This window comes from Chiloscyllium plagiosum, chromosome 45, assembly GCF_004010195.1.
Source record: "Chiloscyllium plagiosum isolate BGI_BamShark_2017 chromosome 45, ASM401019v2, whole genome shotgun sequence".
NCBI lineage: Eukaryota > Metazoa > Chordata > Chondrichthyes > Orectolobiformes > Hemiscylliidae > Chiloscyllium > Chiloscyllium plagiosum.
In genome coordinates, this window is record NC_057754.1 from 8,843,881 (window position 1) to 8,915,969 (window position 72,089).

Sequence of the window (72,089 nt, forward strand, 5' to 3'; positions counted from 1 at the left end):
ATGGCAGATGGAGTTTGATTCAAAGAAATGTGAGGTACTGTGTTTTGGAAGTTCAAGTACAGGTGGAAATTATACAGCAACTGGCAAACTCCATAGGAGTATTGATATGCGTGCAGTTCCACAGATCACTGAATGTGGCAGTGCAGGCAGATAAGCTAGCAAAAAAGGTCTATGGCATACTTGCCTTCATTGGAAGGGGCATTGAGTATCAGGATAAACAAGTTATGCTGCAGCTTTATAGAACTTTAGTTTGGCCAGACTTGGAATATTGTGTTATAGTTCTGGTCACTACAATACCAGAAGATGTGAATGCTTTGGAGAGGGTACAGAAAAGGTTTATTAGAATGTTGCCTGGTATGGGGGATTTTAGCTATGATGAACGGTTGGATAGACTGGGTTTGTTTTCACTGGAACACAGGAGGTTCAGGGACAACCGAATAGAGGTTTATAAGATTGTGAATAGCATGGATAGAGTAGAAAGTATGAGGTTTTTTTCCACAGGTTGGATGGGTCAATTACGAAGGGACACAGGTTCAAGGTGCAAGGGGGGAAGTTTAAAAGAGATGTGTGAGATACGTTTTTCACACAAAGGGTGGTGAGTGCTTGGAACACATTGCCAGAGGAGGCGATAGAAACAGATACAATAGCAACATTTAGGAAACATCTGGACGAATACATGAATATATAGCGAATAGAGGGATATGGATCCTCTAAGTAAAGACAGTTTTAGTATGGAAGGGCAAAATATGGTGACGCAGGCTTGGAGGGCTGAAGGGCCTTTTCCTGTGCTGCATTGTTTTTTGTATGTAACATTTTTGAGACCCTGTGGAAAAAGGAGAGAGTGCCTAATCACCAGAACTTTCTAACAAGCACCAAGACATCGCCTGGCTGGTGGTAAGAAGGGCGCCTCCCTGTGAGATCCTTCTTGTACGCCCAGTCAGTATGCAACACCACACATTGCCCATTAAGCAGCTGTGCAGGGGTTGAGACGGTCATACATCTTCTTCTGGAACGTGCCTTTGCAAGTCAAGTTTGGAGAAAGATGTTCATCCTGAACAGCTCCATGATGCAGGACACTTTGCTGTAATGTTTGTTGCCTGGGACGTACACCAAAAGCCACTCCCTCACCACTCAACGCCTGGAGGAAGAACGCCTCAGAACACTTCAACCCCAGGGCATCAGTGTGGACTTCACCAGTTTCCTCATTTCCCATCCCCCCACCTTTGCCCGAAATTTTAGATTAGATTACTTACAGTGTGGAAACAGGCCCTTCGGCCCAACAAGTCCACATCGACCCACTGAAGCACAAACCATCCAGACCCATTCCCTTACATTTACCCCTTCACCTAACACTACGGGCAATTTAGCATGGACAATTCACCTAACCTGCACATTTATGGACTGTGGGAGGAAGCAGGAGCACCCAGAGGAAACCCACGCAGACACAGGGAGAATGTGCAAACTCCACACAGTCAGTTGCCTAAGGCGGGAATTGAACCCGGGTCTCTGGCGCTGTGAGGCAACAGTGCTAACCACTGTGCCACCGTGCCGCCCATATCGATTTTCCTGCTCCTCGGATGTTGCCTGACCCGCTGTGCTTTTCCAGCACCACTCTAATCTAGACTCTGATTTCCAGCATCTGCAGTCCTCACTTTTGCCTAAAATATCGACGGCACCTACAGGACCGTCAAATCGGTGAAAGACACTTTGGTCTCCCCAAAATTTATTGGTCTTCCAGAACAAGAATTTGACCTCGACCGAATGTTGCAGACTGGTATGTTCCGAGGTCCAGGACTACGTGCTGAGGGATGCACTGAAGCTTGTGGCTGCCACCATTGCGCAGTGGGGAAAGACCACTCTCTGACGTCTTTCTGCTGAAGCTACATGGGGGTCCATTCAGTTATCAGACCCTTCTGGTGCCTCAAATGCATGTAAATACAGTCTTTTGCATAGAGTTAAACTCCAATGTTTGTTTGTTTCCTTGATATACTGTACAGAACCCAACTGCGTTTGTGACTATTTATATATACAATTATATTTTTTATGAATAAAGTGTATGTTTTAAATTAAAAGGGGGAATTCTCCCAGGACACGGGTGGCCCATTGCACTCAGGTGTGCTGATGCCTATGATGTCCTCAAATGTGGGGGAAGGAAAAGTTCCAAAGAAGTCTTGCTGAGTTTTTGAATTTGCTGGAAAAACTCAGCTTTCTGGCAACATCTTATGAAGAGAAAGTGGAGTTAAAATTTCTGATCCAATGAGCCTTCTTCAGAACCCTTCCACTGAAATTGTTTACCTGCTGAGATTTTCCAGCAATTTGTTCTTGTTTCTGATTTTCAACATCCGCAGTTCTTCAGCTTTTTTGTTACTCCTTCCCTAACCTTCTGTTCTTTCACAGGATGGGAGTATCACGTACCTTTTAACTACCTTGATCAAGAGCTGACCTCAGCGGGTTTTGCAGTCTGTGTGAAAGCACTAACACTTGAGACAGCTCTCACCAAGAATGCAGTGGGGACAGACTGTTGTCTAAGATCTTTCTGCCAAAATATAACGATCGTCTGTTCAGTTGTCAGGCCCTCTCATTGCCTCAAAATGAACATAGTTTCCTGCATAAGGATAAAATGCTTTATTTGTGAAGTTCTGAGAAATGTTAAAATCCCAACATTTGTGTTTTTTTGTCTCTGCAAAGACTATATTGAACCGATTTAGAAACTTTGCATGTACTTATAGGTGATCTTTTGAATGAAGTATAGTTTTGAAATAAAAAAAATCAAGAATCCATCTAATGTAACCTAAAATATATTCAATGACCTTAGCACCACTTTTCCCCATGCACAAGATTTCCCACAGACTAACAACATTCTGAGAGAAAAAAAAGTCTTCTTCATTTCCATCTTAAAAGATACCCCTTATTTTTAATCAATGTCTGGTCACCTAGTCTCTCCAATAAGGGGAATTATCCTTTCAGTATCCACCTGGATTGCATATGATTCAATTCAATTGCCCCCTTATTCTTCCAAATGACAATGGATACAGGCCCATCCTGTCCAAACCTTTCTCATTAGCCTTCATGCTTATTATTAATCCCTTTGAATTACTTCTAATCTAATTACATCCATTCTAACAGAAAGAACCAAAAGTGTATATAGTGCCCTCAATGTAGTTTACCAATACCATTTGCAACTTCAGCAAACATCTTGTACAATCCATTCCGTATGCAGAAAACACCATCTTTGTGTTTGAATCATAGACCTGTACTTCACAGAAGTAGGCCATTTGGCCCATTTATGTCTGTGCAAGTCGACAAAGATCTGACTGCATAACCCCACTTTCCAGCTTTTGGCTCATAGCTCTGGAGGCTATGGAAATGCAAGTGGATATCCAAATGCTGCTCAGAAAAATTTCTGACTCAATCATGCTTTCAGGCAGTGAGTTCCAGACTCCCATCAAATTTTCCTCAACTCTCGTCTTAGCCATCCACCTCTTCAACTTGTATCTACCTATCCATCTAATCTATGGTGCTCAGAATCTTATACACCTCCATTAGGTTCTTTCTCAACCATTAGATTAGGTTAGAATCCCTACAATATGGGAACAGGCCCATCGGCCTAACATGTCCACACCGACTCTCCGAGGAGTAACCCAGACCCATTCCCATACCCTCTATTTACCCCAGACTAATACTATTGTGCAATTTAGCATGGCCAATTCACCTGACCTGCACATCTTTGGATTGTGGGAGGAAACCAGAGCACCCGAAGAAAACCCACGCAGGCACAGGGAGAATATGCAAACTCAACACAGACAGTCCCCTGAGGCTGGAATCGAACCTGGGTCCCTGGCGCTGTCAGGCAGCAGTGCTAACCACTGAGCCACCATACTTTGTTGCATCTAGGCAAACAACTCCAGCCTATCCAATCTTTCCATATAGCGGAGCCCCTCCAGCCCAGGTAACAACCTGGTGTACCCTTCTCTACAGTGCAATCACATTCTTCCGAAAAGGTGGTCGTCAGAACTGCACACAGTACTCCAGTTGTGACCCAACCAGTGTTTTATACAGTTCCAGCCTAATATTCTTGCTCTTGTATTTTGTGCCTTGGCTAATACCAGCAAGCATCCATAACCACCTAAATTCTTAAGCCCCTTGTCTATCTACCCTGCTAACTTCAGCGATCTGGAGATACGCTCTGCTCCTTCTGCTCTTCAGTACTGCCTTCCATGATATTCGTGCTCAGAATCGAAACGTCTGGCGCCAGAAAAGCACAGCAGGTCATGCAGCATCTGAGGAGCAGGAGAATCGACGTTTCAGGCATAAGCCCTTCTTCAAAAATGTGGGGAGGAAGGGGGCTGATAGATACATAAGAGAGGGAGAATAGGGCTGGGGTGAAGGTAACTGGGCAGGCGATAGGCAGGTGGAGATGGGGGGGTGATGGTGATAGGTTGGAGCAGAACGTGGAGCAGTTAGGTGGGAAGAAAGATGGGCAGGTGGGACAGTTCAAACGGTCAGAGAGGAGGGCGGAGCAGATAGGTGGGAAGGAAGATTGGCAGGTAGGACAGGATGGTGCTGAGTTGGAGGATTGGATCTGGGATGAGGTGGGGGGAGGGGAGATTAGGGAACTGGTGAAATTGACATTGATGCATGTGGCTGGAGGATCCCAAGATGAAAGATTAAACATTCTTCCTCCAGGCGTCAGGTGGCTAGGATTTGGCAGTGTAGGAGGCCCAAGACTTGACAGAGTGGGAGAGGGAGTTGAAATGGTCGGTCACAGGGCAGTGAGGTTGTTTGGTGCATGTTCCAGAGATGTTCCACAAGTTGGCATCCCCATTGTAGAGGAGACCACATCGAGAGCAATGGACAGAGTAGATGATGCATTTGGATGTGCAAGAAAATCTCTGCTAGATATGAAAGGATCCTTTGGGGCCTTGGATGGAAGTGAAGAGGGAAATGTGGGCATAGGTTTTACACCTCTTCTGGTGGCAAGGTAAGATGCCCAGAGCGGAGGGTGGGCTGGTGGGGGGAGTGGACCTAACGAGGGAGTCGCGGAGGGACTGGTCTCTGCAGAGGAGTGGTGAGGTAAAGATTTCTCTGGTGGTGGGGTCTGACTGTAGGTAGTGGAAATGGCAGTGAATAATGCATTGTATCTGGAGATTAGTGGGGTGGAAGGTGAGGAACAGGTAGATTCTATCCTTGTTGCTGCTGGAGAGGTTGGGTTTGAGGGTAGAGATGCAGGAAGTGGAGGAGATGTGCTGGAGAGAATTGTTGACATTGTGGAAGGGGAAAATGCAGTCCTTGAAATAGGAGGCCATCTGGGATGTTCTGGATTGCAATTGCTCCTCCTGAGAGCAGATCCAGCAGATGCAGAGGAATTGGGAGCATGGAATAGCATTTTTACAGGAGGGGGTGATGTGGTGTAGTCCAGGTAGCTGTGGGAGTCTGTATGCACCAGGGCATCCAGATCTTTCTGTACTGTGGAGTTTTGGGGATAGGGTGGGGAGCTGGGTCTGCGTGGGATACTCTACGAAGGGTCGGTGTGGACACAATGGGTGGAATGGCTCTTTCCGTACTCTATTATTCAATCGCTGGAGGGAAAGCAGAGTTAACCTTTCAAGTCCACGACCCTTCTTCAGAACAACTGACAGCTGCCAGACCTGCTGAGTCTCTCCAGCAATTTCTGTTTTCATTTCAGATTTCCAGCATGCGCAGTTTGTTGTCTTAGTATGAATAAATATTTATTTTGGTTTGAGATTGTTGTATGTAAATCACCCACTTCTAATCCCATGTAAAAGGACCTTCTGGCAGTTTGGTACAAACGTAGCTCAGGAGTTTCTCATCCTTGTGTGGACAGCTGACACTGGGTATTCCCAAAACCTAGTTAGAGACCAAACAAAATCTGCAGTTGCTGGAATCTAAAATAGACAGGCAGGAGGTTGAAAGAACACAGCAAGCCAGGCAGCATCAGGAAGTGAAGTCAACGTTACGGGTATAACTCAGAATCGTAGAGATATACAGCACGGAACCAACTCATCCATGCCGACCAGATATCCCAACCCATTGCTTCTGAGGGGAATTGATTTCAAAAGTAGGAAGGTTATCTTTCAATTGTAGAGATTTTTAATAATTTGATTTATTATTGTTGCATGTACCTAGGTACAGCGAAAAGTTTTGTTTTGCATGCAATACAAGCATATCATACCATACAAAGTGTACAAGGGTAATAGAACAGAGCAAGGAATGCAATGTTACAGCTGCAGAGGAGGTGCACAAAGAGCGAGGTCAACATTAAATTTGAAATTTCAGAGGTCCATTCAGATATCTAATAACAGCATGGAGGAAGCTGTTCTTAAATTTATTCGTACATGTATTTAAGCTTTTGTATCTTCTGCCTGACAGAAGAGGTTGGAAGAGATTATAACCAGGATGGGAGGGATCTTTGATTATGTTGGCTGCCTTTCTGAGGCAACAAGAGGTATTGATGGAGTCAATGGATAGAACATTGTCTTGAGTGATGGATTGGGCCGTGTTTATAACTTTGTGTAGTTTCTTACAGACCTGGGCATAGTAGTTGCCATACCAAGCTGTGATGCATTCAGAAAAAATACTTTCTATGATGCACATATAAAAATTGGTAAGAGGGCATTGGTGAGACCATTTCTGGAAGAGACTGTACAGTATTGGTCACCTTATTTAAGAAATAGTATAAATGCATTTCATAGGTTTCCCAGAACAATACCTGGGCTGGATGGTTGTTTTATGGGGAACCATTATACAACTAGCTTTTATCTACTGGAGTTTAAAAAAGGTGACTTGATGAAAACATATAAGATTCTGCGAGTCTTGACATGGTGGTTGTGTAAAGGATAGATTCTTTTGTGAGAGAACCTAGAATAAGGGGGTCACTGCTTAGAATTAAGGGGTATTTCACTTACAATAGAGATTAGAAGATCTCATTTTGCAAAAGGATGTGAACCTTTGTAACTCCTTTCTTTAAAAGGCAGTGAGAGTCATTGACTATATTTAAGGCAGAGGTAGATGTTTTCTTGGTAGTGGAAATGTGGAGGTAAGGTAACAATCATATCAGCCATGGTTGTATTAACTGACAGACCAGGCTTGAGAAGACAATTGCGTAATCATGTTTCTAACTCCAAAAGACAAAATGCTGGAAAACCTCAGCAGGTCTGGTAGCATCTGTAAGAAGAGAAAAGAGCTGACGTTTCGTATCTAACTGACCCTTTGTCAAAGCTTCTAACTCATATGTTTCTGGATGGTTTGAGCTCCACATTTCAGGTGTGATTCAAAGACCATCACAATAGAATAACATAAAGGACACAGAGGAGGTTGCAACAACAACAAAGGTGTTCACAGTCTGCTTCTAAGCTTCTTATTTGCTAGTGTATGGATTACACCCTGTCCTCTGTCAACCTACCAGCACATTAGCCGCACTGTTCTCCCTGATATACTTGGTCTTAAATTTGATGAAAATTTTTAAACATGACGCCAGTAATGGTGATTCTAAGAGTCTAACACCTTTATTGTTGTAATAACACAGTCTGTCAGCATCTGTGGAGAGAAATCAAAGTTAATGTTTCGAGTCGAGTGACCTTTTCTCAGAACTTCTGTCTCTCTCTCTCTCTCTCTCTTTGGGTTTTATCCCCAACTACCCTTCACCCCTTACCCCCCCCCCCATCTTCTGCATATAAAACGACATTTTCCGAGCTACCATCAGTTCTGAGGAAGGGGTCACTCGACCTGAAACATTAACTCTGATTCATCTCCACAGATGCTGCCAGATCCTGCTGACCTTTCACCAGCAACGACAGCGTTTGGCTCCCCAACCAATGGGAGTGAACAAGGGGCGAGGCTGAAAGACGGAGGTGGGGGGAGGGGGGTGGCAGCTGGTACTTCAACCAATGGGAGTGAATGAGGGGCAGGCTGGAGGACCGAACCGTGGCAGCTGGTCCTCCAACCAATCAGAACGAATGAGAGGGGGTGGATAAAACAATCCGAAACCACGTGACCATCGCCACGATCACGTGCGATATTGTTGTCATCGATCACGGGCAGGCGCAATTGCCGAAGGAGGTGGAAGCGGGTAAAGGGTAAAGTTTAGCTGAAGAGTGAAGCAGAAATTAGAGTATGCAAGAGACCTTTTATAAACAATCGATTGAGTCATGTAATTCTGAATTATAAACTACTCGTTTCAAATTTGCTCCCAAGCTGGGCAGCAGGAACTGGGCCTAGACCGTGTGACCGCCACCATCTTTATCGGGGGCGGTGTTCAGCAAGGCGCCTTTGTGGCTGCCATCTTTATTGGGGGCATTAAGGTTCAGGACCCCAACCGTGTTCTCCTTTTTACAGGGGGAGGGGAGGTTAGGGGAAGAGCATTTGCACACAGCTGAACAATAAATGCTGAATTCGCCAACAACACCCACATCCTGTGAACGAATGTTTTTTTTGTTTAAAAACACTCTGATGGAGACACTTGATCCGCTAGGACCTGAATTACCGGCCTTGGGCAGTGGAGGAAACGTGTCTGTTTGTGGGAAAGGATCTCAGGTGTCATGTGACGAGAGAAGGGTCCAAATTATTCCAACCCTGTTTAGATCACACCCGGATAAACTTCCTTTTTTTTTCATTCACTCGCAGGATGTGGGCGTCGCAGGTTAGGCCAGCAATCATTGACCATCCTTAATTGCCCAGTGGGCAAGTTGAGAGTTGGAGCATAGGCCAGACCAGGTGAGAATGATCCTTCTCTGAAGGACATTAGTGAGCCAGATTGTGTTTCTCTGACAATCAGGAATGGTCGTCAGTAGATTCTTAATTCCAGATTTTTATTTGTCGAATTCAATTCTAGTATCTGCCGTGGTGATATTCAAATTTTGTCCCCAGAATATTAGCTGAGTTTCTGGATTAATAGTTGAGTGATATTACCACTAGGACACTAGCCACCCTTAAGTTTGTTGAGGTCTGGGCAACATAGCTTAGGAAAGGTAGATGGAATTCTCCTTTTAAAAACCGTTAAATCCAACCACTCCAATCCTTGTACCATCACCTAATGGAAAAAAACTTTTTATCTACCTTATCAAAACTTGTATATTTTACCAACTGTCCTTTTCAATTTCTTTAGTCCGACGATCTTTGCACCCTCTCAATGGATGTCATCTTTCCAAAAATATGAAGAGCAGAATTGGATATTAATGGTACTATTGCAAATTAGGAGCGTAAGGCTGCCCTTTTGCCTCTCTGGCCAGTTGGCAAGACCATTGCTGATCTGAACGTAGCCTCAAAGCCACCTTCTAGATTATACCCTTTGATGAAACCAGATGTTTTTAGAGTATTGTGAGCAATTTTGGGCCCCATACTTCAGGAAAGATGTATTGACCCTGGAGCGGATCTAGAAGAGGTTTATGAGAATGATCCCAGGAATGAAAATCTTATCATATGAGGAATGTTTGAGGACTCGGAGACTATATTCAATGGATTTTAGAAAGATGGCGGGGGGTGGGGGGGGTGATTTGATTGAAACTTTCAGAATACTGAACGGCCTGGACAGAGTGGATGTTGCAAAGATGTCTCCATTAGCAGGAGAGACAAGGATCCAAGGACACAGCCTTAGAGAAAGGGGAGGACTCTTTAAAACAGACTCGAGGAGAAATGTCTTTAGCCAGAGAGTGGCGAATCTTTGGAATTCTTTTCCACAGAAGGCTGTGGAGACCGGGTCATCGAGTATATTTAAAACAGAAGTAGGTTCTTGATTGCCAAGGGGATCAAAAGTTATGAGGCGAAAGCAGGAAAATGGGGTTGAAAAAACTTTATCAGCCATGATTAAATGGCAGAGCAGACTCAATGGGCCAAATGGCCTAATTTCTGCTTCTATGTCTAATGGTTTTATGGTCTAAGCTGTGTTAAGATTATGGTGTGCTTTTCCAGCACCACTCTAATCTTGACTCTAATCTCCAGCATCTACATTACCCACTTCCACCTTGTGTTAAGATTATATTTATTTATATTCAGGACTTGTATTTGAGGCCCAAAATAAAAGAATCTACCTCTGCCTCAAAAGTATCCAATGACCCTGCCTCAACTGCTCTCTGTGGAAGAAACTACGTTAGATCTCCAATCCTCGAGTATAAAAATCAATTCCTCTCTGTCTTAAATGCAAGAACTCTCATTTTTGAATTTGTGCCCTAGCTCTAGTCTCTCTCACGAGTCGGTATCCTTACTGAAGTCCCCTCATGATCTTATATATTTCAATAACTTGTCAGACATTTCCTCATGCAAAGACCTCTTCTTCCAGTCAAATAAATCTTTATGCTGTTTTAAAAATTGGAAGACCAAACTGAACACAATACTGTTTATTTTGTGTGTAGGGCCCTATACACCTGTAACAAAATATCCCCACTTCTATATTCCATTCCCCTGCTATAATAAGCTGTAGTCCAGTTGTCTTCCAAATTACTTGCTGTACCTGCATTCTAACCTTTTCGTGATTCAAGTTTTGGTATGCTTGGACCCCTCTCTGCTTAAGGATGCTGCAATCTGTCTGCATTTCAATAAATATCACTTCCCTATTCTTTCTGCTAAAGTGAATGATCTAACTCTGCCAAATATTTGTTCGCTCACTTAACCTACATAATCGCCATTGCAGTCTCCTTATGCCCTCTTCACAATTTACGTTTCCAATTATCATTGTATCTTAAATTAATTTAGTAAACATCCCTTAATCCGAGAGAGAGGAGAGTTTCTACAGCAGCAGCAGAGCTGGGATGAGGGTGGAGTCAGGTGATGGTGCTGAGATGGAAATGGGAGATCTTGCTGAAGATGATAATCTGTGGTTTGAAGCTGTTGTGAACAGTCTGATCCACCTTGGACAGTTGCCAAGATGGGAGTCACTGCCCAGGGAGAGGTGTGAGGGCAATGGCCAGGAGTGGCGTTGCCACCAGGAGCTACGAACAACAGATTCAGTTTTCCTGATATTTAATTGGAGGAATTTTCTGCTCAGCCAAGTATTCCTGATGAAGGGCTTTTGCCCGAAACGTCGATTTTGCCTGTCCTCGGATGCTGCCTGAATTGCTGTGCTCTTCCAGCACCACTGATCCAGTACTGGACGTCAGACAAGTCAGGATGACATGTGACTTGGGGTAGAGTTTGGAGCTGATGGTATTCACATCCCCATGCCACCCTAGGCGGGGGAGGTTAATGATTTGTGGCACTTCAACCTCTCCATCACTTGGATTCTCCCACACACACTCTCCTCCACTAGAGGCCAGAGTCGTTGAAGTCCCACCAGATTGGTAGACAGCAAAATAAAATTATTCACAAGAAGAAAGAGAGAGAAAATGGAAAATTGTGATCACTGTGTCCTGAGGAAATCATTTATTCTGAGATAATTTATTAAACTTGCCTTGTTACATGTTACCAGATTCAAAGTAGCTTGATCCCTGTTTGGAGAAACAACACATTATCCTGAGAAACAGTCCTGAAAATACTCCATAAATATGTCCTTGTGGCTACCTTTCCAATTTGATTTCCCAAATGTGTGAGAAGATTAAAGGCACCCACAATGAATACATTTGCTGTCGTTATCCCCTGATGCATTCTCTAACCTGCAGCACAGCTACTGTAATGGGACGTACAGACTGATCCTCTTAAAGTAAAGTAGTGTTCTCACCGTTACATAAGGGGCATTGGTGAGACCACATCTGGAGTATTTTGTCCAGTTTTAGTCTGCTTAATTGAGGAAGGATGTGGTGGCACTGAAGGCAGTTCAGAAGAGGCTCACCAGGTCGATTCCAAGGATGAAAGGGTTGTTGTATAATGAGTAGTTAAATAGCTTGGGCTTGTACACTCTGGAGTTCAGAAGAATGAGGGGGATCTAATTGAGGTACATAAAATGCTAAAGGGGGTGTTGTGGTTATGTTCGCCGAGCTGGGAATTTGTATTGCAGACGTTTCATCCCCTGTCTAGGTGACATCCTCAGTGCTTGGGAGCCTCCTGTGAAGCTTCCGGTTGTCAGCTGGAACTGACAACCGGAAGCGGCAGATTCAAACCACTACAAATGCCGGAGGAAACATCCAAGAAGCGCTTCACAGGAGGCTCCCAAGCACTGAGGATGTCACCTAGACAGGGGACGAAACGTCTGCAACACAAATTCCCAGCTCGGCGAACACAACCACAACAACGAGCACCCGAGCTACAAATCTTCTCTCAAACTTTGAATGCTAAAGGGGGATTGATCAGGTGGATGTTGATCAGATGTTCCCCCTTGTGTCGAACAACAGGTTATACTCAGAGTGAGAGGAGGTAGGTTCAAAACTGAATGAGGAGAAACTACTTCTCTGAGGGTTGTGAACCTGTGGAACTCACTGCCCCTGAGTGCAATGGAGGCAGGATTAATCAAGAAAGAAATAGGTGTGTTTCTGTTGAAAAGAAGGGTAAAAGGATACAGGGAGCAGGTAGAAGAGTAGAATGGAGACCAGGGTAAGATCAACCATGATTATGTTAAATGGTGGGGCAGGGCTGAATTACCTACTCCTGCTCTTAATTCCTATGTTCCACCAGTACCGCCTTCCCTTTGTTAGTTTTTAACCTCCACACATATGGATTCTACACCTGCCGATTCAAGATCCTTTCTTGCTATTGTACTTATTCCATTCCACTGCTAACAGAGCTACCACACCGTCCTTTGCTTCCTGCCTGTCCGTTTGAAAAGTCACATACCCCTGAATATATAAGGAGAAAGTGAGGACTGGAGATCAGAGTCGAGAGTGTGGTGCTGTGTCTTTTCAGCACCACACCCTGAATACACAAGTCTCCAACTGTGATCTCCTTGTAGCCATGCCCTTGTAATGGTCATGAGCGGTTGAGTGAGTGGGCAGAAATTTGTCAGATAGAATATATTTTTCATTCATTCACAAGATTTGGGCTTCGCTCAGTCGGCCAGCATCTACTGCTCATCCCTAGTTTCCTTGAGAAAATGGTGGTGAACTGCCTTCTTGAACCACGACAACCCAAGTGCTGTTGGTAAACCTATAATGCACTCAGAGAGGGAGTTCCAAGATTTTGACTAAGCAACACTGAAGGAGCGATGATATATTTCTAAGTCAGGATGGTGAGTGACTTGGAGGAGTACTTGCAGGCATTCCCAGTTCCCAAATATCTGCTGCCCTTGTTGTAGATAGCAGTGGTTGTAGGTTTGGAAGATGCTGTCTAAGGAGCCTTAAAGGTGAATTACTGCAGTGAATTTTGTCAACTGTGCATTCTGCTGCTATTGACTGAATGTGGTGTCAGTCAAGAAGGTTGCATTGGCTTGGATGGTGTCAAGCTTCCTGAGTGTTGTTAGAACTGCACTCATCCAGGCTTCTGGGGAGTATTCCATCACAATCCTGACTTGTGCCTTGTGGACATGCTTTGGGGAATAAGGAGGTGAGTTACTCACTAAAGTATTCCTAGCTTCTGACTTGTTCTTGTAGCCACTGTATTTATATGACCAGTCCAGTTTCTGTTCAGTGGTAACCCCCAGGCTGTTAATAGTGGGATAGTCAGTGATGGTGACACTAATGAATGTCAAGGGATGACGGTCTCTTATTGGAGATGGCCATTACCTGGCATTTGTGTGGCTTGAATGTTACTTGCCACTTTTCAGACCCAGCCTGGACATTGTCCAGATCTTGTGACTGCTTCAGTATCTGAGGAGTTGCGAATGGTACTGGGTATTGTGCAATCATCACCGAATATCCCCACTTCTCATCTTATGATGGAGGAAAGGTCATCAATGAAGCATTGATGATGATGGTTGAGCCTAGGACAACCCCGTTGAGGAACTCTTGCAGACATGTCCTGAAGCTGAGGACACTGACCTCCAACAACCACAACCACCTTCCTGTGTGCCAGGTATGACTCCAACCAGTAGAGAGATTTCCTCTGATTCACATTGACTCCAGTTTTGCTAGGGCTCTTGGATTAAGTGTGGCCTGGATTGCAAGGGCAGTGACTCTTAGTCCACCTCTGGAATTCAGCTCTTTTGTCCATGTTTGAACCAAGGCTGTGACAAGGCTAAATGTGAACTTGTCCACTTTGAAGAATAGAAAACTGGAATGCTATTAGAACAGAGAGATTGTAGTGTTCTTCAGTATAGAGGGATCTTGGTGTCCTGGTACACGTATCTCCTACAGTTAGTATGCAGGTATGGCAAGTCATCAGGAAGTAAGTGGTGTGGTGTTTGTTGGAATGAGGGCTGGAATAGAAAAGAAGAGTTAGAGTCATAGAATCTCTACAGTGTGGAAACAGGCCCTTCGGCCCAACAAGGTCACACCAACCCTCCGAAGAGTAACCCATGCAGATGCATTCCGCTACCCTATTATCCTATATTTACCCCCGACTAATGCACTCAACCTACAATCTCTGAATACTATGGGCAATTTAGCATGTCCAATTCACCCTAACCTGCACATCTTTGACTTGTGGGAGGAAATCTGAGCACCTGATGGAAACCCATGCAGACACAGAGAGAATGTGCAAACTCCACACACACACACCCGGTCACCTGAGGCTGGAATTGAACCCAGGTTCCCATCACTGAGGCAGCAGTGTTAACCACTGAGCCACCGTGCCGCCCTAGTGATTTTTATATTTATATAACTGTATTTATATGACCAGTCCAGTTTCTGTTCAGTGGTAACCCCCAGGATGTTAATAGTGGGATATTCAGTGATGGTGACACTAATGAATGTCAAGGGATGACGGTCTCTCATTGGAGATGGCCATTACCTGGCATTTGTGTGGCTTGAATGTTACTTGCCACTTTTCAGACCCAGCCTGGACATTGTCCAGATCTTGTGATTGCTTCAGTATCTGAGGAGTTGCGAATGGGCATTGATGGGACCACATCTGGTGGATGCAAACAGTTTTGGTTTCCTTATTTGAAACAAGATGTATTTGCTTTTGAAGTAATTCAGAGAAGGTCCACTTGTCTCATTCCTAAGATGAAGGTTGCTTTTAGGAAAGGTTAAGCAGCAGTTAGGCCTATATCCAACAGAATTTAAAAGAATGACAGACATGTAAAAAGGTGAGGGGACTGGGTAGGGTGTATACCATGAGGATGTTTCCTGTCTTGGGGAGCCTAGAACTACTTTAAGAATAAGGGGTCTCCTTTTTAAGTTGGACACAAGAATTTTTTGTCTCGCACGGAGGCTTGTGTATGCAATCCTCTTCATCAAAAAAAAGTGGATCTTGGGTCTTTAAATTTATCTTTCATAGACAAGTGGATATGAGGCCAGATGGGAGACTGGAATTAAAACCACAAACAGACCAGCCATCATTTACTGAATGGCAGAGCTCGAAAGACTGAATGCCTTCCTGTTCCTAAGTTCCAAATCCCTATGTGTTGGAGCAAATCTTTCCAGAGATGAGATCAGGAGACAGCAGAGCTTGAGGTATGTGGCAATTTTATTCATATATTCCACTGGTGCAATACAAAGGGAGATCAAAGACTGCCCCCTGAATCGGGCCTCGATATGAGGGTTCAATTACCCTCTTAATCTGCAGCTCAGATCAGAAGTCAATGACAGTCTAATTTCAACTTCAAGTAAAATAACTTCTACACATTTTTCTTGTAATATTAACATGGCAGCACATATTCCCTCCCCATGTATACTATTTGTTAATTAGTGCTGGGTTGTTCAACTGTGATTGGATTCCCAGCACATCATTCAATAGTGATCTTGTTGCTATGATCTGAATGGGTCCCTTTTGGTATGTGAGGAACGGAACTTTCCATGGTTGCTTGTGACCTCATATCTCTCAACTATGATGTCTGCGCCTGCTATTTTGTACAGGACTGTAACAGTCTCCTATGAGGTTGAGATGAAGTAACCAAGGGCATTCTGGCTAAGTTTGCAGATGGTACAAAGATGAATAGAGGGATGGGTAGCATTGAGGAGGCAGGGAGGCTGCAGAAGGATTTGGACAGGTTCGGAGAGTGGGCAGAGAAGTGGCAGATGGAGTACAACGTGGGAAAGTGTGAGGTCATGCACTTTGGGTCGGAAGAAGAGAGGTATGGACTGTTTTCTAAATGGGGAGAAAATTCAGAAGTCTGAGGTGCAAAGAGACTTGGGAATTCTAGTCCAGGATTCTCTCTAGATAAACTTGCAGGTTGAGTCAGTAGTTAGGAAGGCAAATGAAAATGGTGGCATTTATTTTGAAAGGACTTGAATATAAAAGCAAGTTTGTATGTCTGAGGCTCTATAAGGCTCTGGTCAGACCACATTCGGAGTATTGTGCACAGTTTTGGGCCGCATATCGCAGGAAGGATGTACTGGCCTTGGAGCGTGTTCAGAAGACGTTCAATGGAATGGTCCCAGGAATGAAAAGCTTCACATATGAGGAACGTTTGAGGACTCTGTGTCTATAGTCGATGGAGTTTAGAAGGATTAGGGGGGGGATCTAATAGGCATTTATAGAGTAGTGAATGATTTAGACGGAGTGGATGTTGGGAAGATGCTTCCATTGGTAGGAGAGACCAGGACCCGAGGGCACAGCCTTCGAGTAAAGGGAAGACCCTTTCGAACGGAGATAAGGAGAAACTTCTTCAGCCAGTGAGTAGGGAATCTATGGAATTCACTGCCACAGAAGGCTGTGGGGGCCAGGTCATTAATATGTTAAAGACAGATAGATAGGTTCTGGATTGTCAAGGGGATCAAGGCTTACAGGGAGAAAGCAGGAGAATGGAGTTGAGAAACTTCCAGCCGTGATTGAATGGCGGAGCAGACTTGATGGGCTGAATGGCCTAATTTCTGCTCCTATGTCTTATGGTCTTATTTCTCACCATTCCAATTCTCATAGTTGCTGTCCTTGATAAGAGATAGGGAGGCCCCACCCTATAAGTTGCAAACCTAACTTTGTAATATTTTGGTTATTCATATATCTTCCTATAAAAATAATCTTACATTTATAATCATGTTGACAAATCTTAATTAAAACCTACTTGTAGTATTATAACTAATAGATTAGAAAAATACTTAAAATAACTATCTTGTATGAAATGTTCTTACTTTAGGATAGCAAAGAATGTTGCACATTCAATCTGACTGTAGTAAACAGACTACTATTATCCTCTGTTCTGAGAACACGTTAAATAAATGCCTCTCCCACTTTATAATTTCTGTTAAATATGTACCGCAAAACTTGTTGGGGCTGTTGTCGGCCATTTTTATGCTGTAATGTTATGGGACAGCCCTAACACTGTAGGCACAGACTGGGTGGCAGGTTTCTTTTCCTGAAGGACATTAATGTTTAATGATAATTGGGCGACTTCTCCCAGAGCAGACCCCACAAATGTTAGGCTCTGTTACATAGCCTGCCTTCGTGTTTACGTGGATTGTCTCTCGCTCCCTTTCTTCTGCTATAGATTGTCACAGGATGGCAAAATTAGAGCTGAGAGATTCAAAGTAACTGTCATTTCAGGTACTATGGAACATGGAAGGAAAAAGTAGCATTCACCTTGGTGGGAAACCGTACAAATGTTCTTTGTGTGGGCGAGGCTTCAGCCAGTCATCAGGTCTGTCGCGACACAAGCGTAGTCACACGGGGGAGAGGCCGTGGAAATGTGGGGACTGTGGGAAAGGATTCAGTCACCCGTCCCAACTGGAGATCCACCAGCGAAGTCACACGGAGGAGAGGCCGTTCACCTGCCCCGAGTGTGGGAAGGGATTCATTCACCCGTCATGGCTGCAGGCTCATCGCCGCAGTCACACCGGGGAGAGGCCGTTCACCTGTTCCAAATGTGGGAAGGGATTTATTCAGTTGTTCAACTTGCACAGACACCAAAGCACTCACGCGGGGGAGAAACTGTACGCGTGTTCCATCTGTGGACAGGGCTTCAGCCAACCATCCGACCTCTCAGAGCATAAATGCAGACACAGTGGGGAGAGGCCGTGGAAATGTGGTGACTGTGGAAAGGGATTCAAATCCCCATCTGAGGTGGAAACGCATCGGCGCAGCCACACAGGCGAGAGACCGTTCACCTGCTCCGACTGTGGGAAGGGCTTCACTTGTTCTTCCAATTTGCTGACACACCAACGAGTTCACACCGGGGAGAGACCGTTCACCTGTCCAGACTGTGGGAAGAGATTCACTCAGTCATCCCAGCTGCTGACCCACCAGCGCATTCACACCGACGAGAGAGTTTTTAAATGCCCGGACTGCGGGAAGCGCTACAAAACCTCCAAGGAATTGACATCCCACCAAAGGGTTCACACTGACCAGAGACCGTTCAGGTGCTCTCACTGCGGGACTGGGTTCAGGCAGTCATCTCAACTCACCGTACACCAGCGAACGCACACTGGAGAGAAGCCGTTCACATGCTCCGTGTGCGGGAAAGGATTCACTCAGTCATCCAGCCTGCTGATGCACCATCGTATTCACACCGGAGAGAGGCCATTCACCTGCTCCCAGTGTGGGAAGGGATTCACTCAGTCATCGCACCTGCTGACACATCAACAAGTTCACAAGAAACCACAGTGATTGGATTTTGCTGTTAATCAAATCCAGGCCTGAACCATGTTCATTGGGGTCTGTTTCTATTGATGATGCTAAACTCCAGCCCAGTTATAGCCGTTAACATTTTGGATACAGTCAAATTAATTTTGTGCTCAGTATATGGCATGTTGAGTCTTTTTAATAGCTCAAACACAAGTTACTACTTTTTGAAGGGGTCTCTCTCTCCCTTATCTCTCCATCTTCACTTCTAACAACAACACGTGAGGAGCTTATTCAGATTTGTTTTGTGACTAAAAATGAGATAATGTGATCAGCTGCCTCCCTCTTCTTATCTACAAACTCACTGGGTCATAGAGTTTCTTCTTTGTCCCAACATTAAATTCACATCTTTCTCCAGTAGCCCTCCAAATCTTTCCTCATGCCCTATCAGAATGCACCTTGTCCATCAGATCCCCTTCTTCTCCCTTGATCCTATTCACACTAAGGAGGAGAAAGTGAGGTCTGCAGATGCTGGAGATCAAAGTTGAAACTTTATTGCTGGAACAGCACAGCAGGTCAGGCAGCATCCAGGGAACAGGAGATTCGACGTTTCGGGCACAGGCCCTTCTTCAGGAATGAGAATGTGTCATTCCTGAAGAAGGGCCTGTGCCCGAAACGTCGAATCTCCTGTTCCCTGGATGCTGCCTGACCTGCTGTGCTGTTCCAGCAATAAAGTTTGATCCTATTCACACTAACCCAACCTCCCCATGTTCATTGATCAGTTATCAGTATCAATCTCTTCAGGTACTGCCGCACTCTCCAAAGCCTCCAATGTCCACACTCTCCTGAAGAAATAAAGATGGCCCCATTGTACTTTGAAACTACATCTCTCTCTCCACCCTCCCTTTCCTTTCCACAGTCATAGATTCATGCAGCATGGAAATACACCTTTTGGTTCGACTCTCCATACTAACCACGCTCCCAAACTAAATAGTCCCATATCCCTCCAAATCTTTACTGTTCATATTCAAGTCTCTTTTCAATGGTGTAACTGTACCTGCATCCGCCTGTTCCTCTGGCAGTTCATTCCAATCACAAACCACTCTCTGTATCAAAAAAAGATTGCCCCTCATGTCCTTTTATAAACTTTGTCCTCTCACCTTTAAAAATAGGCAGTCTGATTTTGAACTCCTTTAGCATTTTTACACTCCAGTATCCATGCCTACCTTGTTTGAATCCCTCCAGTCAGGTTTCTGCCCTTGCGGCTATCCTGAATCAGAGCCACCAATGACACCATCTGTGACTGTGACAAAGGTAAACTGGCCCTTCTTGACCAATATACCACTTGTCTTCCTATTTGTTTGCTACTTGTAATGTCAGTTTTTAGGACTGTCTTGAACACTTTGGGCACCTGCAGTTTCCAACCTCAAATCTGAGAAATATTCTACCACCTTGTTTTTTTTTTAATATAACCAGCGTGAATAGCTTCACACTCACTCCGTCCATGTTCTGTCTGTGGTGTTCTAGGCCACTCACTTAGTCTCTCCAAGTCCTCTTGAAGCCTCCTTACACCCTCTCCATAACTTAGATTGCCATCCATTTTGGTGTCATCAGCAAATTAGGGAATACAGTTCGTCCTGATGAAGGGCTTTTGCCTGAAATGTCGATTCTCCTGCTCCTCGGATGCTGCCTGATCTGCTGTGCTTTTCCAGCACCACACTCTCGACTCTGACCTCCAGCATCTGCAGTCCTCACTTGTCTCCGAATACAATCGGACCCGCCACTTTTATCGATTGTGAATGGCTGGGAGCTGGCTTTGTATTAAAAACATTGTCGGGGACGATAGGGCTGCTCTCTTATTAGAAAGAAATGACTTGTGGTAGTTTAAGCTGAGGGTCACCACACCACAGGCAAAGGGTGAGGTTGAGAAGGTGCAATCTACAAGGTAACTTGAGTTGGTGCAGGAATTCAACCCTCATCATTGGTATCACGAGCTAGCTGTCCAGCCAATTGAGCTAACGAGTCCCCAAATGTGGTAACCAGATGGTAACTGGAACGACACAGAGGTAAATCCCTCTGATAATTAAACCAAACACCCATAAAAGCTCATCTTGCCTCAATCTGTTAAAGTATGACTGGCAGACAACTCCCAAATTCCACTATTTAAAGAAAATAACATAAATTTATTTTTAACTCTAAAAGCGAACATTAAACAACCACTATTCACAACTCTAAGCCCCCCATCCATTTCTCTTAATCTGCCTCCAACTCTATAAAAATAACCAATAAGAAACTTACTAAATCTAGATCAACTTAATTTCAAAACCACACAATTGTTGTCGTCTTCACTCCTCTGGTTGCTGCTTCCCCTGGGTCATCATCTTTTTTTTTACTCCAAGTATGTTTCACGTGAACAGGTATCTTTGATGGAGAGTGTTTACTAATTTCTTTGACAGCAAGATGTTTAACGTGCAATGAGCTCTCCATAAGTTTCTTTCTCTACGGCAGTTGCTGCCTGACCAATTTTCAAACTGTCTGCATTTTTATACCCCCAACGTTGGATTGTCTCGTTGGTTCGATGTTGGCAAAACAGTAAATTCAAACTCGATTGTATTTTAGTATCCTGGGGCATAATTTAAATCGAGAGTTTAAATTTGACTTGTTGTCAAAACAGCAACCAAAACTCAGATATCCATTTCACAACCAAATGCTACATATTTTCAATTTCCCAATACACTCTGGGACCGCCATCTAGTCATATGAGGTACAGTACATGCTTTCAACTCCATAACATAACCAAACCTGCCATCTTGAGAACAACCCATTTACTCCTACTTTCTGCTCTCTGTTGGTTACCCAGTTCTTGATCTTTGTAAATTCCCTCCAATCCCATGTGCCTTAACATTGATAACAAATGTACTGTAATACTTTCAAATAATCAGGCTGACCACTTTTTCTGGCATGTTGTAAGCTACTCCCGGTGATCGAATGCAATCCTTAACTTTTGTTAGCTAAAGTTGATTCACAATTCACTTTGGGTGTCTTGGAGAATATTTCTCAAATTATGGGAGGGTAAAAATAGCATGTGTGCAAAAAATGCTCATTACAGTAGTAAAAACTGGCATTACAAGTAGCAAATAATTAGGAAGACAAATCTGTCATAACAAACATCTCGTGCACATACATATACACACAACGCCAACACCCTGTTATCCTGGTGGAATAATTGTTTATCATTGGAATCTATTTATTTGTAATAAATAGCAATTCTTATTAAGTATGGAAACTGCGATATTCATGCTTTCTGCCAACCTGAATTGAAGTTTTACTTCATGTGTTCTCCCAAGGCTGCAGATCCATGCCCCACATGCTCTCCCTCCTCCCTGGACTGAAATCCAAACTACATATTAGATAATTTTCTCCATATCCTTTAGAAACATCAAAAAGCATATATCTGGACAGACCATGTAGCAGTAAAAATGACAAACATACACACTGCCCAGTCAACCTTGTAAAAATTCCCCTTGTGAACGCTGAGAGGCTTGTGCCAAAATTGGTATTTGCATCCTATAGGATCACAGACTTACGGAATTATACCTTACTGTCCCTGATTTCGCTATTACCAACCCGAAATAAGTTATGTCCCTGTGGTGGTAACACAGTGATAGACAGTCACAAAGAAATGGTCCTATGAAAATTGAACATTGACTGTGAACCATAGGAAATTTCAGAACACCCAGTCAAACATGGCCGGGGGAAGTGCTGATTGCTGCTCTTCCTGGGTTGATTAATCTGTTCCCCTCCTTGTTGAAAACCATTTGTAAGAAGCACCAAGGGTGGCAACAGCACTGAAAGTACTCTGAATAGAAGACTTGATGTCCAACACAAACAGATAGGGGCAGTACAGCTATTATTGAAGTACGTGGTGGAATCCTGAAAGGCATTTTGACCAGACTGACCCTGCAACAAAAGGCACCAAAAGAAGTGCCTCGTCCTCACCAATCCACCTATTGCAGATGCACCAACCTATGACCATATGGACAGGAGCAGCTACGTACAGACCTTGTGGAGACAAAGACCCGGCTTCAACTGAACAGATCGGCCTTCACTACTGTCACGTGGTGTAGCACTAACATCGAGTTAAATGACAAATCAGAAGGGGCCTGCACAGAGTAGAGCGGAAGGAAATTATCCCACTGGTGGAAGAACTGAGAACAGATTTAAATCCGTTATCAAAAGAAGCAATGGTGACAAGTAAAATGCTTTATTTCTTTATGCAGTGAGTTGTTAGAATGTGGAACATACAGTCTGATAGAGTGGTGGAGGCAGATTCAGTTGTAGCTTTCAAAAAGACTGGGTTTATGGTCTTAAATTGGAGGGGGAAAGCCAGGGTAGTGAGATTCATTGAGTTGCTCTTACAGAAAGAGAGCACAGTGGGTTGAAAGAAGCACAGAATAAATAAAATGCAGAAGGAGGCCATTCATCCCACTGTGTCAAAACTAGCTCTCCAAATAAGCATGGCACCTCATACTATGCTCCTGTCTGCTCTGTATAGGATTCTTAATTTTCTGTTAACATCCTGAGTCCCTTTGAAATCTATTGATTGAACCAACCTCCACCACACATTCTGAACTCTCACTACTCACTGAGTGAAGATTTTCCTCATACGCTATTGATAATTTTTCCAATTCATATAAATCTGTACCACCTCGGTCTCAATCCTTTCACAAGTGAATACGGTCTATTATATTTCTTCTACAAATGAAGCAGTTCCAGTTTTTTAAATCTAAACTTCATAACCCTAACATCTTATCCCCAGAATCATTATCTCTTTGCTGCACTCTCTCCAAATATCTTTCCTAAAATATGGCACCCAGAACTGATCACAATACTCTAGCAGAGGCCAAATTTGTGTCTTATACAAATTCAATGTTATCTCCTTGCTTCTATCCTTTATGTCTCTATTAATGAAACCTAGGATGCTTTTCATTATCTTGACTATACCTTCTCCCACTCCTATAAAAACACGATCCTTTACTCCCAATTCCTCCACCTTCGCTGTATCTGCTCCAAGCGTGAGCAATTCCACTCCAGGTCATCCCAGATATTCTCCTCCTTCAAGCACCAGGATTTCCCCTCTGCTGTGATCAACATTGCCCCCAACTGCATCACTTTAATTTCCTGCACCTCTGCCCTCGAACCCCACACCCCCAGCCACAAAGATAGAGTCCCTCTGTTCCTCACATTCCACCCCACTAATCTCTAAATCCAGCACATCATCCTCCATCACTTCCACCACCAAAAATATATTTCGCTCCCCATTCCTATCTGTGTTCCGTACGGACCGTTCCCTGTGACTCCCTCGTTATGTCGACGCTCCCCACCAACCTCCTCTCTACACCTGGCACTTTCCTCTTACTGCCGTAACAGGCGCAAAACCTGGGCCCACACCTCCCCCTGCACCTCCATCCAAGACCCCAAAGGATCATTCCAAATCCAGCAAAGGTTTCCTTGCACATCCTCAAACCCCTTTTAATACATCTGTTGCTCTCGATGTGGTCTCCTCTACATCAGAGAGACCGAGCGCAAACTCGTGGAACAGTTCAGGCAACATCTCTGGTCTGTACACACCAACCAACGCCACCTTCCAGTGGCCAACCATTTCAACTCCCCCTCCCACTCCCCCAATGATATGTCCATTCTGGGCCTCCTTCACTACCAAAACAATGCCACCCGCAAACTGTAGGAGGAACAGCTCATCTTCTGCCTGGAGAGCCTACAACCATGCAGTCACAACATTGAACTCACCAGTTTCCAAATCTCCCCACTCCCCCTTACACCATCCCAGGTCCAACCCTCTTGACCTGACCAACCTGTTCATCTTGCTTCCCACCTGTTCACTCCACCCATCCCATTGACCTATCACAATCACTTACTAGTTGCATTCACCTATCGGCATCCCACAAACATTTTCCCCAACTCACCCCCTCTCCTCCATTTATTTCTCAGCCCACTTCCCCATCCCCAGCCTGATGAAGAGTCCTGCCCAAAATGTTAACTCTCCTATTCCTCAGATGTTCCCTGGCCTGCTGTGGTATTTCCAGCGCCACGCTTTATCAATTCTTTCCTGGTCAACAGCGCTGTCTATTTATCCTGCCAGACTAAGTGACTAAAGCAAACATATATCCGTGTTGCATTGCTCCTGCTCCTCTTTTAGAGTGGGACCACTTCTTATATTAAAATTATTCCATGTGCTTGTAGGAGGTCTGATCAGTAAGTTTACAGATGGCATGAAAATTGGTGGAATAGCAATAAGGAAAGTAGGGCCATATAGCTGGGCTAGTCAGACAGGCTTAACATTGGCAAATGGGATTTAATCCAGAGAAATGTGAGGTGATACATTTTGGGAGGACTAATTAAGCAAGAAATATGTTGAATACTTGGAAGTACAGATGATCAGAGGACCCCTGGTGGCATGCCCATTGAACCTTGATAGCAGTATGACTAGCAGATAAGATAATAAAGAAGGCACATGGGATACTTGCTTTCATTACTCATGGCAATGAATTGAAGAGCAAGAGGTTTTTAGAATGAGAATCCCTACAGTGTGGAAACAGGCCCTTTGGCCCAACAAGTCCACATGGACCATCTGAAGAGATACCCACCCAGACCCATTCCCCTACCCGATGCGTACTACCCTGATTAATGCACCTAATCTACACATCCCTGAACACTATGGGCAATTTAGCATGGCCAATTCACCAAACCTGCACATCTTTGAAATTGTGGGAGGAAACCCATGCAGACCCAGGGAGAATATGCAAACTCCACACAGACGGTTACTGGAGGCTGGGATTGAACCTGGGTCCCTGGTGCTGTAAGGCATCAGTGCTAACCACTGAGCCACTGTAACACCTAGTTATAATAGAATTGTGTATTACATTAGTTAGCCCACAGTTGAAGTGCTGTTTGCAGTTTTGGTTGCCATTCCATAGGCAAGATTTGATTGCATTAGAGAGTGCAGAACAGATTCCCTGGATGTTGCCTGGACTGGAACAATTCAGTTATGATGAGATTAGATGGGTTTTCCTTACAGCAAAGGAGGATGAGTGGGATAGAACATAAAACATAACATTAGAGCGTAGTACAGGCCTTCGGCCCTCGATGTTGCACTGACCTGTGAAACCAGTCTGAAGTCCATTCATCCTACACTATTACATTTTATCCATATGTTTAGGCAATGACCATTTAAATGCCCTTAAAGTTGGCAATTCTACTACTGCTGCAGGCAGGACATTTCATGGCCCTACTACTCTCTGAGTAAAGAAACTACCTCTGGCATCAGTCCTATGCCTATCATCCTTCAATTTAAAGCTTTGTCCCCTCATGCTAGTCATCAGTATCTGAGGAAAAAGGCTCTCATTGTCCACTCGATCTAACCTCTGATCATCTTATATGTCTCAACTGAGTTCTCTCTCAACCTTCTCTCTAATGAAAACAGCCTCAAGTCCTCAGCCTTTCCTTATACGACCTTCCCCTCCATACCAGGGAACATCCTCGTAAATCTCCTCTGAACCCTTTCCAAAGCTTCCACATCTTTCCTTTAATGTAGTGACCAGAACAATATGCAATACTCCAAGTGTGGCCACACTAGAGTTTTGTACAACTGCAACGTGACCTCATGGCTCCGAAACTTAATCCCTCTACCAATAAAAGCTAACACATTGTATGCCTTCTTGACAACTTGGGTGACAACTTTCAGGGATCTATGTACATGGACACCAAGATCTCTCTGCTCATTTACATGGGGGATCAAAAATCTTACCATTAGCCCAGCACTCTGTATTCCTGTTGCTCCATTTGATTGAAGTGTACAATATTTGAGGTACATAAATAGGAAAACGTTTCTCTATATTTGCCCTTTGTAAAAGGGTCAATAACCAAGAACATAAGCTAAGGAGCAGGGGGATTTTAAGCAGAAAAATGGATTGTGGCTATCTTTGCTCAGTAACCAAGAGTCTTTTCAGAACCTTTTAGATAAGCATTTGAAAATACCACAAAATACAAGAGAGCCCTTATCGTGCAGTGTTATTGTCCCTATCTCTGAGCTAGGAAACTTGAGTTCAAAAAAATACAAAGAACTGAAAATACAAAGATGCTGGAAACCAGAAACAAAAACAAATTGCTGGAAAAGACTCAACAGGTCTGTCAGCATCTGTGGAGAGAAAGAGTTAACGCTTCGGGTGCAGTGACCTTTCTTCAAAACGGCAGTTCTCAAGTCCTACCTGCTCCAAAGGTAGGTGATGACTCTGAACTCTTCCAGTACATTGCTCCTTTATAAAGTTGGCGATCACACACCAGCTAGCACATTGTCCTTTATAAAGATGGCGACAACACACCAGCCAGCACATTGTCCTTTATAAAGATGGCGACCACACATACCAGACAGGAATTAGCCTTTATCAAGATGGCTACCGCGTACGTACCGTTCACGGGAAGACGGCCGCTAAGGGTCAAAACCTGCCACTGGCCTAACACAACCTGGAATGGGTGACTTCTCATTCGGCGTTCGAAGTTTGCATTGGATTTTAATACAGCTCTAAATCCAAAAAAAAACCTGCGAACTTCTACCTGCTTCAGCCTCCGCATTGCGTATATTTCATTCACGCCGCCCCAGTGATTGATGGCTGGTTTAGACCAATAGGAGGATGGGGCAGGCCTGGAGGACCGACCACTTGCAGCTGGTCCTCCAACAATTGAAATAAACGGGGGCGGGGTTGAACCTGGGTCTCCCCTCATTGGCTCAAACTCTTTCTTATTTGGAAATTAGATTTTGACAAACTCCAAGAGAAAAACAGATAACGTTTCGTGGATTTGGAGTAAACATTTCAACATTTGTCACGGAAGTGGAGGATCATGATCACAGACTGCACAAACAATGCAAGGGCTGACCAAAGAGGAATAACTGGGCAAACGGAATGCCACGGTTAGAACAAAAGTTCCAGGTTTCCATAAATGAACAGGCAGAATCGTTAGGACCAGTTAGAGAGAAGGTTAAACCTGTCATCATTCATTAGGTCACAGAGTCATAAAGCATGGAAACAGACCCTTCAGTCCAACTATCCATGCCGACCAAGTTTCCCAAACTAAATTGGTCCCATTTGCCTGTGTTTGGCTCATATCCCTCGAAACCTTTCTGATTCATGTACCTGTCCAAACCTCTTTTAAATGTTGTGACTATCTGCATCTGCAACTTCCTCTGGCAGTTCATTCCACACACAAACCATCTCTGTGTGAAACAGACCCCTCAGGACTCTTTTAAATTTTTTTCTCCTCTCACAAGAGGTGATGCCTATTGCCAATAAGTGGGAAATAGTTTAACTTCCCATTACTCAATGATTATCTTCCCAGAGTCTCTTAAGCCTCGCCCACAGCCGGTTCCCTTACCAAGATGGCTCCCAATTTGCCCTGATCTTCACTTCACTTCCTTTCCCATGATGGAGTACAAACGGTTGCCTGAGTAAAAACAGAAACTGCTGGAAAAGCTCAGCAGGTCTGGCAGCACCTGTGGACAGAAATCAGAGTTAACGTTTTGGGTCGAGTGACCCTTCTTCAGAACTGATGGTAGCTAGGAAAATGTTGAGTTAGATCAAGAAGATAGGGTGATCGGAGGGGAATAAAGGTCAACTATAGATGGGAATACAGGCAAAAGAGGGAGAAGAACAGTTGGACAGACAAAGGAGTGGGTAATAATCTGGCTAGGAGGATTAGTGGGGACTGTTAATGGTGAACAATGGGTGGGTGTAAGAGCAGACTATGTGATAACAAGGCCTGGTTTGTGACAGGGTTGGGGTAAGGTTGCCTGGATAATGTGGGCTTTCCCTGGGGAGGAAACCCCACCTCCTTAATTCACTTTGATTCCTCAGTGATCCCGCAGGGTAAGTATGGGTACAGTAGGCTCTTATTTGTGGTCCAGGCCTCCACAGAGTTGATAAAGATGCTAGACCCCAGTGCCGTGGTTTCCAGTTCTATCTTGCCTCACAATTGCCTCCCACTAACTGAACCATCTGCCCTCCTCAGATTTTCCCCATAAGTGACATTGAGCATGCTCAGAGCACAGCCTGCTTCTGCCTACTGAGCTCCACTCACTGATGGGACCCTTTCTGCAATGCAAGGCAGTCTGGGTAAACAGGGAGACAGTGAGTTCTGCAGATAGGCAAAAGGACAGATTTGGTCATAATGGACTGAACAGGAAAACAAAAAGGTGGGACAGTTGATGACCTGTGGTAAATGTTTAAAGAGATATTCAATTCCTCCCAACTGTGATATATTCCATGGAAACAACTACGGTTAAGCAAGAAAGTTAAAGATAACATAAAGAAAGTGTTCTTGGTCTTTGCTGGTTTTGACATTATCTTGGCCAGTGCTTTTCCCAGTTTCTCATGGGAAAGTAAGTTTCTTCTTCCTACTAATTATGCCACATTTCTTCAATGTTGCTGCTTTTCTGACTGGAGATTTCCTGACAAGAGATTGTTTTACTGTTTTCTTTAATAATTGTTTCTAGTCTGATTAATTGATTGATGGATTGATTTATTGTCATGAGTACCCAAATACAGTTAAAAGCTTTGTTTTCATGCAGTACAGGCAGATCGTAGTAAGCAAGGGCATAGAGATCATTGGGTGATGAAAAAGCTAACAAGGGCATACAAATTACATTGCACAGGGTGAGCACTAAGTAAGATCAACTTTAGCAAGTTCAGCATTATTTGAAGTTAGAGAGTCCATTCATCAGTCTAATAACAGCCAGGAAGAAGCTGTTCCTAAACCTGTTGGTTCATGTGTTCAAGCTTCCATATCTTCTCCCTGATGGAAGAGATTGTAGAAGATCATTACCAGGGTGGGATGGGTATTTGAAGATGTTGGCAGCCTTTCCATGGCAACGGGTCATGTAAATTGAGTTCATGGATGAAAGGCTGGCTTCCAGGATGATCTGGGCTGTGCCCATGACCTTCTGTCATTTTTAATGTTCTGAGCAGAGCAACTGCTATGCTGTTGCTGTTATGCACCCAGCTAGTGTGCTTTCAATGGTGCATCTTTAAAAGTTGCTGAGGGTCATTATGGACATGCCAAATTTCCTGAGCCCCCTAAGGAAGAAGATGTTATTGTGCCTTCTTGACAGCACATCTACGTGGGCCGGCTGTCAGTTATCTGTTGGTTTCTCCATATTCTTTCCCATTTTCTCCTGGATTTCCTTAGTGATCTTGCAAATATCAGGGGTGTTTTGTCCCTTTCTCTGCACTAGGGAGCCTTTCTCCACCTCTTTCCTGGTCCTGATGTGAGCCTGAAACATCTCCATATTGCTGCCAAGTAGTGCTCTCTTTATTCTTACAGCCATTGCAACCTGCCACAACCCTCCGGATTCATAGACTGGCTTATTTCTGTTCATCACCCTTAGTGAGTGAGCATTTCACTTGGATTCTATTAATCTGGGACAGTTTGTGTCAGATATTAACTCCCGCCACAGTCTCAGCAGACACAATAGCCCTGCATTAATCCAGTACTTCTGCAAGACTGCTTTGTAAAGGTGACTCCAGGACATGAAACAGGCTGCACAGAAAAATCCCATCTGAAGTATCCAGTTTCCATAGTTCTCTTTCCCACCCAGCTCTGTACCTTTAACTCAGTCTCTGATAAAAGTCAATTGGAGAAAGTTCACAAGAGTTTTTATTCCCTGTGCAGACATTATTCTATTAGGTCAGAAGACATAGGAGTAGACATTGGCCATTTAAACCAGTGAGTCAGCTCTGCCATTCAATTAGATTACAGCTGATCTGACAATCTACAGATCTACTATCCTGCCTTTTACCCATAAATGCTGGATTCCCTAACTTATTACAAATATGTCTGTCTCAACCTTGAATTTACTTAACAACCCAATCACTATAGTCCTCCATGGTGAAGGATTTCACAAATTCCCAACCCTCAGAGAGAAGAAATCCGTCATCTTTGGCCTAACTGGGTCACCCCTTACTCTGAAACTATGCCCTCTAGTCCTAGACCTTCCCACAAAGGTGAAACAAGCGTTATGAATCTACATTGTCTAGCCCCCTCAGAAGGAGAAAGTAAGGACTGCAGCCGCTGGAGATCAGAGTCAAGAGAGTGCGGTGCTAGAAAAGCACAGCAGGTCAGGTAGCATTCCAGGAGCAGGAGAGATGATGTTTCGGGCATAAGCCCTTCATCAGCAATGAGGCTTGCGGGCCTAGAGGGTAGAGAGATAAATGAGTGGGGGTGATGGTGACTGGTCAGAGAGGAGGGTGGAGCGGACAGGTGGGAAGGAGGATGGACAGGTACAACAGGTCAAGAGGGTGGTGCAGAATTGTAAGGTTATATCTGGGATAAGATGGGGGGAGGGGAAATGAGGAAACTGGTGAAATGCATATTGATCCCATGTGGTTGGACAGTCCCAAGGCGGAAGATGAGGTGTTCATCCTCCAGGCCCTAAGAATCTCTATTCCTTTTAATCTTCTAAACTCCAATGATAAAAGGCTCAATGTACTCAAACTGTCTTCAAAAGATAATCCTTCCACACTCAGGATCAATATAGTGAACCTTCGTTGGACTGCATCCAGTGCCAGTATATCTTTCCTTAGATAAGGGAACCAGGACACCTTTGACAACACCTTTTAAACTCACAACCTCAACATTCTAGAAGGATAACAGCATTTCGATACGTGGTAACACAATCACCTGCAAGTTCCTCTTCTGTGCTGGCTTGGAAATATGATGCCATTCCTTCAGTTTTATTAGCTCAAAATTTTGGAACTCCTTCCATAGTGGCATTGTAGCTCTGTCTCCACCAAATGGTCTGCAGTGATTCAAGAAGGCAGCTCACTATCATCTTCTCAAGCACAACTAAGAATGGGCAAAAGGGCCTTTGTCTATGCTGTAAAAGCCTTATGACCTTATATATTAGAAATAATTGTGGCCCCAGCACACTGAATCCCTGTGCCATTCCACCAGTTATAGTTCCCCTTTCTGAAAAGAGTTTGCTAAGAAAAGGGATTGGACAAACTGGAATTGTTTTCCTTGGAGCAGAGGAAACTGAGGGGGACATGATTGAGATGGATAAAATGATGAGGGACATAGATAGAGTAGAGAGGAAGGAATTTCTCCCTTTTGGGAGGGATCCGTGACCAGGATGAATAGACTTCAGGTAAGGGGTGGGAGATTTAAAGGGAATGTTACCCTCTGTCTTCCCTGCTCTGATGAAAACAATCCCAGTTTATCCAATCTTCCTTCAAAACTGAAACTTTCCAGCCCAGTCAACATCCTGGTGACACGTTTCCTGCGCCTTCTCAATGCAATCACATCCCTCCTATAATGTGGATTCCAGAACTGCACACAATACTCTTGTTGTGGCTAAACACAGGATCCAGAATAACATCCTTGTTCTTAAACTCAATGTCTCATCTAATAATTACAAGTATCCATATGCTGCCTTAACCACTTTACCAACATTTCCTGCTACCTTAAGGGACCAGTGGGCATACACACCAAGGTCTGTCTGAACCTCAGTGCTTTCCAGAATCCACCCTTTCATCATTTGTTCCCTAGCCTTTTCTGTCCTGCCTAAGTGCATCACCTTACACTTATCTAGATTGAATTCCATTTGCCACTGATCAGCCTGTCTATATTGTCCTGTCATCTAAAGCTATCTTCCTCACTTTTTGCCACCCCACCAATTTTTGTATCATCTATCCATTTACAGACCAACCCTCCTATACTCAAGTCTAAATCATTTATATATATACCACAAACAACAAGGGCACCAACACTGACCCCTGCAGAACCCCACTCGATAAAAGTTTCCAGTCACAAAAACATTCCTTGCCCATCATTCCTGTTTCCTGCCAATTCTGGATCTATTAGCCAAATTTCTTTGGATCCTACAGGCTTTTACCATTGTGATCCATCTCGAATGCAGAACCCTACAAATAGACTGCATTGATCAACAAACATCTGGTCACCTCTTCAAAATTTCAATCAAGTGGTCAGACATACCCTCCTATGTTTCAGAAAATGAACACAATTGTGTAATGTGCAAATTCATAAGTTTTCCAAATACAAAGCTTTATTGTTTAATATCTTCAATTTCATCTGCGCTTACTTTATCAATGGTTTTCTTAAATATTTCACCGGAGACTATATCTGTGTTAATAAAATGATTGATTCAGGTTCTTTTACAAGGAATAACCACCCTTTTCAAAGATTTTCTTGTACAGTAACTCCATCTCCAAATCTGAAACAGGTGGAACTCTTAAATTCCTAACTCTGTCCCATGTTTTTACTCAGAGCGTCTAGGTATATGTTTATTCCACACACAGTTGTAGGATTAGTAGGGAAATTAATGTTTTATTATTGACTTAGTTGAGTTATGATCATAGAAGTGAAGTGTCTTCATTAGTATTGTGTTATTCTACATAGGTATAACACAGATCTTAGCACTGTAACATCATGTGACACTACTGAGCTTTATTCATCAAAGAAGTGCATTATGGGCTTGTGAACTGTGTGAAGGCAACAACCTGTTGCTTTAGACTTACAGCTGAGAGGGCTCTGGTTAGCTCAGATTACAATGGGGTCTTGATCAGATGGGCCAATGGGCTGAGAAGTGGCAGATGGAGTTTAATTCAGATAAATGTGAGGTGCTGCATTTTGGGAAAGCAAATCTTAGCAGGACTTATACACTTAATAGTAAGGTCCTAGGGAGTGTTGCTGAACAAAGAGACCTTGGAGTGCAGGTTCATAGCTCCTTGAAAGTAGAGTCGCAGTTAGATAGGATAGTGAAGTAGGTGTTTGGTATGCTTTCCTTTATTGGTCAGAGTATTGAGTACAGGAGTTGCGAGGTCATGTTGTGGCAGTACAGGACATTGGTTAGGCCACTGTTGGAATATTGTGTGCAATTCTGGTCTCCTTCCTATCAGAAAGATGTTGTAAAACTTGAAAGGGTTCAGGAAAGATTTATAGGGATGTTGCCAGGGTTGGAGGGTTTGAGTTATAGGGAAAAGCTGGGGCTGTTTTCCCCAGAGTGTCGGAGGCTGAGGAGTGACCTTATAGAGGTTTATAAAATCATGAGGGGCATGGATAGGATAAATAGACAAAGTATTTTCCCTGGGGTGGGGAAGTCCAGAACTAGAGGGCATAGGTTTAGGATGAGAGGGAAAAGATATAAAAGAGACCTAAGGGGCAACTTTTTCACGCAGAGGGTGAAGCGTGTATGGATTGAGCTGCCAGAGGAAGTGGTGGTGGCTGGTACAATTACAGCAATTAAAAGGCATCTGGATGGGTATATGAAAAGGAAGGAGTTGGAGGGATATGAGCCAGGTGCTGACAGGTGAGACTAGATTGGGTTGGGATAACTGGTCGGCATGGACGAGTTGGACCGAAGGGTCTGTTTCCATGCTGTACATCTCTATGACTCTAAGCGTCCAGGCTTCCAATGTTGAACAAGTAAGAGGTAGCCCTTAACAAGAATTCCCAACCGCAGCTGTTTCCTTTTCTTGACCTGTACAGCATTTGACCAAATGTAAACTTTGTATCAAGGGTCAGATTATAATTCATTAGACTGAGCATACCCTGTATTGTCATCATTGGCAATCACTCACCATTGAGTCTGAAAGCACCCCACCCACCCCCCTTGGGAATTTCCCTATCACCAGTCCTGGGTTCTATGGGTCCTTGTGTGGCTGAAGAGCCTGATCATAGGGTGACATCTCCGACCACAGGTTTGGCAGGCGCCTCCGAGTCAAATCGAGCCTTGGCCTCGAGATTGCTGGCATTTCTTTCTCCAGTTCCTTTTCCTTACTTTCTCGTACTGACAGATGTTCTCAAAGAATCCTGTCCCTGTGTAGGGGAGTTTCCTCCAAGTCACTTTCCTCTGAACAAGGATCTCCCAGGTGTCAATATCTATGCTGTATTCCTTGAGGTAAGCCTTCAGTAGTCTTTAAAACATTTCTTTTGTCCACCTCTTGTTCCAGTGCCTTCCTGAAGATGGGCGAAGATTCGCTTTAGCAGTTGGAACTCGGGCATGCTGAACAAGTCGCTGGCTTACTGATGAAGGTTTTGGATGATCTTGATCTCAATGCTCGTGCCATTGGCTCCTTATTTATGTTACTAACAATATGAAGAGATTTGTATACTTACACATCTATGACCTCTTATGTAAAGGGGAACATGGACTGTTTCCGAGCATTCAAACACAGCAAAACAAGAACAACTAGCACAAATAGCTCTCAGGAAACAAAAATGGTCAATGGTTACTAAATATCTGATTTAATGGGAACTTCAACACAAGTGAGCACTAAGACATGGGATCAATAATACCAATCTCTGGTCCTTTTTTTGAAAATGCCTCCCTTTTTCTTTAACAAAGAGGTCAAAAGCTTTCACACTCGTCTTTTATCTGAATAAGGAAATAATGTCAATGTGTATTGAAAAGAAGACTTATGGATAAGAAACCAAAAAGGAGGTAGTGGGAGGTGACATCAGTTGATGTCCATCACCTCAAAAAGCCAATTAGAGATTGATCATGTGCCCCTTAATCCAATTAGCTATACATCTCACCTAATCTAGGTCAATGCGAATATAAGGGTGTAATTGATCATGCTGTAGGCTGTGACTTGGAGTTAAGCAACAGCTTTTGGGAATAAATGTGCGTGAGATAAAGTTTGAAGTTATCCTGCTTCCAATCAGGAGTGAAATGCTCTCAAGGCATTGGAGAAACTAAGAGTTGAGTGGCACTTGCACTGGAATGCAAGAGCTGCAGCCTGCATAGAAAGTCACTACCCTGCTTTAAAAGTTACCCTCATAACCCGAGTAAAGTTACCTTTCTGACTGCACCAGACTGTCTTAAGTTGCCTTATTGCTTAAAGTCTCAAATGAACAAATTAATATTGGGATTTGAGTTTGAATTATGTAAGATCTTAAAACTTCTACAGTAGATGTGCACCCACTGTCCAATAAGGAACAGCAGAAAGACAGCCACCATCGCTGACCAATACAATACTCACTCTTTGATCTGTATCTCCAAATCTTTCTCCAAATTCCCAGTTTGAATACTTTTGAAGTTTGCGACTGTTTTCAAGGGTTCTTGGTATGGTGATACTTTGAAATACTGAGACATTGATTGACCACACCCTGACCATTTCTGGGCTTCATTGGCTTATTATAAATCCCAAATTCTCTTTCCTTCTCAAATTATCAATAGTATTTCTGCTCCATTTCTATTAGTTTCACTTCACTTTTCATCCTGTCATCTGCGACTTGTATGTAGATGGTCTCACCAATTTGATAACATTGTATCGTTCATTTTCTGCCATAACACTGATTGCTCCTCTGTGTGACAAAATTGCTCAGAAGGAATGCTTTCCTCGGAACTGTTTCATTGCTTCTGACATTTATTCTCATATCGATAGTATAACTCCTGTCAAAACCAGAAGTCTGTCTACAGTTGATACTTTGATAACTTAGATGCCAGCACAAGACTGAGAAATTTCCAAATGAAATTTTTGCAGTCTTGCAGACACCTTAGTGATTTCCATTACGTGCTCTTCCATTATTTTGTCCTGTGTTTCTAAATTTGTCAAAATCTGGTCACACCACATAAACAGTGAATAAGTCAACCTTTTGATAACTGTTCTTCACAGAAGTTAACAAACTATCTAAACCTTCAAGTGTGTTTAAATCACTCATCCTGCTTCTCCATGATAAAGAAAGGGCTGATGCCAGAGCACTTCCAAAGCTTACTCAACCTCCTGGAATGACCACATCAATCTCCCGGCAGTTGTTCAAAGCATTCCTGGGATATTTTAGAATGACGTTTGAAGTCAATATTGAAGCAGGAGCTCTCGCCAGTCAGGAATTGTCTTGGTGGCATTGGCTGCATTGCGATTTGAAAGGGAAACTGACGAGCAGCCAGGCACTGCCCTCAGCAACATGGCAGCGCCAGCCCTGAGCAGGGGTGAAACATGGAAGGGGTTGCTGCAGTAGCAAAAGTAAGTCAACTTTCACCTGCCTGGAAAATTCATACCACCAAAAACCCGACATGAAAGCTTCTCTTTCCTACTTCAACAAGCTGAGGATCCCAAGACTCATGATAAGGGAGTGCCACTCTTGCTCTGGAAAGCACTGTAGGCCCCTTCTCAGAGAGTATGGACACACTCCACTACATCGCCAAAATTCAGCACGTGTTGGTTCTAATTCACATAAAACAACATTATAGTTTCACAAGTGTGTGCCTATATAGTATGGCTGTTGCAGGATAAGAATTCCCAGAGATGGTGTAAGTGGGCACTCTCTTGAGGAACAACTCTTGCTTTCTTTCTCCAGGGATGCTGCCAGACCTGCTGAGTTTCTCCTGCAATTTATAGAATATATAGAATATAGAACAATACAATGCAATACAGGCCCTTTGGCCCTCGATGTTGCGCTGATCTGAAGCCCATCGAACCTACACTATTCCATTATCACCCATATATTTATCCAATGATCATTTAAATGCCCTTAATGTTGATGAGTTTAATACTATTGCAGGCAGGACGTTCCACACCCTTACTAGTCTCTGAGTAAAGAGCCTACCTCTGCCATCTGTCCTATTCTGTCTTGTTTCAGATCTTCAGCAATGGAAAGGCTACTTCATTCTCTTGAGGTGCATTATTTAAGGAGTTTTAGGTTAAATTTCATGAAGGTTATGTTTAACCTGAGAGTAGAGAAGATGTTGGTGCTGTGATAAGGCGATTTAAGTAATAAGCCAGAAGACCAGGCCAACAGTGTGGTAATGTGAATTCAAATCCCACAATGAAAGCAGACAGGATTCAAATTCAATTAATAAATCTGAAATCGAATGATAGTTTCTGTAATGATGATCATGAAACTATCCTCAATTGTTATTAAAAATTCACATAATTCATGAATAGCTCATAAGGAAGGAAATCTGCCGTTCTTGCCTTACCTGAAAATTCAAAACTTGCACATTAGGTTATGTAATAAGATGGAGTTGGATGTAGTATATTTAGCATGGATAGAGGTTTGGCTAACTAATAGAAGTCAGTGTTGGAAAAACAAGGAGCATTTTCAGGATGGCAACCTGTAACAAGTGGTTTGTCACAGAGATCAGTGCTGGAGCACTGTTATTTATAATTTCTATATTAATGACTTGGTTGAAGAAAGTGAATGTAGCATACACAACAAAGCAGGACAAATCCAACCCAGCCAGTTGCCATCCCATCACTATACACTTGGTCAACAGTAAAGTCATGGAAGGTGTCTTCGATAGTGCCATCGTGCAACACCTAATCAGCAATAACCTGCTCACTAAAACCCGGGTTGGAGTCTACCAGGGCCACCACGTTCCAGACTGCTTACAGCCTTGGCTCCAACATGAACAAAAAAAGCTGAATTCCAGCGATGAAGTTAGAGTGGGAGCTCTTAGCACTGAATAGGATTAGACAGGGTAAATGCAGGAAGGGTGGTCTCTGATCAGGGAGTCCAGAACAAGAAATCATAGTCTAAGGATATGGGGTAGGTGTTTTAGGTGGCATTTCTTCAACACAGAGACTGGTGAGCCTGTGGAATTCTCTGCCACAGGAAACTGATAAGGTCAAAATACCGAAGACTTTAAAGAAAGGATCTGGGGATATGAGGAGAAAGTGGGAACGGAATGCTGAGCTGGATGATCATCCATGATCATATTGAATGGTGAGGCAGGCTCAAAGGCCCGTGCCTGCTCCTATATTCAATGTTTCTACCAAGGCCATGTTTGACTGAGTATGGAATCAAGAAGCCCTCAGAAATCTGGAGTCAATAGGATTATGGGGGAAACTCTTCGCTGATCGAAGGACGTCCTCAAGGGTAGTAATATCTGGATTACTCCCGGTGCTACGAGCTAGTGAAGGAGGATAGAGTAGATGAATGCATGGCTGAGTTGCTGGTGTATGGGAGGAGGGTTCACATTTTTGGATCATTGGAATCTCAGCTGGGGCAGAAGTGACCTGTAAAAGGAGGATGGATTGCACCTGAATTGGACGGGGACTAATATAGTGGCAGGGAGATTTGCTGGAACTGCTTGGGATGATTTAAACTAGTAAGGTGGGAGGGTGGGACCCAGGGAAATAGTGAGGAAAGAAATCAATTTGAGACTGGTACAGTTGAGAAAAGAAGCAAGTCAAGCAGTCAGGGACAAAGCAGAGAACAAGGTAGGACTGATAAATTAAACTGCATTTCTTTCAATGCAAGAGGCCTAATAGGGAAGGTAGATGAACTCAGGGCATGGTTAGGAACATGAAACTTCAATATCATAGCAATTACAGAAATGTGGCTCAGAGATAGACACGACTGGCGGCTTAATTTCCAGCATACAAATGCTATACAAATAATAGAAATTGGGGCAAGAAAAGAGGAGGAGTGGTGTTTTTGATACAGGATAACAAAAAGGGTGTACTTAGGGAGAATACTCCTGGGAAAATTCCAGGGAGGTTATTTGGGTGGAACTGAGAAATAAGAAAGGGATGATCATCTTATGGGATTGCCCTAAATACCCCCAATAGTCAGTGGGAAATTGAGAAACAAATTTTGTAAGGAGATCTCAGCTATCTGTAAGAATAATAGGGTGGTAATGGCAGGGGATTTTAACTTTCCAAACATAGACTGGGACTGCCACAGTATTAAGGGTTCAGATAGAGAGGAATTTGTTAGATATGTACAAGAAAATTTTCTGATTCAGTATGTGGACATACTTACTAAAGAAGTTGCAAAACCTGACTTACTCTCGGGAAACAAGGCAGGGCAGGTGACTGAGGTGTCACTGGGGGAGCACTTTGGAGCCAGCGACCATAATTCTATTAGTTTTAAAAACAGTGATGAGAAAGGATAGACCAGGTCTAAAAGTTGAAGTTCTAAATTGGAGGAAGGCTAATTTTGATGGTATTAGGCAAGAGCTTTCAGAAGTTGATTGGGGGCAGATGTTCTCAGGTAAAGGGACAGCTGGAAAACGGGAAGCCCTCAAACATAAGACATTGAGAGTCAAGAGACAGTATGTTCTTGTTAGAGTGAAAGGCAAGACTGACAGATGTAGGGAATGCTGGATCTCGAGAGAAATTAAAGTTTTGATCAACAAAAAGAAGAAAGTATATGTCAGGTATAGACAGCAGAGATAGAGTGAATCCTTCGAAGAGTATAAAGGCAGTAGGAGTATAATTAAGAGAGAAATCAGAAGAGCAAAAAGGGAACATGAGATAGCTTTGACAAATAGGGTTAGAAGAATCCAAGGAGATTTTATAAATACATTAAAGACAAAAGGGTAACTAGGGTTCCTCAAAGAGTTAGTAAGTTTGCAGATGACACCAAAACTAGAGGTGTAGTGGACAATGAAGAAGGTTACTTTGGATTACAATAGATCTTGATCTGATGGGCCAACAGGCTGAGGAGTGGCAGAAGGAGTTTAATTTACATAAATACGAGGGGCCTCATTTTGGGAAAGTAATTCTTAGCAGGACTTATACACTTAATGGTAAGGTCCTAGGGAGAGTTGCTGAACAAAGAGACCTTGGAGTGCAGGTTCATCATTACTTGAAAGTGGAGTCACAGGTCGTTAGGATAGTGAAGAAGGTGTTTGGTATGCGTTCCTTTATTTGTCAAACCATTGAATATAGGAATTGGGAGGTCATGTTGTGCGTATCCAGGACATTGGTTAGGCTACTTTGGAATACTGCATTCAATTTTGGTCTCTATGTTGTAGGAAGGATGTTGTGAAACTTGAAAGGTTCAGAAAAGATTTGCAAGCTTGTTGCCAGGGTTGGAGGGTTTGAGCTACAGGGAGAGGCTGAATAGGCTGGGGCTGTTTTCCCTGGAGCGTCTGAGGCTGAGGGATGACTTTATAAAGGTTTATAAAATCATGAGGGGCACGGTTAGGATAAATAGACAAGGTCTTTTCCCTGAGTTGGGGGGAGTCCAGAACTAAAGGACATAGGTTTAGGGTGAGAGGGGAAAGACATAAAAGGGACCTAAGGAGCAACTTTTTCACACAGAGGGTGGTGCGTGTATGGAATGAGCTGCCAGAGGAAGTGGTGGAGACTGGTACAGTTACAAAAAACAAGGACATCTGGATGGGTATATTAATCGGAAGGGTTTAAATGGAGACTGGCCAAATGCTGGTAAATGGTATTAGATTAATTTAGGATATCTGGTCAGCATGGACGGGTTAGACCGAAGGGTCTGTTTCCGTGCTGTACATCTCTCTGACTCTACATCTGGCACACAGGATCATAGTTCAGGTTTTTATAGATTGGAGTCATCGAATCACAGAGATATACAGCATGGAAACAGACCCTTCAGTCCAACTCGTCAATGCCGACCAGATATCCCAATCTAGTCTCGAGCCATTTCCCAGCACCTGGCCCATATCCCTCCAAGCCCTTCCTATTCGTATGCTCTTCCAGATGCCTCTTATATGCTGTAACTGTACCAGCCTCCATCACTTCCTCTGGCAGCTTATTCCATACACGCACCACCCTCTGTGTGAAAAGGTTGCCTCTTAGGTCTCTTTTATATCTTTCCCCTCTCACCCTAAACCTATCCCCTCTAGTTCTGCACTCCCCCCACACCAGGGAGAACACCTTGTCTATTTATCCTATCCATGCCCTTCATGGATCTTATTCATCTCTGTCAGGTCACCCAACAGCTTCCGATGATCCAGGGAAAACAGCCCAGCCTATTCAGTCTCTCCCTATCACTCAAATTCTCCAACCCTGACAACATACTTGTAAATCTTTTCTGAACCCTTTCAAGTTTCACAACATCTTTCCGATAGGAAGGAGCCTAGAATTGCATGCAATATTCCAAAAGTGGCCAAACCAATGTCCTGTACAGCCATAACATGACCTCCCATCTCCTGTACTCAATACTCTGACCAATAAAGTAAAGCATACCAAATGCTTTCTTCACTATCCTATCTACCTGCGACTCTACTTTCAAGGAACTATGAACCTGCGCTCTAAGGTCTCTTTGTTCAGCAACACTCCCCAGGACCTTTCTATTAAGTGTATAAGTCCTGCTCCGATTTACTTTTCCAAAATGCAGCACCTCGTATTTATTTAAATTAAACTCCATCTGCAACTCCTCAGCCCATTGGCCCAAGATGCCATTGTAATCTGAGGTAACCTTCTTCGCTGTCCACCACACCTCCAATTTAGGTGTCATCTGAAACTTACTAACACTTCTTCCTATGTTCACATCCAAATCATTTATACAAATGACGAAACGTAGTGGATCCAGCACCGATTCTTGAGGCACAGGCCTCCAGTCTGAAAAACAACCCTCCACACCTTCCTCTGTCTTCTACCTACGAGCCAGTTCTGTATCCAAATGGCTAGTTCTCCCTGTATTCCATGTGATCTAACCTTGCTAACCAGTCCCTCATGGGGAACCTGGTCGAACGCCTTACTGAAGTCCATTTAGATCAGGTCCATTGCTCTGCCCTCATCAATCCTCTTTGTTACTTCTTCAAAAAGCTCAATCAAGTTCATTAGATTTGATTTCCCACACACAAAGCCATGTTGACTCTCGCTAATCAGTCCTTGCCTTTCCAAATACATGTAAATCCTGTCCCTCAGGATTCCCTCCAACAACTTGCTCACACACTTTCAGGACATTTCTAAAGAAATTCCTCAGGGTAGATATTTTCAAATTAACCTATTTGGAGACATCTCAATGACTCTATGACATGTTATGACACAGCCCTGGAGCAGATGGGACTAGAAGCTGTTCCTCCTGGCTGAGAGGTAGGGAGACTACCATTGCACCCGAAGAGTCCTTTCCTCAGGTTAGTGTCCTCAGCCCAACCATTTTCAGCTGCCTCATCAATGACCTTCTCTCCATTGTAAGGTCAGAAGTGGGGACGTTCACCCATTATTGCACAATGTTCAGCACCATTCATGACTCCTCCAACATTGCAGTAGTATCCAAATTCATCTTAGTAAAACAAACAAGAGCATGACTGATACAATTAACGGTAGAGCGCTGGCTAGTGTTGTAGAAGAGAGACCTAGAGGTACAGATACATAATTCTTACAAATTTCAGGGTGGTTAAGGCGGCATTTAGCACACTTGTTTTCACTGCTCAGACCTTTGAGTACAACAGTTGGGACGTCATGTTGAAGTTGTACAGGACATTGGAGAGGTCTTCCTGAAGACTGTGCGTAATTCTGGTCAGCCTGCTATAGGAAGGATATTGTTAAATTGGAGAGGGTTCAGGAAAGATTTAAAGGATGTTACCGGTGTCACAAAGTTGGTGTGTAAAAATGCTAAAATTGTAAAATGGGGGAATGCATGATGTCATCCCTTTAAGATAAAGTGCTTGTTATGCTTCAAGATTTAAAAGTGAATGTCTATAGGTAACATAGAACAATACAGCACAGAACAGGCCCTTCGGCCCACGATGTTGTGCCGAACATTTGTCCTAGCTTAAGCACCCATCCATGTACCTATCCAATTGCCGCTTAAAGGTCACCAAAGATTCTGACTCTACCACTCCCATAGGCAGCGCATTCCATGCCCCCACCACTCTCTGGGTAAAGAGTGAAGGGGGATAAACTGAGAGAGGATAGAAAGGGGAGCGACTGACTGAGCGGGAGATGAAGAGATGTTAGATGAGGGTGAAGTTAGATAGATCAGAAGACCGCATTAGAGTTGATCAGTATGCACAGACAGAAGTTAGAAGTTTTATTTAGAATTTCCTCTGGACTGCAAGCCTTTTGTCTAGCAACTTTCAAAGACCTATGAACATAGACCCCAAGATCCCTCTGCTCCTCCACCTCACTAAGAACCCTACCGTTAACCCTGTATTCCGCATTCTTATTTGTCTTTCCAAAATGGACAACCTCACACTTGGCAGGGTTGAACTCCATCTGCCACTCCTCAGCCTAGCTCTGCATCATATCTAAGTCCCTTTGCAGCCGACAACAGCCCTCCTCACTATCCACAACTCCATCCATCTTCGTATCATCTGCAAATTTACTGACCCACCCTTCGACTCCCTCATCCAAGTCATTAATAAAAATTACAAACAGCAGAGGACCCAGAACTGATCCCTGCGGAACTCCACTTGTAACTGGGCTCCAGGCTGAATATTTACCATCTACCACCACTCTCTGACTTCGACCGGTTAGCCAGCTGTAGATGTTCAATTTAACATAATATATCAAAAAGCCATTCAGTTAGCAGGCCCAAGCAGCATTTTTACCCAGCCAATTAATTTAGAGGCGCACTTGGAGACTAATGACCAATTAAATTCAAATCTGATGGGGTTGACAATCAGAAACCAATCATATTATAAGAATTTGATGTGGCATGAGGGGTATCTAATAGAGGGATTCGACAGACAGGAAGAGCCAACTACCCTCTGAAGGGAAGAGAGAGCAAATTGCTATCGGAGAAAGAACTTCCAGACTCCTACAAGAAAGTTCCATGCCCCCTCTTTAAAGAAAAGCACAATCTATCTATCAATGTACATGGCTCCTTTAGTGAATATTTTTGACACGAGAAAGTGACTGAGAAGGCATTTTAGACGTGAAGAATTCAACAGAGAGAGGTGTTCAGAACAGATGAATTATAACAAAAACATCTGCAACAGCAGAATCAGTGGGGAGGAGCAGTCTGGAGGATTCATTCTACGTGTAGAGACTAAGTTTTAACTTACTGTTCTTGTTAATTGGTATAAGTGGGATTGTGTCATTGAAACAGCATACTTGCTGGAATTTAGTTCAGTAAGGGATTAGATAATAGTCAGAGAGATCTTTTCTGTTTTAATAAGTTCTGTTAATTTATTCACTTTTGGAGTTAGATAAATAAATTGTTAGTTAGAGTGGGTGAAAGGATTCCATTTCATTTAACCACCCCTTTATAACAGATTCAGGGTAAGAGGCAGGTTATACCATTTTTCACACTTCTATTATCAGATTCTGAGGTGAGGTGATCTTTTCTGGGTGTTCCAGTTTTAATTATCAGAGGGATGACTACCTCTGCTTCATAATACTGGGGATGGAAGTTTAAATTATAAAAATAGACTTGATAGGCTGGGTCATTTTTCACTGGAGCATAGGATGTTGAGGGTGACATTAGAGGTTTATAAAATTGAGGGGCATAGGTAAGGAGAATAGCTAAGGTCTTTTCCCTTGGGTGGCTGAGTTCAAAACCGGAGGGGAATTGTTAAGGTGAGAGGGAAAAAGTTTTTAAAAGGGGGCAACTTTTTTAAAGAGTGGTGGATGTGGTTACAGTCACAGCATTTAAAGGACATTTGGAATAGGTACATGAATAGGAGAGGTTTGGAGGGATATCGGCCAAACGCAGGCAAATGGGATTATTTTAGATTGGGAACATGGTAGTGTGGACTAATTGGACTGAAAGCTCTGTTTCTGTGCTGTGTGACTCTGATTCTAAAAGTAACACAACTGCAAATTGTAACTATATGCTTCTACTAGTCAAAAGGTTCATTTTCAGAAGGGAGGGATGGGTAATCTTACCTTTAAATGTTTACATTTTGACTCAACCATTTTCTGTTATCAATTTTATACATCAAAAAGACACCAAACTTAAACAGACTTCAAGTTGATACTTTTGAGAGCTTTATTTCAGTTAGCCACACTCCATAAAACTCAAACCCTCTTGATTGTTAGCTTCCTATATTTATACAATTATTAAACACTTATATATATATATTTGTTCGCACTGCTGCTTCACAGCCTAGGGGCATGGATTTGATTCCACCCTCGAGCGACTCTGTGTGAAGTTTGCACATTCTCCTAGTGTCTGCGTGGGTCTTCTCCAGGTGTTCCGGGTCCTTCTCTCTCCCCCCCCCTCTCCAAAGTACAAAAATGTGCAAGTTAGATGGATTGGCCATGGGAAAAGCAGGGTTACAGGAATAGGGTAGGGCGGTGGGTCTGGGTGGGATGCTCTTCAGAGGATCAGTGTGGGCCTTGATGGAGTGAACGGCCTACTTCCACACTGTTGGGATCCTAATGATTCTATTCAGTCATAGCCATCTTCAGACCATATTAAATGACAGCATCCAGTTCCAATCACCATGTTCCAGTTATAATGTGATCACAGGAAAGTGGTCAGTGGAGTGTTATTAAGAAGTTTGCCAGTACTACAGAGTTTGAGGAGAATGATGGGTTCAGCTCTTTAATTTGGACTGAGAAGACTCTGGGGAGATTTAATTGAGGTGAATACAACCAATAGGGCCTGACATCAGTTTTTCCTGTCCATTCATCCTTCTTGAGCAGAGAGATCAACAACTAATAGATGGCGAATTTAACATAATTGGGCTAGAAGAGATTTGAGAAATGTTTTCACTATGTAGGGACTTGTATGCCCAATCACTGCCTGATTGGGCAGGAGAAGCAGAAAGTTTCCTCACATTTGAAAAGTGCTGGATTTACACTTGACCTGTGTAAGGTCACAGAGCAGGAGCTGGAAAGTGAGATTGGGCTGGCACAGACATGATGGGCCATAGGGCCTCCTCGTCAGGTAAGTGTTCATTTCCTTCTTCTCGTTCCATCACTGAATACATTTATAACTAAGGTAAACAGAGTATTGGTTTGCCAGGAAATTGAGGGATATAGGAACAGGCAAAAAAGGTCTGATGATTAACCAGGATTATACTGAATGGCAGAATGGTATGGTCCACTCCTGTTCCTCTCTCTCATTTTCGACAACACACTGTCTTGTTTCCAGCAAAACTGACTGACTTGCCCGAAGTCCAGAACACTGTACACCAGCCCAGTTATGCAAATTATTCACTACAACTGAAACACAAAAGGGTTGTGATTCACAGCAGATACCAATCCTAGTAGTCAATTGTGAACTCGCTGGTGTGTCAGCAAGTGAGCTGAACGAGCAAATCTCCTCCCACACACAGAGCAGATGAATGGCCTCTCCCCAGTGTGAACCCGCTGGTGGGACCGCAGATTGGATGACTGAGAAAACCCCTTACCACACTCGGAGCAAATGAACACCTTCTCCCCTGTGTGAACCCGTTGGTGTGTTACCAGGTTGGACGACGAAGTGAAGCCCTTCCCACACATGGAGCAGATGTATGGCCTCTCCCCAGTGTGAACTCTTTGGTGTTGAATGAGGTGAGATGATTGTCTGAATCTCTTCTCACAGCGAGAGCAACCAAACGGTCTCTCATCACTGTGAACAAGCTGATGTTTAATTAAATCTGGTGAGATTTTAAAGCAGTTCCCACAGTCAAAGCATTTAAAAGGCCTCTCATCGGTGTGAACCCGCCGGTGTAACTGAAGGCTGGATGACAGTGTGAATCCCCTTCCACACTCGGAACATGTAAACGGCCTCTCTCCAGTGTGACTGCGCCGATGAGCTTCCAGCTGGGACGGAGAACTGAATCCCTTCCCACAGTCTGCACATTTCCATGGTTTCTCCATAGTGTCAGTGTTGCTTCACGTTGGATGATCTGTTGAAGGCTGGGCCACCCAGAACACTTGTACCATTAATGTCTTCCTGCTGTGATTATAACGTTGCTTCAGGATTTCCACAGTCAGCACACTGGGGAACACTCACTCGGCTGTGAGCATCTCTGTGTTTTCCCAGTCACAGTGATATTAGAAACCACTTCCCACGCAACAAGACCAGAAAAACACTTCTCTTTCCACATTCAAAGACAGGTGATGTTCAGGCCCTGAGGAATCGAGTAGTTCTGTCTCTAGTTGTAGCTCTGATCCTGTAGCTACGCTCAATTTGAGTTTCCTGTCTGTACATCATGCTTTTCTAATATCCTGTAAAAGGAAGAGTGTTAATGTCAATATCAATCCAGGATAGAAGTAAAGAACAGAAAGTTCCACCTTCTGTGGAACATTCTTTCCCTTCATTTCCAACACACGTGGTCAAGTGAAACTAAAAGAACCAAAAACCAACTATCCTAACAAGAGTAGCAAATGTTCGGGAACATTCAGCCCACCTGCTAGTTCCCATCCAAGCCGAACACAATCCTGATTTGGTGCGTGTGGTTCAATGCCGAGCACTAGGACCCGGTTGAGAAACAAGCTGCGAGGCCCCACCCACCCCTCCCGGCCCCAGAAGAGCTGCGCATGCGTTCTGTTCTCGCTGAACAAAGATGGCTGCCGTTCATCGGGGCGTTTGCTTGGTCAAAGACTCGGATCGGAAAACACGAGACCTGCAGGTTCGTATTCAAGGAGTCAGGCATTCCCCAAGTATTTAGGAACCCTCCCCGCCCAGCCGCCGACTCCGTGGCTCCCTCCGCGAATCCGCATCTTTATCGGCCTCAGACCCAACAAACATCGCTCACACGTCACCGTCAATCGCCCTACGCATGCTCCAAACGCTGTTCCGTAGTGCGCATGTGCACTGCTTTCCTATAATATAGACAGATGAGCTGCTCCATCGCATTGTATGCCGGGTATTTATGCCACCATTGAGCATCCGTTTTACACACTTCCACTTGTTTTGCTACTAAGTGGAGAACTCTCTGGGCGAAGTAACGTAAGGGACAGGCAATCAATAAAACACATGTTATACAGAAAACCAAGTGTACAGACTCTCCATTATCAATTAGGCAGAATGTATTTGGAATTGGTGGGAAATTGACAGCAACAACAACGGAATCCAAACATAGATGAGTGACTGACTTAATTTTTCCAGTGAGTTGTGATTAAGACAACATTTTTGAGTCTGCTTTGGTTTGTGTAATTTGTTTTATTCTGCTGACGTTCATTAACAATGGGGAATTCCTGGAAGTAGGCTGCAGAACTGTTCTTTAGCAGTCATTACGGAATGTGCATGTCACTCACAATGCCAACATTTATTGCTATGTTTAAATGCTCATGGCTATCCACCTTCTAGAAAATTGACCAGGTATGTTATGTCCACAAATAGCACAACAAATCCAACTGACCAGTTACCACCCTTAACTGTATGGCATCAAGAAAGTTGCACATGGGGTCTCTGACAGTGCTTTAAAGTGGCATTTGCAAATGAATAACTAGCTCACTGATACGCAGTTTGGGTTCCACCAAAACAGAGCTTTTGATCTCATTATGAACATGGTTCAAAGATGGATAAAAGCATTGACATCAAGAGGAGAGCTGAGAGATTGACTGCTCCTAGCATCAAGAGAATATTTGACTGAGTGTGACAAATGGGCGGCATGGTGGCACAGTGGTTAGCACTGCTGCCTCACAGCGCCTGAGACCTGGGTTCAATTCCCGCCTCAGGCGACTGACTCTCCTAGCATCAAGAGAATATTTGACTGAGTGTGACAAATGACAAGTACCATCTTCACCATAAATTTCCAGCCAATAGCCACCTTCACCAAAGGAGGTTCAAACTATCGAAGTTCAAACACATTCACCATCATTTTCAATATCCTAGGGCTTACAATTGATCAGATACTGAAGTGGACCAGCCAAGTATTGCTACACGAATAGGTCAGAGACAATGAATTCTGTGGGAAATAATTCACTTCTTGACTTCTCAAAGACTGTCCACCATCTGCAAGACGTAAGTCAGAAGTTGCCTGGGTGGGTGCAACTCCAACAACACTCGAGATTTGAGACCATCCAAGATAAAGCAGCTCACTCACTTGACACTCCATCCACCAGCATGAATAGTCATTCTTTTTCGCTGGACACTGCCTCTTCTATCGACAGGAACGTGGGGCTTCTTCACATCACTGTGAACTTTTCACTGATCCCTTTATTTTCCTAGTTTAAATTAAGAAAGACTTCAATGTTAACTATTATCTTATTTATTTTTCTACTTATTCTATGAAGTAATGCTTAACCTTTTGACTCTATTTCTCTTACTAATTTGTACCTAAGATGGCACCTTGTGTGGTGACATTATATACTTTTGATTATACTCCTGTTCTTCTTACTTGAGTACATGTAACAATAACATCTAAATCTAATCTAAACATATATAAATCTAATATGAGAGGACATATCAGGGGAGGAAGTTCATAGGAGGTTGTGAGGCACAGGTTTTTTGTACAGAGAGTGGTAGGAATCTGGAGTGCGCTGTCAGGGGTTGTCATAGAGGCAGATACATTGGGGGTGTTTAAGGATTTTTAGATAAGAAGATGAATAAGCAAGGAATAGAACGACATGGACCATGGGCTGACAAAAGGGATTAGTTTAATTTGGTGTCACGTTTGGCACAACATCATGGGCTGAAACATCTGTTCCTGTGCTGTATTGTTCTATGTTAACATCCCAGGGAGGTTAAAGGATATGAACATCTTTATAATTCCATAAACTGTCTGCCCCAGTGTTTGTGAGACTCTCTTAACTTTATCTTTTATTAATGGTGTCACTAGAGAATGTAAAATGGATAGAATCTTTAGATTAACCTTTTACCAGTTACATAAGAGGGTGTAGGTAAAGGGGCAATAAATAAGGTTACATTTGGAGCTCTGATGAGGCTTCTGATCTCTAGTCAGGCAGCAAGTCATAGGAGGTGGGTGGACAGGCTTCAGAAACACCTAGTGTAGCCCACAAACCCCAACTAAGAATCTGCAGGTACCACATTTACGCTCTGGGGCTGCTTTCTTCATGACAACAGGTCTAAATTAACAGCACTCATTTTCATTCGGTGGAAACAGGTCATCGATATGGCCAACTTGTGGATGCAAAAGAATGCGAACAGACCTCTGGGTCCCTGTGACCAGTAGAGAAAATGAGTTATAGAGTCATAAAGATGTACAGCATGGAAACAGACCCTTCGGTCCAACCCATCCATGCCTACTAGATATCCCAACCCAATCTAGTCCCACCTGCCTGCACCCGTCCCATATTCCTCCAAACCCTTCCTATTCATACACCCATCCAAATGCCTCTTAAAAGTTGCAATTGTACCAGCCTCCACCACATCCTCTGGCAGCTCATTCCATATACGTACCACCCTCTGCGTGAAAACGTTGTCCCTTAGGTCTCTTTTATATCTTTCCCCTCTCACCCTAAACCTATGCCCTCTAGTTCTGGATTCCCCGACCCCAGGGAAAAGACTTTGTCTATTTATCCTATCCATGCCCCTCATAATTTTGTAAACCTCTATAAGGTCACGCCTTAGCCTCCCAACGCTCCAGGGAAAACAGCCCCAGCCTGTTCAGCCTCTCCCTATAGCTCAGATACTCCAACCCTGGCAACATCCTTGTAAATCTTTTCTGAACCCTTTCAAGTTTCACAACATCTTGCTACTCATTCATTTCATTCTCACTCTGCACTGATGCTAGAGAACTGAACCCAGCCAGTGTAGAAGGAGGGATAAAACTAGAAGCAGATTCATGGAAAGAGAGACAGAGTTAATATTTCAGATTGATGTTAACCCTTCATCAGAGTTTAGGTGCTCCCAGCTTAAGTCAAGAATCCCAGACTACTGCCAATGGCGATGAGAAACATCACCTTGAGTTTAGCTATTCTGATGTGCCAGATTGCCAAACCCTCCCACCACCCACCTCCAGAACATTATAATGATATTTTTAAAAAGCATTTCATAAGATATCTCTTATCCATTATCCATCCCCGAATTTTGAATCGTTAAAGGAATCCAGTGTTAAGGGGCAAAGGCAGGAAAAGAGAGTTTAGGATTATCATATCAGATGTGGTGTTACTAAATGGGCGGCACGGTGGCTCAGTGGTTAGCACTGCTGCCTCACAGCACTGGCGACCTGGGTTCAATTCCCGCCACGGGCAACTGTGTGTGGAGTTTGCACGTTCTCCCCATGTCTGCGTGAGATTCCTCTGGGTGCTCACACAGTCCAAAGATGTGCAGGTTAGGTGAATTGGCTGTGCTAAATTGCCAGTAGTGTTAGGTGCATTAGACAGGGGTGAATGTAGGGAAATGGGTATGGGTGGGTTGCTCTTCGGAGGGTCAGTGTGGACTTGTTGGGCTGAAGGGCCTGTTTTCACACTGTAGGGAATCTAATATATCTAATCAAAATGGCAAAGCAGACTTGATGAGTTGAATGGCCTATTTCTACTCTTACCTGTTATCCTCTTATGGAGGAAAGAAGTAGTGATGGATTATGACTTCAGCCCAGGCAAGAGGAAGAATGTGGAGGCCAGGGATTTACAAATTCAGTCAAACAAGAAAGGAAAATTAATCCACAGGAACTAGAATTGCTTGTTACAAATTCCTATCTTGGACTGACAGTAATGGCTTTTCTAATCTCCTTTTGTAGGGTGTTAGAAGAGGAGGATAAACTATACATCCATATTAGACAGTTATTTGAAACATCAGGACCAGAATATCATTATCCTTTGAATGTGGAAGAAAAGGTATTTTTTGTTTGGGAAAAGGTTTCAAACATCAGTGTGACTGAAAACGTCCTGAGTGAGCATGCTCCCCTGAAGTGACTGTGGTAAAAGCTTTAACCAGTTACACAGTGTGTAAGAAACATTGCATTATTCAATGCACGGAGATGCCTGTATGTGGAGGATGATCCAACTGACTATCCAATCTGATAAGTCACAAGCACACCCATGCCATGGAGAAACCGTGGAAGTGTGGGAACTGTGGGAAGGGATTCAGCTGTCCATCTCACCTGGAAACTCATCGACGTACTCACACTGGGGAGAGACCGTTCATCTGCTCTCTGTGTGGGAAGGGATTCACTCAGCCATCTAGCCTAGTGTCACACCAGCGAATTCACACTGATGAGAAACCCTTTAAATGTTCTGAGTGTGGGAGAAGCTTTAAGAGCTCTGGGTGTTTAATTCAACATCAGCGACTTCACACGGAGGAGAGGCCATTCGTCTGTGGCAAATGCAGCAAGAGGTTCAGGACTTCATCTCAACTCTCAAAGCACCTACGTGTGCACACAGGAGAAAGACCATTCACTTGCTCACAGTGTGGGAAGAGGTTCAGGTGTTCATCTAATCTGACTGAACATCTGCGTGTTCATACTGGAGAGAGACCGTTTGTCTGCTCTGAGTGTGGAAAGGGATTTACTTGTTCATCCCACCTGACGGAGCACAAGCGGGTTCACACTGGGGAGAAGCCATTTGTCTGCTCCATGTGCGGGAAGGGATTCACCACGTCATCCCAGCATCTCACACACCAGGCTGTTCACAGTGGGGAGAGACCATTCTCCTGCTGCTTGTGTGGGAAGGGATTCAGTCGTTTATCCACACTGCAAAGACATCAGCGCATTCACACTGGAGAGAAACCGTTCCCCTGCTCCCAGTGTGGAAAGGGATTCACTCAGTCATCCCACCTGCTGAGACACCAGCAAGTTCACAAGTGACTCCAGGAGTTAGGATTCCCCTGTTTTTGCTGCTGTTTGTACAGTCTGAGACGTGACTATGTTTGTTTTTGCAGTATTCTGACTTCCTGCACTTGGGGCTTGTTGTCCAATAAATCATATTTGTCTCTAATATCATATGCCAACTCTCCAGAATAAAGAGAACAATTGCCCTCTTATTGACTACTCCACTTTTGGGATAGAAAGCTGGCAAATGTCCTGTACCTAGTTTCCTACAATCATGGATAGATGGAGGCGAATGCACTGCTTGTGATTTCCCAAATTTCTGTAAATCCTGGGACAGAAGCAATGTATTTATTTGATTATTTTTGCATGAGATGTGGACATTTCTGGTTAGGCCGGCATTTGTCACCCATTCTGAATAGCCTTAACACTCTCAGCTTTTTTTTTTGTTCCTTCATGGATTGAGGGTGTCTATGTTTGGCCTGCATTAATTGCCCATCCCTAATTGCCCAGAGGGCAGTTAAGAGTCAACCATATTGCTGTGGGTCTGGAGTCACGTGTAGGCCAGACCAGGTTAGGCTGGCAAGTTTCCCTCCCTATAGGGCATTAGTGGGCTTTTAATGACAATCAACAATGGCTTCATGGTCATCATTAGACACTTAATACCAGATTTTTATTGAATCAAATTCCACCATCTGTGGTGGGATTTGAACCCTAGTCCCCAGGACATTACCTGTGTCTTTGGATTAACAGTCTAACGATAATACCATCAAGACATTGCCTCTGCATTTCACAGGGCAGTTAAGAGTCAACCACATTGCTGCAGGTCTGGAGTCACATGCAGGCCAGACCAGATAAGAATGGCAGATTTTCTTTGCTAAAGGACATAAGTGAACCAGATAGATTTTCACGGCAGTTGACAATATGATTAATAATGATTCCCATTTAGGTTGCTTTTAATTCCAGATTGTTTGATTGAATTCAAATTTCACGATCTGCAGATGTGGGATTTGAACACACGGATCACAAAATATTGACCAGGGGCTCCATATTACCAGCCCACTGACATTGTCTCCATGCCACCAGTAGAGGGCGGGGTGGTGTTGGCTGAGTGGCATTGTCATTGGATTAATCCATAAATTCAGCTAATGTTCTGAGGACTTAGATCCAGATTCCACACATGGTGGAATTTGAATTCGATGTAAAAAACGAAACTGGAATTAACAATCTACTGAAAACCATTGTTGATTGTTGGATGATTCATTGATTGTTCACATGATTCATTCCAGAAATAAAACCGCTTTTTATGAGGAGAGATTGAGCAGTTTAGGCCTATAATCTCTCGAGAATGAGAGGAGATCTAATTGAGGTATATAAGATGCTAAAGGGGATTGACACAGAGAAGGTGTATCCTTTTGTGGGGCAATCTAGAATTGTCACAATTTTAGAGAAAAGGTTAGCAGATTTAAAACAGAGATGAGGAGGAATCACTTCTCTCAAAGGGTTGTGAATCTGTAGAATTTGTTCACCCAAGGTGTGGTGGAAGCTGTGACATTTGATAATATTAAGGAGGAGATAGACAGATTTTTAATTAGTAATGAGTTGGAGAATAATGGAGAGTGGGCAAGGAAGTGAAAGTGGGGCTGAGCTGGGATCAGCCACGATTGTATTAAATAATGGTTCAGGCTCAAGGGGCTGAGATGCTTGTTCCCACCCCTTGCTCTTCAATTCTTATGTTCTCACCAATCTCTGATGTTGAACTACAAATCCACCCAGAATTGAAATCCATTCCCAACAGTCTCAAACGTGACATGATGGAGATTTCTTAGGATTAAAAAAACTTTATATTCAACACTGCACAGTCGTCTGGTTGTAAAAGCCCTGTACAAATAGATATAGCAGCAGTTACTCAACTGTTTGGAGATGATGTGTTGTCTTGATTTTAAATATTCCACTGCTGGAGCCTGATTATAAGTTTTTACAGTTGATTTGTTCAAGCAATGCAAGGGGCGATCTATCTCAGTTACTAGACTGAAGCTAAACTGTGAAGCGTACAGAGAGTTGATTTATCTTTATATGCTTAGCATCTCATTATCCCTATCCCAATCTTCCTTCATACACAACAAACAAACAGAAATTGCTAGAGAAGCTCAGCAGGTCTGGCAGCATGTACTGGGAAAACAAACTTAATGTTTCAAATCCAGTGACCTTCCATCACAACTAGAAGCAGCGAGAAAAGTTGGTATATATGCTGATGACTTGGTAGTGGTGGGGGTTGGAAGATGTGGTGTTGGGAAGTGTGCGCAGATAGTGGAGACAGAGCCCAGAGAGAGAGAGGGGAAATGTAAAGCAGATAAAGTGATTGCTATTAGTAAGCTAGGGAAGGAGATAAGCTAAATAGATGATAATGTGGACTATGAGTGAGTGAAAATGCATTGGCTGTTCTGAAAGCAACCCATCTTATGACAGGACTTCAGGCATGGAGGTGGGTCATAGACATAGAAGAAGGTGATCAAGCTCTAAAGTTATTAAACTTGAAATTAAGTCATGACAGCCACAAGGTCTGCAAGCGGAAGATGAGATGCAGTTCTTCCAGCTTGCATTGAACCTTGCTGAAGCACGCCATAGACCCAGGAACATGGTGGTGTGTTGAGGTGGTAGGCAATTAGAAGCTCAGGGCCATTTTTACAAACAGAATGTAGGTGTTCTGCAAAGTGGTTGCTCAGTCTGTATTAGATCTCCCCAGTGTAGAGGAGACCACATGGTGAATAGTGAATACAGTAGACTAGATTGAGTGAGAAACAGGTAAATTCTGAAGAAGTTGGAGAAGTCACTGGACCAAAAATGTTAATCCTGCCTTCTTTCCGCACACGCACTCAGACCTACTAAGGATTTTCCAGCAATTTCTTTTTCTGTATCTTTTGGCAGTGAGTTCACCTGTCTCTTTCTGTCTAACCATACTCCATAAACTCTATCGTGCTTGCAGCATTTTTAAAGCTTATTTTCTAACTTTTTTCAGATTATCACTTATTGTATTATTAATGTCTCCCAGTTCTCATGAAAGGTCATTAACCATTTGCATCTTCATGGTGATGTCTACAGCAGCAGTGATTTTGTGTATTTGACTGCAGCTGTCTCCAATGATGGGTGATCAGCATTGGCAGCTTTGACAGAATGACTATGATAGAAAATCTGAAACAAAAACAGAAATTGCTGGAGAAACTCAGCAGATCAGGTAGCATCTGATGCTGATCAGCTTTTCAGCAGTTGCTGAATGATATATGCATTGTGAATTACAATTTGGTGTATGGCTGTTTGGGTTCAGGCTCTGATTTTTCTTTTACTTAGTGAATTTCAGTATACAATGAGCCCTCCTGTGTTTTTTCTTGCAGTTGAAGACACCAGTTCTTTTTTAAAAACAAAATTCTTCCACTCAAGACTACAGGATTTGCTGAATTCTGGAGTGGATTAGAGAACCTAAGGAGTTACTGCAGCAAATAGGTCACAGCAACTTACATGGAGGAAATGAAAACAAGTCTTGGAGCAATTTTACCCATGTAATTAGTCTCTGAATTTACCCCAATTAAAACAACTCCTTGCTTATGCTACAGAGAGTAGGCTGCATTCTAATTGTAAGTCATTTTGCTGCCTCAGTCTTTTTCATATCTCTGCTTTTCCAACTGAATAAGAAAGGAGGGGTTTCACCAGATTCACACTGGACCTCGGTTTTTCCTCTTCCTCTGTCAAGAAATGATTTTGCAGCCTGTCCTGCATTTCCTCAGTTGGTTACAGAATCGTTTGTTTGCCTTGCTGGAGTTCACAACTGTTTAAAGCAATGAGTATCTGTTAATCTGCACCTTTTGGGGGTCATTACTGTCTGTTGTAGGTGAGTGAAGAGCAAAGAAGTTAGTACAGTGACTGAAAATGTGTAGAACTTATTCCACTTTGTGTCACCTCTTCTGAGTCATAGTCCTTCTGATTTTATGGAATGTTTTTTTTTTCAAGACTTATAATCGAGCAAATTGTAAATTTGTAAAATAACATGTAACAACAAAAGAATTTCTGACCAGTTACCTCTCAAGTGAGAAAGGGTGGTAGGTGTTTGGAATTCTAGTCCACATATGGCAATGAAAGCAGGATCGGCTGATAATTTTAAATCTGAGAGGTTTTCTTTTGTTAAGCAAAAGTATTGAGAGATATGAGCCAAAGGCAGGTTTATGGAATTAGGCCACGATCAGCTATGACCACATTGAATTGTGTAACAGGCTTGATGGGCTGAAAAGCCTACTCCTCTTCCTATATTACCGAGTGAGATACACGACTGAAACACTTCAATTACGTTTCCCTCATTCTGGTAATTAATGTTGAAATGTTTGCTCCAGTCCCACAGGATCCCATCTGTTTAATACCATAAATAGAACGATTCGGGTTTCCAAATAAGGGAGACTTTCAGCCAATGAGGGGGAGCCAGATTCCGTTCACTCCTATTGGTTGGAGGACCAACCTCTCCCGGGGTTAGCCTGACCGCCCCCTCTTCCTATTGGTTGGAAGTCACCATCAATCACCCAGAGGGTGGAGCATGCGCAGTGTCGGGCTGAAACACCGGTGGTGATGAGGTGGTAGGGACTTTGCCTGGTAAGTGTGCGTGAGATATATCTGACGGGGTGAGTTAACGTCGGAACTCTTCCTAAATAATATGAGACCTCTAACTTCAAATCGTAAATCGTTCCTGCTACCTTTTTTTTGCACAGGGCGGGGCCGCGTTCCCTCAGAAGCGACGCGCATCTGCGGCTGCCATCTTTTTAGGGGGCATGATGCCACAGTGCGCATGCGTCATTGCCACTGCTAGGTGTACTTTACAAAGGAGAAAGTGAGGATTGTAGATGCTGGAGAGTCGGAGTCTAGCAATGTGGCGCTGGAAAAGCACAGCAGGTCAGGCAGCATCCGAGGAACAGGAGGTTCGACGTTTTGGGCACAAGGTGAAAACAATGACTGCAGATGCTGGAAACCAGATTCTGCATTAGTGGTGCTGGAAGAGCACAGCAGTTCAGGCAGCATCCAAGGTGCAGCGAAATCGACGTTTCGGGCAAAAGCCCTTCATCAGGAATAAAGGCAGAGAGCCTGAAGTGTGGAGAGAGAGGCCCAGGACCTCCATGTCCTCAGCAGAGTGGGAGGGAGAGTTGAAATGTTAGGCACGACATGGTTGAAGAGTTTCAGGGCAGAGGAAAAGACCTGGGAGTTGCAGTGGGAGAGGTACTCCCTGAGATTCTTGAAGAAGTTTTCCTCCTCTCTCTACAAGGCAGGCATCCTTGCAAGAGGTTTCACAGTAGGGTTAAAATCCACGAGGTAAAAACAATGACTGCAGATGCTGGAAACCAGATCCTTCATCAGGAATGTCCACTGAGATCCTTGTGGAGGCAGGAGGAGGAGAAGAACTTCCTCACGGTGAGCATCCGTGGAAGAGGTTTTGCAGTGAGGTTTTCAGTGACTGGGAGAAAGTTAGGACTGCAGATGCTGGAGAGTCAGATGTAAAATATGGTGCTGGAAAAGCAGGGCAGGCAGCATCTGAGGAGCAGGAAAGTTGACTGTTTCGGGCATAAGCCCTTCATCAGGTAAACAGTATATGCCCAATGTCATCTCTTTTTAGGATGGGTGAAATGCATGCGCTGCCTCTTGAATCAGGACCTTAATGGGGAAACATCGCCTGTGAATGACTCCTCCGTTTGCTATTTAGAATAGAACAGAATCTGTACAGTGTGGAAATGGGCCATTCAGCCCAACAAGTCCACACCGACTCTTTATAAGCATCCCACCCAGACACACCATCCTACCCTGTCCCTGCATTTCCCATGGCTAATCCAGAGTGAAGCTGGAAAAAGCACAGCAGATCAAGCATCATCAGAGGAGAAGGGACTTGATGTTTCAGGTCGGAACCTTTCATCAGGACTGAGGGAGGGGAAGGAGGCTGAGAAATAGAGGGAGGGAGGTGGGGCTGAGGGGGGAAAGGTTGGTGGGATGATAGGTGGATGCAGGTAGGAGGTGGCTGTGATTAGTCAGTGGGAAGGAAGATGGACAGGTTAAGGGGATGGGGATGGAGAGGGAGGTCTGGGCTTGCAATGAGGTGGGCGTGGGGAGATTCGGAAGCTGGTGAGGTCTATGTGAATGCTGTATGGTTGTCAGCTCCTGAGATGGAAGATGAGGCGTTCTTCCTCCAGTTTGCATGTGGCCTTATTTTGAAGGTGGAGGAGGCCCGAACCCGGGTCTCTGGCGCTGTGAGGCAGCAGTGCTAACCACTGTGCCACCGTGCCGCGTTCTTCCTCCAGTTTGCATGTGGCCTTATTTTGAAGGTGGAGGAGGCCCAGAAGGGGCATGTTTGATTAGATTAGATTCCCTGCAGTGTGGAAACAGGCCCTTCAGCCTGACAAGTCCACACCGACCCTCTGAAGAGTAACCACCCAGACCCATTTCCCACTAACACAATGGACAATTTAGCATGGAAACCGGAGTACTCGGAGGAAACCCACGCAGACACTGGGAGGATATGCAAACTCCACACAGACAGTTGCCCGAGGCTGGAATCGAACCTGGGACCCTGGTTCTGTGAGGCAGCAGTGCAAATCACTGTGCCACCATGCCGCCCAATTGTCAGGGGGGGGTGGGAGTTGAAATAGCTGGCAAGTGGAAGTTGATGTAGAGGAGACCATATCGGAGGCAAAGGATGCAATAATTCAGGTTAGATGAAATGCAAGTGAATCTCTGCTGGACTTTGAATGCTTCTTTGGGGCCTTGGATGAAGGTGAGAGGGAAAGTGTGGGGACAGGTTTTGCACCTTCTGCAGCTGCAGGGGAAGGTTCCAGGTTGGAGGAGGGATTAGTGAGGAGTGTGGACCTAACAAGGGGGTCACAGAAGGAACAGTCCCTTTGAAAAGTGAATATGGGTAGGGTGGGAAATATCATTTTGTGATGGGGTCAGACTACAGGTGGCAGAGTTAGATGTGTTAGACTTGGGGATTAGTGGGGTTGAATGTGAAGACCAGGGGCATGCTATCCTTGTGGTTGGCGGCAGGGTTTGTTTGAGGGCAAAGGTGTGAGAAATGGAGAAGATGCAGTTGAGGACACTGTTGATCACAGGGGAGGGGAAATTGCAGTCTTTGAAGCAGGAGGACATCTGGGATGTCCTGGAGTGGAATTGCTTCTCCTGGTAGCAGATACAGTGGAGGGAATTGGGTGTATGGGGGTGGGTGGGAGGAGGTGTAGTTGAGATAGCTCTGGGAGTCAGTGGGTTTGTCATAGATGTTAGTGCTGAGTGAGCTAGTGGAGGTGGAGACAGAGAGGTTCAAGGAAGGGGAGGGAAGTGTCAGAGATGGTCCAGGTGAATTTGAGGTCAGGGTGGAAGGTGTGGGAGAAGTGAATGAACTATTTAAGCTCCTCATAGGAGCACGAGGCAGTGCCAATATAGCCATCGATGTAGTGGAGGAAAGGGTGGGGAATGGTGCCGGTGTAGCTGCAGAAGAGGGACTGTTCCATGTATCTACAAAGAGGCAGCATAGAACAGGCCCATATGGGTATCCATGGCCACCTCTCTGGTTTGGAGGAAGTGGGAGGATTGAAAGAAAAAGTTGTTCAGGGTGAGGACCAGTTCTGCCAAGTGGATGAGTGTGTCACTGGAGGGGGACTGGTTGGGTCCACTGGAGTGGATGAGAGAGTGCTTCAAGGCTCTTCTCACGGGTTACAGGTATAGAGAGACTGGGATGTTCATGGTGGTGATGAGGTGTTGGAGGCCAGGGAACTGAAAGTCATAGAGAAAGTGGTGGGTAGATGTGGTATCCTAAACATAGGTGAGGAATTCCAAAGGGGACAGGAGGTAGTCGAGATTAGAGGAGCGGAGTTCAGTAGGGTAGGAGCAACGGGTAATCGGTCAACCTGGGCACTCAGGTTTATGAATTTTAGGGAGAAGATAGAATCGGGCAGTGCTAGGTTGGGGAACTATAACGTCAGAGGCTGTGTATGGGAGATTTTTTGAAGCAACGAGATTGTGAATGGTCTTGGAGATGATGGTTTGGTGATGAGGGGGGCAGTAGGAGGAGGTGTCAGCGAGTTGGCGTCTTGCTTTGGCGAGGCAGAGATTGGTGTGCCAAACTACCACCATGCCTCCCTTGTCAGCTGGTTTGATGGTGAGGTTGGGGTTGGAGCAGAGGGCTGCATGTTGCGAGGGGGGAGAGGTTGGAGTGGGTGAGACATGTGGAGAGATTCAGGCAGTTGATGTCACAATGGCGTTTGGAGACGAAGAGGTCAAGGGAGAGGGTAGGAGGCCAGGACTGGGTGTCCAGGAGGATGGAGTGTGTTGGAGGCGGGAAAAGGGGTCTTCGGAGAGTGGATGGGATTCACATTCAAAGAAGTAGGCACAGAGTTGGAGTCAGCGGAAAAAGTGTTCAGCATCTGGAAGTGTGCGGAATGTGTTGATATGTGGGCACAGTGGAATAGAGGTTAGTCCTTTTGAGGACTGACCATTTGCCCTCAGTGAGGGGGAGGTGTGGTAAATACCCAGCAGGGCTTGGGGCTGGGACATCATGTTGAGTTGGAGCGGAGGTGGAGATTGTCTCTGTCTCTGGGTGGGGGTGTGGGTGAGAACGATCATGTGATTGGCAGTGACATCAGCAATCATGTGAACGCTATCAGCGGAAGTGACGTCGGCAGTCGCAGGGAGTGATGTGGTTGGCAGAGGCGGTGTGCTCAGTGGCAATTTCAGAGGGGACATGGTCAGTAAAGGCAGCGGAAGCAGCATGTTTCAAACCCTGGACACGGTGGCCAGTTTAGCACGGCCAATCCGCCTAAGCTGCACATCTTTGGACTGTGGGAGGGAACCGGAGCACCTGGAGGAAACCCACACGGACACACTGGGGATGTGCAAGTTCCACACAGCCTGAGGCTGGAATTGAACCTGGGTCCCTGGCGCTGAGAGGCAGCAGTACTAGCTGCTGTGCTGCCCCTATTTATTTCTTATTTAATACAATTTCAGTGTCTCTAGCTGGCCCAGCATTTGTTACCCATCACTGGTTGCTCTTCAGTAGGTGGTGGTGAACTGCTGCAGACCTTGGCTTGCAGGCACATCCAAAATGCTATTAGGGAAGAATTTCCAGATTTTTGATCCAGCAAGTTTATTTTCCACTCAGGATGGTGAGTGGCTTGGAGGGGAGCTTGCAGGTAGTGGTGTTCTACATGGTGTAACTCGAGGGTTTGGAAGGTTCTGTCTAAGGAGCCTGGGAGAGTTGCTGCAGTGCATCCTGTAGATGGTACATTCTGTGCATTGATGTGGCAAGAGTATTTTAGATTCCCAACAGTATGGGAACAGGCCCTTCAGCCCAACAAGTCTATAATCGACCCTCTGAAGAGAACCCCACCCAGACCCAGTCCCCCAACCTATATTTCCCTCTGACTAATGCACCTAACACTATGGGCAATTTAACATGGCCAATTCACCTGACCTGCACATCTTTGGATTGTGGGAGGAAACCGGAGCACCCGGAGGAAACTCACGCAGACACGGGAAGAATGTGCAAACTCCACACAGACAGCTGCCCGAAGTGGGAATCGAACCTGGGTCCCTGGTGCTGTGAGGCAACAGTGCTAACCACTGTGCCGGCCAGTCTGGGAATCGAACCCACATCCCAGCCCACTAGCCTGGAGTCTCTGGATTACTATCCCAGTGAAATTACCATTATGCCACCAAGTCCTTTTTGAAGTGTTGTTGGATGATGTCAAGCTTTTGAGTGTTTTGGAGCTGCATTCATCTAAACATGTTTAAAATATGTTTGAAAGAAGTTCAAAGGATTTGCTAGCCAAAACCCAGAATGTGCGGATTGTCTTATGAAGTGAGGCTGGATTGGGTAGGCCTGCATCAGCTCCAGTTTAGTTTAGAACAGTCAGTGATGGCACGGTGGCTCAGTGGTTAGCACTGCTGCCTTACAGTACTAAGATCCCAGGTTCAATTCCAGCCTAGGGTGACTGTTTGTGTGGAGTTTGCACACTCTCCCTCTTTCTGCATGGGTTTCCTCCGGATGCTCCAGTTTCCTCCTACAGTCCAAAAATGTGCAGGTCAGGTGAATTGGCCGTGCTAAATTGCCCATAGTGTTAGGTGCATTGGTTAGAGTGAAATGGGTCTGGGTGGGTTACTCTTCGGAGGGTCGGTGTGGACTGGTTGGGCTGAAGGGTCTGTTTCCACATTGTAGGGAATCTAATCTAATTGAAACATATAAGATCCTGAGCGGACTTGACTGGGTGAATGGGGAAAGGATGTTCCCTCTTGTATGAGATTCTCAAACTGTGGATCATAGTTTTTAAAAAAAATGAGGAAACTTGTTTTTCTTGGAGGATTGAGTTTCTTTGGAATTCTTTTCCTGAAAAGGCAGTAGGTGCGGAATCTTTAAATATTTTTAAGACAGAGGTAGATTCTGGATTACCAAGAGGATGAAAAATTATTAGGGATTTGCAGGAAGGTAAAGCTATCTTAAAATCGGATTAGGAGAAAGTGAGGACCGCAGATGTTGGAGACCAGAGTCGAGAGTGTGGTGCTAGAAAAGCACAGCAGGTCAGGCAGCATTCGAGCAACAGGAGAGTTGACTTTTCGGGCACAAGCCCTTCATCAGGAATGAGGCTTGTGGGCTGGGGGTGCTGAGAGATAAATGGGAGGGGAGTGGGTTGGGGGTAAGGTAGCTTGAGAATGCAATAAGTAGATGAAGATGGGGGTGAAGGTGATAAGATGGAGCGGACAGATGGGAAAGGTAATGGACAGGTCAAGAGGGCAGTGACGAGTTGGAGGCTTGGCCCTGAGATAATGTGGAGGAGGGGAATTGAGGAAATCCACATTGATCCCGTGTGGTTGCACAGTCCCAAGGCAGAATGTGAGGCGTTCTTCCTCCAGACGTTGGGTGGTAAGGGTTTGGCGATGGAGGAGGCCCAGGACCTGCATGTCCTTGGTGGAGTGGGAGGGACAGTTGAAGTGTTCAGCTACAGGGTGGTGGGGTTGGTGGATGCGGGTGTCCCAGAGATGTTCTCTGAAATGATCCCCAAGTTGGTGTCCTGCCTCTCTGATGTAGAGGAGACCACATTAGCATGATCATACTTGAACCTGCTCTGCCATTTAAAGGGCCAAGTAGCCTACTCTTATTCCTTATTTGTATGTTTGTAATATCCTATCACACCCCTGATTTGTATCGTGTGATTGGAAGACAAGTACTAGGAAATCAGGAAGTGTGTGACTTCATTCAGAATTCCTAGCCTCATGTAACCACAATATTTGTACAGTGTGGGCACCATGCATTTCAGTTTCCAGTCAACCATAACCCAAGTATGGTGATTGTGGGGGATGCAGTGGTTCCATTGTTAGTTGGGGATAGTTAGACCCTCTGTTTTTGACATTTTCTTTTATCAGATGCTCTTTGGAGGGATATTGTGGGCTCAATGGGCCGAATGGCCTACTTCCACGAACATAAGGATTTTGCTAAGGGGTTTGCTTTTCTTTCCCAGCTGGAATTTCTTCAGTGCATTCATGAAGGGGAGAGACTGTCCACCATCTCTGTGTGAGGACGGATTCTGTTCCTTAACTCAGGCGGGCACGCCAGTGGGTTCACCATATGGGATGACCTTTCATTGTATCTTGTTGTTTCATAGAGGCTTCCAAGCAACATCTAACTTGTTAACATACCGAATGTTCACACTGAGGAGAAGCCATTCACCTGCTCCACATGAAGAAAGGGATTAATTCCGTCACCAATACAGAACGGAAACAGACCCTTCGGTCCAACTCGTCCATGCCAACCAGATATCCTAAATTAATCTAGTCCCATTTGCCAGCACTTGGCCCATATCTCTCTCCACTCTTCCTATTCACATACTCCGCCAGATGCCTTTTAATTGTTGTAATTGTACCAGCCTCCATCACTTCCTCTGGCAGCTCATTCCATACACTCACCACCCTCTGCGTGAAAAGGTTCCCCTTAGGTCTCTCTTCAATCTTTTCCCTCTTACCTTAAACCTATGCCCTCCAGTTCTGGATTCCCCCAACCCAGGAAAAAGACCTTGTCTATTTATCCTATCCGTGCCCCTCATGATTTTATAAACCTCTACAAGGTCACCCTTCAATCTCTACTCTAGGGATAATAGTCCAGCCTATTCAGCCTCTCCCTATAGCTCAAACCCTCCAACCCTGGCTACATATTTATAAATCTTTGCTGAACCCTTTCAAGTTTCACAACGTCCTTTGGATAGGAAGGAAACCAGAATTGCACACAATATTCCAAACGTGGCCTCATGCTACAGCTGCAACATGACCTCCTGTACTCGATGCCAATGAAGGAAAGCATACCAAACGCTTTCTTCATTATTCTCTCTAACTGCGACTCTACTTTCAAGGAACTAAGAATGTGCACTCCAAGATCTTTGTTCAGCAACACTCTAAAACCTTACCATTAAGTGTATAGCTCCTGCCCTGATTTGCCTTTCCAAAATGCAGCACCTCACATTTATCTATATTAAATTCCATCTGCCACTCCCAGGCCCACTGGTCCATCTGATCAAGAGCCCATTGTACTCTTGAGGTAATTACCTTCGCTGTCCACTTCACCTCCAATTTTGGTGTTATCTGCAAACTTACTAACTATACCTCCTGTGTTCACATACAACTTTTTTTTTCTTCAACATCAGTTGTTCTTAGTGATGAGAGACCTTTACATATTTGAACTGTGAGAAGACCTTGAACATCAAATGGATTGTCTAATGTCCATTAATGAGCTCTCACTGGGAAGGGACTGTTCACTGCTCAGTGTTTGGGAAGGAATTTACTCAGTTTTTTAAACATCCAACATATCACTGAGTTTGTGGAGGTGGTGGCATAGTAATAATTTCACTCTATATTAGCAATCCAGAACCCCAGGCCAGTGCTTTTGGAATGTAGGCGGATTCCATTGTGGCAGATGGTGAAATTTGAATTCGGTGAAACATTTCAGAATAAAGAACGAGCATAATAATGACCACGTAATCTTTGCCACTAGTTGTAAAAACCCATCTGGCTCACTTGTGGCCTTTAGGGAAGCGAATCTGTCATTCTTGTATGATCTGGCCTACAAGTGACTAGACCCACTGCAAATAGGGGTGACTCTTAAATATCTTCTGGGCAGTTAAGGATGGGCAATAAATAAGCTAGCAACACCCATGTACAAATAACCCCAAAGTAAGTTTTGTGTGTCAATCTATATTCAAAAGAATTCAATTGACACCATTACTCGAAAAATCTGAAATAAAAGTGGAGAGAGGCTGTACACATGCTTCAGAAACATTTCTGATAATAGGTACAGGTTTAATCATTTATCTTTGTTGCCTCTTAAAGGCTAAATGTGCATTGTAATTTTACAGAAATATGTGTGAAGATCTCTTTAAACAAGCTCAAACTAGACAACAGTAAGGTACTGGTGAGATGTTTTAAATTTAATTTACGTAACCCATTACACAAGAACTCAAGAACTGGTGTGAATAAGTAATGAACACGTCATTCTAATCCAGTTGGTCTGGTCAAAGTTGGACCAGGTCAAACTCCCAGAGCTTTTGTGCATTCATCGTTTTTGACTTTAGGGCTTACGAAATTAATTACACCCACTCACTCTTGTTATTTATCAAAATGGAACACATTGACCCATTAAAGAATCTTTGAGGAGTGTTGGGTCCAAGTTTTGTTGGTCGGAACGTAATCCGGACTCCGTGTGGGATAAGTCGGTTCCGTATGCAGGTGCTGAGGAAGGAGATATGGCTGTGGTAGTGAGTCTGTTTGAGAATGTGGCTGAAGAGCTTCTGTGCAGAGGAGATGACCTGGGGGGTGCAGTGAGAGAGGGACTCACTGAAATCTTTGTAGAGGTGTTGGGTCCAAGAATTCCTGAAGAAGGGCTTATGCCCGAAACGTCGATTCTCCTGTTCCCTGGATGCTGCCTGACCTGCTGCGCTTTTCCAGCAACACATTTTCAGCATTAAAGAATCTTGCAAATTATGTAGCCAATTCTTTCGGGAGTCTGTACAATGGTCATTTTCTCATGGTTTGTAAATTGCTATCTCATCTCCCTGAGAGATTTAATGACATCTTTATATTTAGTCCTTCACTTGAACTCCTGGCTTAGAGACAAAAATATACATCGTCAGTCCTTTCAGTTAATAACGTATGCCTATGTGGTCACAGGTAATAATTCTGACCACCTTGATATGTGTGCTATAGATCCTTCATTGTCATGTGTGTAAGTTCTATACTGTAGAGTGACGTGTAATAAAGTTTCCTCGCTCGCACTCTCGCTACAATGTCGAGATTTTTCACTGAAGAATGAAGCCAGAGTCTGCTCAATGCTGTATAAAATCTGACATCTACCCAAACAGACTACACTTCTCCTAAAACAATACAAAGGATCTGATACTTTCCAGATCCTTTCTCATCTTCTGACCATTATCCTCCAGTCACAAATCCTTTGTGTGTACATCATCCTTCAATAACACTACAGCTTCCACTTTAAAACTTCCATCAATCTTACCAACCGATATAAATGGAATTGCTGCAAGGGAATCAGTTCTTGAATACTCTCACGCTGATTGTGTTAAGGCTTCCTGGAGTAATGCACTGAGCCAAATTTTTCCCATCCGAGTAAATTTTAATGGGATAATCCAGTTTTATTTTTAAATCGAATCTCTTTGAACCTAATTAAGGCCCATCCCTTTCTCACACACTGCAAGGGATGGTCTGCTGTGAGTTGTTCTCTTACAGTCTGAATCTCCGCTGGAAGGGTTCACGACCCTCATCTGGACTCGGTCCAGCCTCCCTCATTCACTCTGATTGGCCGAAGGAAGAATTGTCACGCTTTGTTCCATCAGCACCGTTCTCTCTTCCTATTGGGTCGGGTCCGTCATCAATCACCCAGGCGCGCTGGCGTTTGGAGCACGTGCGCGATCATGCGTTCAAATTGCGCAGCCGCAGAGGGGGGGGTGAGTGTCTGAAAGGCAGGAGGCTGGAAGAACCTAGCTAGCAAGGCAGCATCAGGAGGTGGGGAAGTCAATGTTTCGGGTGTAACCCTTCTTCAGGTCATTGGGGGGTAGGAACTGGTGGAAGGGGAGCTGCAGATAAAGGGGTTGGCGAGGGCAGGGTGCTGAAGTGGGGCTAGGGTGAAGACAGGAAGAGGGTACAACCTGGTTGGTCAATGGGAGGAATGAAACCATTGGTGGACAGGAGGGGGAAGGGAGGTTATTTGAAATTGGAGAACTCGCACTGTTGAGTCCTCCGGGCTGTAGGCTGCCCAAGCGGAAGATGAGGTGTTGTTCCTCCAGTTTGGGCTTTGGTTCATTGTGCCCATGGAGGAGGCTGAGGATGGTCATGTGTGAAAGGGAGTGGGAAGGGGATTTACAATGGGCAGTAACTGGGAGGTCCGTTTGGCCCCCGTGGGCCCGGCTGAGATGCTTGGCGAACCGTTACTTAAGTTTACGTTTAGATTAGATTCCCTACAGTGTGTGGAAACTTCAGCCCAACAAGTCCGCACCGACCCTCTGAAGAGTAACCCACCCAGACCCATTGCCCCCTGGCTAACGCACCTAACCTATGGGCAATTTAGCATGGCCAATTCACCTGACCTACACATCTTTGGACTGTGGGAGGAAACCGGAGCACCCGGAGGAAACCCACGCAGACACAGGGAGAATGTGCAAACTCCACACAGACAGGCACCCGGGGCTGGAATCGAACCTGGGACCCTGGTAGTCTCCCTGATGTAGAGAAGTCCACATCAGGAGCACCAGATGCAATAAACTAGGTTGGAAGAGAGGCAGGTGAACCTCTGTCTCAAATGGAGGGACTGTTTGGGGCCCTGGATGGAAGTGAGGGGGTGGTGTACCTGCAGGTTTTGTATCTTTTCCAGTGGCAGGGGAAGGTAGCTGGGGGTTTGAGTCAGGAGAGTGGCACAAACCAAGTATTGTCCAAGGGAGCAGCCTTTGCGGAAGGCAGAGAGGGGTGGGGAGGGGAAGATGTCCTTGGTGGTGGGATGTAGTTGGAGTTGGTGGAAGTATGTAAGGATGATGCATTTGATGCAGAGACTGATAGGCAAGGACAAGGGGGACTCTGTCTTTATTGCACTGGGGGGTTGTGGTTGAGAGCAATGGAACAGGGAGTAGAGGTGGTGTGGTGGAGGGCAGTCTGCATGACAGGGAGGAAAAGCATGTTGTTCTCATTTTATTAGGTCGATGTGGACAGCCGCCATCTTAATTTATGGCAGTGTATGGAAGGGCACTTGCGCTGAAGTAATCTTTTTTGTTGAGGGACAATATGCTGAAGAGCACATACAAACCCATCCTGAGCTTTCTTCCAAAAACTGTTTTAAAAAAAAAACAGTGGGTGTGGTAAATGAGAAACTAAAGCAGAAAAGCTGCTGGAAAAGCTCAGCAGGTCGGGCAGATCTGTGGAGAGAAATCGGAGTTAATGTTTCAGGTCTCGTGACCCTTCCTCAGAACTGACACAATTCTGGGGAAGGGTCACTCGACCCAAAACGTCAACTCTTGATTTCAGTCCACAGGTGCTGCCAGACCTGCTGAGCTTTTCCAGCAATTTCTGTTTTTGTATCAGATTGCTTCTTGTGGACTGACTGGGATAGGTTTTGGATTTTACAGGTGACTTAGAAGCAAGAAATGTACACAAGCCAAGGGAAATGATTGTTCCCTCTGCAATACAGCTTTAAAATTCTGCATCGGTTACACAAGTTTTCCACTTTGTGGTCCGCGAGTTCTATTAGTCATAGAATAATTCAGAACATTTCTTTTCTCATTCTGTTGGTAGAATGGGGAATAAAAACCTAAAGTTGCTTGAGAGACAAAGCAGGGCTGGTAACATCTGTGGCAAGAGACACGCTGTCTAGTATGACTCTCCTTCAGAGCTAGTATTCTATTTAGTAGAATGTGGACTTTGCAATGAAAAGATGTGATTATGTTAATTTTTTTTTAAAATTCACTCATGGAATGTGGATGTTGTGATTAGGCCAACATTTATTGCTCATCCTTAGTATTTAAAAGAAAAATGATGGGAATGTCAGGAAAAAAAACTGGGTGAGAAATATAAGCTGAAAGGCTGAAATGATGTCAGCCAAATAGAAGACTCATGTGCAGCAGAATCTCCAGTACAGACAGAATGGGCCATTGCAAATTTGATATTTAATGTTATTCTTTGTTAATTCCTTTTACAGGCCATTAGCAGATTCATAGTCAGGAAAATCAAGCCAGACCTCTTGCCGAGATGGTCTCTTGGTACATCGGATTCTGATCATCTCTGTTGGAAGCTGTTGAGAGGGCATTCATCTGCTTTGACTATTGGAAGGGATTTGCACAGCTGGTAAACACTTGCAATAGTGAAAGGCTGTTCACCTGCTCAGAGTGTGGGAAGCAATTTACCTGTTCGTCCAATCTGCGGGCACACCAACACGATCACGATGAAGAGGGACTTTCTTCAGCGTTCTGCTTCCGAGTACAGCTGTGAAACAGCCAAAGAAGTGGTCCCGGAGCTGCAATTTCGTGCTAATGGGAGACCGTTTAGTTATTCCCATTGTGGGAAGAGATTCAAACAGTCCTTCTGCCTCAGGGAGCACCAGCTCCCCCACACCCACGAGAGACCATTCAGCTGTCTTCACTGTGGGGAGAGTTTTAGCAAGTCAGGTCATCTCACTGAGCACCAGTAAGTTCGCAGCAAGGACAAGCCATTCAGCTGCTTCCACTGTGGGAAGACATTCACTCAGTCCTACCACTTAGTTGACCACCAACTGGTTCACTTCAGTAAGATAACTTACCTGAGTGCAAGAAGGTCTTTAAAAGATGTAGTGAGGTGCTGAGCCATGAGTGCTCAGACAGCAGGGAGAGGCCTTTCAGTTGCTCCTTGTGCTGGAAGACATTCACCCATTCAATCCACCTTCTGAAGCACTAGGGCATTCGCACTGGGGAGAGACCGTTTATCTGCTCCATGTGTGGAATGGGATTCACTCGGTCATTACACCTTGTGACACACCAACGAACTCTCACTGTGGGGAGGCCATTCAGTTGCTCAAAGTGTCAGAAATCATTTAGTGACACACCAGTGGATTCACAGTGGGGAGAAACCATTCACCTGCTCCAAGTGTGGGAAGGGATTCACTCAATCTTCCCATCTACTGTGACACCGGCGGATTCACACTGGGGAGAGACTATTCGCCTGCTCGGTGTGTGGCAAGAGACTTACTTCTTTCCAGCTCCTGTTGAAGCCTGTTCACACTGGGGAGAAGCCATTATCCTGCTGTAAGCATCACAAGGGAGATTCTCAATGCATCGAACACCGATATAGTCACTCCAATAAGGAAAGTTTGATATGTTCTGAATGTGATAAGACCTTTAAAAGGAACAGTGACCTGCTGACACACCAGCGTGTTCACACTGAGTAGAGACTATTCCTCTGCTCTGAGTATGGGAAGTGATTTGTATACTGATGTAGTGAAACACTGGCATACCTGTACTGGGGAGAGGCCATTCATCTGCACTGGGTGTAGGAAGAGGTTTACTCAGTCAGCCAGCCTGCTGACACATTGGCGAGCTCACAGCAAGGAGAAGCTGTTCACCTGTTCCGAGTGCAGGGAGAGTTTCATGCAGTCGACCCAACTGGTAAGACACCAGCAAATTCACACTGAGGAGAGACCTTTCAAATGCCTGGACTGTGGGAAATGCTGTAAAACCTTCGAGGATTTTATCTCTCACCATGGCGTTCACACTGAAAAGAGACCATTCAGATGCTTGTACTGAAGGGCAGGATTCAAGAAATCATCTGAACTGACTCTAAGGTACAAATTCACACTTGGGAGAAGTCGTTCATGTTTGTGGGAAGGCATTTACTCACTCAAGCAGCCTGTGGAGGCACCAGCGAGTTCATACGGGGAGAAGCCATTTAGCTGCTCGGTCTGTGCCAAAGGGGTTTCTTGTTTGCACCACCTGCTGAGACACGAGTGTTTTTCGTAAATCACCAGCAACATTGGATTTTCTTCTTTGTTTGGCTAAGGGTCACATCGAGGACTAAACCTTCTATCGTTCCCAGATTTGCATTATCTCTGTTCTTGTTTGCTCTCAGGAACGAGCCCCAGCTTCTCATGCTTTCCAGAAAATGTCCCCAGCTTTGGGGTTCAGGAAAGGTATCAGTAACTCACTGGGATTATTAAAGACTAAACCCAGGCTTTGCATCACAATCAGCCACTGGACCTAATGTGTGTCCCACAGCTTCTCTCGCTCCTTCGGAATTTGAGTAA

At 44.3% G+C, this 72,089-nt stretch overlaps 3 protein-coding genes across 12 annotated transcripts in view; 2 read left to right on the plus strand and 1 right to left on the minus strand.

Moving 5' to 3' along the window:
- The first annotated feature begins 8,020 nt into the window (after positions 1 to 8,020).
- LOC122543890 (zinc finger protein 239-like) lies at positions 8,021 to 18,966 on the plus strand. Of its 7 annotated transcripts, none has more exons than XM_043682753.1 (4): positions 8,021 to 8,096; positions 9,125 to 9,197; positions 15,256 to 15,431; positions 17,461 to 18,966. In XM_043682753.1, exon 4 carries the CDS (start codon positions 17,473 to 17,475, stop codon positions 18,517 to 18,519), a length of 1,047 nt encoding a protein of 348 aa, XP_043538688.1. In that variant the 5' UTR covers positions 8,021 to 8,096; positions 9,125 to 9,197; positions 15,256 to 15,431; positions 17,461 to 17,472; the 3' UTR covers positions 18,520 to 18,966. The 7 variants fall into 7 exon arrangements, with proteins under 7 accessions (XP_043538688.1, XP_043538689.1, XP_043538687.1 ...); XM_043682754.1 differs by having other exon boundaries at positions 8,038 to 8,089; XM_043682752.1 differs by lacking the exon at positions 9,125 to 9,197 and having other exon boundaries at positions 8,041 to 8,733.
- Positions 18,967 to 45,462: 26,496 nt separating this feature from the next.
- Positions 45,463 to 72,089, minus strand: part of LOC122543902 (zinc finger protein 229-like) — a 93,937-nt gene continuing 67,310 nt past the window's right edge. The window contains exon 3 of the mRNA XM_043682790.1: positions 45,463 to 46,964. Within this exon, the coding sequence (XP_043538725.1) occupies positions 46,380 to 46,964 (585 nt within the window). The 3' untranslated portion in view covers positions 45,463 to 46,379. The remainder of the gene's footprint in view (positions 46,965 to 72,089) is intronic.
- LOC122543899 (zinc finger protein 383-like) lies at positions 47,278 to 53,453 on the plus strand. 4 transcript variants are annotated; one of them, XM_043682775.1, is made up of 3 exons: positions 47,278 to 47,725; positions 48,934 to 49,236; positions 51,743 to 53,453. In XM_043682775.1, the coding sequence occupies exon 3, from the start codon at positions 52,049 to 52,051 to the stop codon at positions 52,805 to 52,807; it is 759 nt and encodes a 252-aa protein (XP_043538710.1). In that variant the 5' UTR covers positions 47,278 to 47,725; positions 48,934 to 49,236; positions 51,743 to 52,048; the 3' UTR covers positions 52,808 to 53,453. The 4 variants fall into 4 exon arrangements, with proteins under 4 accessions (XP_043538710.1, XP_043538711.1, XP_043538712.1 ...); XM_043682776.1 differs by having other exon boundaries at positions 48,934 to 48,989; XM_043682777.1 differs by lacking the exon at positions 48,934 to 49,236.

What these genes read in the sequence shown, in the direction of transcription:
- LOC122543890 (XM_043682753.1), top strand. Translation starts at nt 17,473, where the DNA reads ATGGAAGGAAAAAGTAGCATTCACCTTGGTGGGAAACCGTACAAATGT.
- LOC122543899 (XM_043682775.1), top strand. Translation starts at nt 52,049, where the DNA reads ATGGAGAAACCGTGGAAGTGTGGGAACTGTGGGAAGGGATTCAGCTGT.